Source organism: Callospermophilus lateralis, chromosome 14 (genome assembly GCF_048772815.1).
Source record: "Callospermophilus lateralis isolate mCalLat2 chromosome 14, mCalLat2.hap1, whole genome shotgun sequence".
NCBI classification, from domain to species: Eukaryota; Metazoa; Chordata; class Mammalia; order Rodentia; family Sciuridae; genus Callospermophilus; species Callospermophilus lateralis.
In genome coordinates, this window is record NC_135318.1 from 48,326,396 (window position 1) to 48,398,484 (window position 72,089).

Here is a 72,089-nt window from a genome sequence, read left to right on the forward strand (position 1 = left end):
AAAGTACATAGAACAGAATGGAGAAGCTGAGCCAAGCTTAAGTTTGGGATCATCTTCTCTAAATCTTCTTGGAATCTTCCAATGGAGTCTCTTATTGGGATACCACCATGGAAAAGGAAACATAGTATGTGGTTTGGAGTCAGAAAAATTAATTAACATGAGCCTCAGTGTCATCATCTTTAATATGGGTAGAATTCTTGTTTTGCAGAGTTATTGTGAGGCAAGAGAGAAAACAGAAAACACAAACAGAAGTTTGTGTGTATGGCAAGATGTCTGGGGACACCGTAGACATTCCATAAATTCCTTCTCTTCCTTCCCTCCCTCATCCCTTGCTTCATTCTGATGGCAAATGACTTCAGCCACCTCTTTTCCCCAAGAATGTAAAAGTGTTCTTTATGGAACAATAGGAAAATGTCTGGTTGCCCCCAGATAGTAATATTTTAGTCAGATTCTTACAGAGTACAGCTTCCATTTACTTAAGGGAGAGGCTGAAAAGACAGGGTGTGCCCACATAATCTCCATTAAATCCCAGGAACTCCTACCATAGTGCATTTAGAGACCTGAATGGAAGAAAGAAAATGGCCCATTCTGATGAGCACCAGGCTGTCACAGAGGTGTCCCCGCGCACTCCAGCCAGTTTCCTGTCATCAAGCAGAGTGAGAATCCTGAAGAAGGTGCCCAGGAAGGAAAAGAAAATGTCAAAGTTCTGGTTTGCAGCTGCACCCAGAACCTCTCTGTCCCTGGCTGTGCCTCCTCCATGCCTCTGTGGATGGTCTTCAGAAAGGACGGTTAGTTCTTCTTAACTTTTCTTCCTCAGAAGTCTTCCCTTATCCCTGTTCCCCACAGAGTAAATAGTTCTCCCTTGGGCTTCTGAGTCCTTCTGTGAGACCATCATGATGGATCTGTCTGGCTTCCTTTCTGTGACCCTCATGTACCTGTCATCTCTTAGATCTATGTCAACTGGAAATGCTCTCTACCAACCCTCAAGGATTGCCCTAGTTGCCACCTCTGCATATGTTCTCCTTGGACCACTGGCTATGCCCCAATCAGATAAGATCACTGTGTCCTTGGGATTTCAACAGGAGAGATTCTCTTGTGGCACTCCAAAGACTTTTTAGGAGCATTATTTATGCTCTTTCTCTCTTCTACCTGAAAGGATGTGCGTGCGCGCGCGCACACACACACACACACACACACACACACACACACACACTCATTCACCCTTCCAGGAAAGGAGTGTCTCTTCCCTTGTACTCAGTAGACTCAATGAATACTCGCTGAGGCCAGTGCTCAAATGCAAAACTACACCCAGTAGAACAGTCAATCCCTTCCTATGAGCATATGGCAAATAGAGCACTAACAAATTCGAATGTTTTAAAGGAGGACATATTCCGGCACAGTGATTATAATTTAGTCATAATAATGGCCACCCACCACCATGATAGCATTCATCCAGAGTATGTGACAGGCACAGTCCTGAGTTTGAAATATTATCTTGTGTAATCTTAACCAAATGAGGTAGCTATTTTTATGGCTGCCATATTACAGATGGGGAAAAGAAGCTGTAGAGATCCAAGTAACATATTCAAGAGTTGCAGGACCTGGCAACGGGCCCCAGAGCCCGTTCACTTACCAGAATGCAGAGTCAACTCTTGTTGAGGCATTTGATTGACAAGTGGACACCGGTTGAGAACACACCTTCTCTGAATAAAGCCTATAAGTATTCCATAGACTCCTAGTGGAGAGGGGAGCATCGCTGGCTAAACCTCAGACTGCCCACACCCATTACAGAGCAGATGAAGAATGGGCAGGGGATTAAACTTATTTTGCAGAAATGAGACAGAATCTGCCCTGGCCTAGGTCACTGCCTGCCCTGAATTTTCCCTTTGAAGATAATAGATCTGGTCCATTTAAAAGGGGCAGAGGTGAGGTGAGAAACCAATAAACCCCCAAAAGTTTGGCTGCCTAACTAATCAGTGAATTATGTGCTCATCAATGAATCATAGAAATGAGAGATGGTGGAGGCCCCCTGGGTCACATGGCCATCCCCCCAGTGTGTGTGTGTGTGTGTGTTCGGGGGCGGGGGGCGGGGGGCTTCTCTGCTGCATCTTCTGTGAGTACTCCTCCAGTCTAATTAGAAATGACCAAGCAATGGGGTTCCCACCACTGCCTCTTGGGGAACTATCCTGCCATCTAAGAGACCTAATTATTAGGAAATTGATCATTATATTCATACTAAATTCTTCTCCACACAGTTGTATCACATCGCTTCTTAATTGTTCTCCTTTTGACCCTGCCTCCTCCTCCCCCAAACAATTCCTCTTAAGCACTTCAATTACTTTTTCCCTCTGCTGATTCTCAGCCAGCCCACCAGGGAATGAAGTCGAGAGGAAAGAGAGAAATGAGCGATGGAGGAGGAAGCAAAAGAGGCCTGGCAGCCTGGGAGGGTGGCTCAGTCCACGGGAAGGCCCTTCATGGCACTCACAAGCTTTCTCTCCACCCCAGAAGTCAAGTCACACAGCAGGCCACTGGGCACCCAAGTACCCTCTCATCGGGGTGTCAGCAGAACAAAAGGCACAAGTCAGGCTCTGGGAAACTTACTGGGCACAGAACCCCCACCACCACCACTGTATCCTTGGCAAGGTCCCAGACAGGCTGGGGCAAGTTGAGCAAAGGGTTTTCATACCAGCATCATCTCCTTTGGTGTAAGGATGCTGACTTGCAACCAACAAATCCTGCAATCTCAATATAGTGAGGAGGAAAGGAAAAGTCCAGAAAAACAGAGCCTAGCACACAGTGACCCCTGCATAAATTTGGCCAGCCCTACTATGATAGCATCAGCATCCTGGAGGCCAGCCCCTGACCAGTGATGCTCATGGCACAACCGGCCATTATGGTACCAACCTCAGAATGTCCTATCTGTCTAAGACACTGGCTGAGGAGGGAAAATGGGAGGAGCACCTTTATAAAGATTTGCATGGGTGTTGCTTTGAATAGGCCAGGGCAGTAGCCAATAGAGACAGAAATCTTATACGTACCCCATAATCCAAGCTAGTAGAAGGGGCACCTTTTTGTAATTCACATGAAAGATCTGCCTGTGCCAGCAGCTGCTCTATGAGGCTGTTCATCTATCTCTAAAAGATTTCTTTTTCTGATATTTGTTAACATTAAACATTGGTACAATCACATTTGTAATATCTTATATATCCGTGGTTCTAATCAATTTGAGCATAAGTTCACTGAAGGCAGTAATAATGTCTTAAATTTGTACTGTGACCCCCCCCCACACACACACAGCACCCTGTACCACAGTCTGCACATAACAGACACATCATAAATGTTTACTAGCAAATTACAAGATTTTGAAGGCACAAGATTCAGCAGAAACACATTTCCCACAATTTTCTTTCTTCCTAATGATTCCTCATTTTATCTTGCCTCATCTTTTCCTTCTTTCCCCACAACTTGTTTTTCTGCTGTGCTTCTATATATGTCTGAAATAAGCTTCAACTCTATGTTCCCCAGTGGCCTCTTAGGCAGCTCCAAAATCCAATGGATGCCAGCCCAGAGTCAAAGTTGAGACTATCTAATCCAACTCCCTTCTCTTACAGAGGTGAAAACTGAGTTCAAGCAAGGTGCCCAGGTGCCCATGGTCACCTATGAAGTTTGTATCACAGTAAGAGCAATTTTTTTTTCAAGAAACAAATTTGAAAACCTACTATGTGTAAAGCTCTGTTAGTTGCAAGGGGGTACTAAAGTGACGAAGGCTTCAATCTGAGAGTTAAGAACTCTACAGCTTAATGGAGCAGCCGAAGATATCTACAGCATAGTGAGCACACGCTTTAATAGAAGGTTAGGAGAAGTCATTATCAGCCAGGAGAAAGAAACCAAGAGATAATGGAAGCCTCCTGAGGCAGGTGGCATTTGAAGCAGGTCTTGAAGTGTGAAAAGAAGTTGGCTAGAAATAGAAGATTGGAAAGACATTCTAGGAAGTGAAAACATGTTCAGAAAGCAGCTAAGCACCTAGTAAGCAGTGTTGCAGGAAGTCCAGAGGATGTAGAGTTGACAGAGAGAAGGAAGAGAATGAGCCTGGAAAGGCAGATTGTGCAAAATGCTCAATACCACATTAAGGAAATTGGATCCAAGTTTCATGTAGCCCACAGGAACTCATGAAAGGATTTTGATCAGGGAATTACAGTATTGAACCTGGTATGTTAGCCATGGAAGAGACTACAGGCAAGGCCAAATGACCAGTTAGGGTTTATTGAGTTTGGTCACAAAATAATAAGATATTAAACTAAGATATCAACAGTATAAAGAGGATCAGCCAATTGTAGGGAACATTTTCAAGATTGACTCCATGGATGTATAGGAAGCAGAGGAAGGAAAAAAAATACCAAAATGATTTTGAGATTTCTAATTTGATTAGCTGGGTGAATGTGCTCAATGGAGAAGAGAGAATGCAAAAATTTAAAAAAAAACAGTAAACTGATTTAGAGGAAAGACAACTTGGTTTTGGAAATATTCAGCTTCAAGAACTGGATCTGGAGTGCCACAGGGAAGTCTCAGCTGGAAATAATGACATGGATCTCGTCAGAGAATGTGTAGGTGAGAGCTGAAGCCAGGGGATTGGGCCATCGCTCAAGCAGAGTGTGGTGTGAAAAGTGGTCTGGGGGTTGGGGGGATGCTTAGAAGAAGTCTGCACGTAATGGCCAGGCAAGAGAGAGATGCCAAAAGGGACGACTGAGGGACAGAAGCACCAGAGAGGTGAGTGGAGAACCAGAAGAGGAAAAAACTGTTATGGTTTGGATGTGAGGTGTCCCCCAAAAGCTCCCAGGTGAGACAATGCAAGAAGGTTCAGAGGAGAAATGATTGGGTTGTGAGAGTCTTAATCCAATCAGCAAATTAATCCCCTGATAGGGATTAACTGAGTGGTCACTGAGTGGCTAGCGGAGGTGAGAATTGGGCCATAGCTTTGGGTATATATTTGGATCTGTGGAGTGGAGTCTTTGCCTCTGCTTTCTGATCACCATGATGTGAGCTGCTTCCCTCTGCAACATTCTTCCACCATGATGTTCAGCCTCACTTCGAGCCCTGAGGAATGGAGCCGGCCTTCTATGGACTAAGACCTCTAAAATCGGGAGCCCTCAAATAAACTCTTTCTCCTCTATAATTATACTGGTCAGGTCCTTTAGTCACAGCAGTGAAAATGCTTATTAAAACAACCTCTGACTTAAGCAGCAAAGAGACAGTGCCCTAGATAGTTTGGGGAAGATGAACCTTAGAGGAAAACAATGAGTGTGGCCATTGGTCGATCCCCAGGGACCCTAAGAGAGTATGCGATATAACAATGAGTAGAAGTCAGATCAGATATCAGATTGAGCTCCCTGGATAGCAAATGGGAAATTTGGAAGAATCTAGACCATTCTGTGCACACCAAAGACCGGAATGTGTTCACGAGAAAGGCAAAGCTGAGGGAAAGGATTACTTTAAGCAAATGAGAGATTTGATAATATATATAGGTAATAAACCCAACAGTGCAAGAAGATAACTGGTGGTTGAAGATCCTATAGGGTTTGTGAAGTGATGTCCAAGAGCAAGAGAAGAAGAGTGTGGAACATCTTAAGATGAAGGAGATGAAAGACAGTAGCTCCAGGGCTAGATACATTGAGTGGCAGGATGCAGAGAAGTTGAGGGAATTCAAATCTGTTTCCCAGCATTTTTCTACTGACACAGGAAAGTCATCTTTTATATGTGCATGAATTGAACCATTGAGGAAAGTGATGAAGGCCACTTCTAGTGACACATGAAAGAGGTTAGGAAAGATGAGTGGATGTAAGGGTCAGAACTAGGGTGAGACAAATGAGGCACTGAAGACACAAAATTCAAGGAGGGTCTCCTTCTCAGGGTCATAAAAGAGCAAGGTTGGCTTCTAAAAATTTTGCAAGCAAGCTAGGTACCCAATGTGTCTGCACTGTGACCCCAGCCCTGGGATTATTAAAACAGCCTCAACCACCTAGGCATGGCCGGGAATCATGGATTTTTTATGAAACCGACCATTCTAAGCCCAGAATATTTTCTTACATAGTGCTTAGAAGCCCAGGACAAGAAATGAAGTGACAGGGAGAGGAAGCAAATGAAGAGAGAGGGGGCTGGGGGAAAAGGAGAGGGAGTGAGAGAGAGAGAGAGAGAGAGAGAGAGAGCGCTAGTTCATTAGCCAGACGTTGGAGAAACAGATAAAATAAGAAGCAAAGGCACAAGAGAACTGAATGCTTGTGAGCAAGGTTGAAATAGTTGCTTGAACAGGTAGGGAGAGGGATGAAGCTAGGAGGGAGTGGTATACTGCTAACATAAGGAAAGGTCAAGAGACAGAAGTCCCAATGAGACCAAAGAAAGTGTTTCAAGGGCATGAAAGAGTGGAGACTGATAGAAGGATCAGAGGTTGTGGTCAGAAAGGAGAATTTCAGAGTTCAGGATTTCAAAAACAGAGCAACTCCAGTTGATGGCAAGGTCTAATCGTGGCTGTGGGAGCAGTCGCTGAAGGGGAGTAGAGGTGGAGGTTGCTGAGAAAGAGGCATCAGGAGCTGTGAGGCAGAAGCACCGGATGGGGTCCTCCGTGGGACAGGCTGCCATAGTGGGAGGAGAAAAAAAAAAACAACAACTCTTCTGTCCAAATACTTTTAACATAACTAGCAGGGATATGGACAATTCTTCACAAACATCCCATTTGTCCCTGCTGCCCAAGTCAAAATTGTACCAAGGTACACTGGTGTGGTTTTACTAGCCTGAAGTACAGTCGACGCCTGTTCCCACACTGGTGGGTGGCTTTCTGGATTAGCTCTTCTTTCTCATCCTTTCACTGTGCATTGCTGTCTCTCTTAGGACAATGGTTGACTCAAAGTTTTATGCTGTGAGATGGACATAATTAAGTGCTACTATATATAAGATCGTCTAGAACAAAGCTTCTTCCACTTTCTACAGCTAAAAACTCTCTTTCAGTGCTGTAAAAAAAAGTTCATATGTTGAGAAATATTTGTACTTCCTGTATTTTCTGCTCTAGTGTATAAAGAAGATATTCATTCATTCATTCATTATGTGTGTATATATGTATGTCCAGAGCCCGATATCCTGTCAATGCTTCAATTCACTTGGAATAGCTTATTGAATAAAGAAAACATCTGCTCTAGCAAGACTTCACTTTTAAAAAGATAACAGATAAACTCTAGTGATTTTTATGGGAACAGAAAACAAAGTACAGCATTTAAAGACCTAAAACACTGGGTCTGAAATAAGTACACTTGACCTAAGAGTTTGGATGAAAGGTCATTTTCATGTGCTGATGACCCAGCTGAGACTAATGAACACTTTCCTAGACTCCATCCATTAAAGAGCCTGTACCAGTACTGACCTGATTCATTTTGGTTACCCTATTCTAGGGGAAGATTTTAGAACATCTCAAAAATCCATTTCTATAGTCTCTCCAAGGCTGTGCACATAAAACAAGAGTTAAAGAGTGCCACCAAACACCACTGGAGGGTCCAAGCATGCAGTTGTCATCCCAGGCATAGAGAATATAATTTGTTCCAATCTCTACCATTGAAGTATTTAGCAGACTTCGAATAAACATGACCCATAATTGCTGAGAGGATCTACTTCATAAAACCTCAGTTGTCTTTCTCAGTCTTGATAGAAAACAGTAGAGATATTTCAAGTAAATGTGGACATTTTGAGGCATATCTTTGTAATACTAGGCATACTTTGTAATACCCATCACAAGTGTAATAAGAATGATAGACCTCTGGTCATAAGAACAATGACATTTAATAAGCCCTTTAGGGCCCTGGTGCAGTTTGAATCTTTGTTCCCTTCAAAATTTGTGTTGAAATTTAATTACCTTTGTTACATTATTAAGAAGTGGGACCAGTGGAACATGCCCTGGAACCTGTGGCTGTACCTTCATGGCTGAGATTGGTATCCCTTTGAAAGGTGAGTTCAGTACCTTCCCCACTTTGCTCTCTTTCTTGGTCATTCTGCCTTCCATCATGGGTTGACACAGAAATAAGGTCCTAGTAATTATGACTGCACCTCAGTATTAGACTTCTCAGCTTCCAGAACTGTTAGAAATAAATTTCTGTTTACTGTAAATTACTCAGTCTGTGATATTCTGTTATAGAAGCACTAAACAAACTAAACCAAAAAGACATACAAGAATCCCTCCTGTACTCCAAAAACAATTTCTGCCCTTTATATACCAGATCAAATGCCACCTCCTCCAGGAAGTTTTCCCCAAAACTTCTGTCCCATTTACATTTATTCTTTCTGAAGCAAAGGAGATTTGCATGGGCTGGGGACACGATGTCTGAAATGAGCAGCATTTATAAAGACTATCAACATATCCATGTAAATAAATTAACATGACGATATCCATGATAGACTAACCAGATGTGAATAACAAATGGAAAGAATGAAAAAGGAAAGCAAGAAGTGTTTTACAATTATTTGAGCTATACCTATTGCTCCTTTTGATGAGAACATGTATTTCCTTTTTATTTTAACCAAAATAGTATTCACTCTAATACTTAATTATGGACTTTTTTGTATGATATTGATCGATATTAATTTGGGGATGAAGGCATCATATCCCTCTTTGTATGATTAACAGGACATAGTTATATACCTAAAAGTTATATTTTCAAAACTGAAAAGTCATACCCAGTCACTAGATCTTGATTCCCAACACAATTCTCCAACAAAAGGAACCAGGTCTCCTTGGGAAAATGGCTAATTCTAGGACTGGGGCAGGAAATATATATATAGTGAGCTTGAGGTATAAGCAGGGCCAGAAAGAAAAGAAATGATTACAAAACAAAAAGTTGGGGACATGTCAAAGGCACACAGAAACCAACTTGAACAAATGTATGAAAAAATGTTCATCATTGCTAGCAATTAGAAAAATGCAAATCAAAACCACTGTAAGATTTCATCTCACTCCAGTCAGAATGGCAGCTATTATGATTATAAACAACAATAAGTGTTGGTGAGGATGTGGGAGGAAAGGCACACTCATACAGTGCTGGTGGGACTGCAAATTGCTGCAGCCAATATGGAGAGCAGTATGGAGATTTCTTGGAAAATTGGTAATGGAACCACCATTTGACCCAGCTATCCCTCTCCTCAGTCTATACCCAAAGGATTTAAAAACAGCATACTACAGGGACACAGCCACATCAATGTTTATAGCAGCACAATTCACAATAGCTAAACTGTGGAACCAACCTAAATGCCCTTCAATAGATGAATGGATTTTAAAAATGTGGTATATATACACAATGGATTATTATTCATCAATAAAAGAGAATAAAATTATGGCATTTGCAGGTAAATGGATGGAATTAGAGAAGATAATGCTAAGTGAAGTTAGCTAATCCCCCCAAAAAAAACAAATGCCAAATATTTTATCTGATATAAGGAGGCTGATTCATAGTAGAGTATAGAGGGGGAGCATGGGAGGAACAGGTGAACTCTAGATAGGGCAGAGGGATCGGAGGGGAAAAGAGAGGGTATGGGGTTATAAATGATGGTGAAATGTAATGGACATTATTATCCAAAGTACATGTATGAAGACACGAATTGGTGTGAACATACTTTGTATACAACCAGACATATGAAAAATTGTGCTCATATGTGTAATAAGAATTATAATGCATTCTGCTGCCATATATAAATAAAAATAATCATAAATTTTAAAAAAAAAGAATTCCCAATGGCCAAAACTTGAACAATTCAAAAAATAAAATAACATCATGTCATATTATAATCCAAAGTATAAGATAAACATCCACAAGGTCACACCTGACATAAATAAATGATTAAATAAATACATGGGGAGAAGAGATAAATATCTCTTACAAAAGAATTCTGAATAATTTACATGGATACCCCTCTGCAGCGTGGATCCACCACCTCCACCCCACCAACCTTGGGTGTGGGCTGCCCTTACTGATTTACTTCCCCAAATTAGAGTATGGAAAGAGAAGGCAGCTCTACAGTGGATAAATCTGGCAAACAATACATTGGCCAGGTGATCATTGATTGACAGTTTATACCCTTAATATGACACATGATGAGGGGCACTTCATCTCTATGTCTTCCTCCTAAAAACACATTACCCAAGTCTAACTGTGAGAAAAACATCAAGCAAACCCAAATTGAGAGACATTCTACAAAATATCTGACAGCATTCCTCAAAACAGTCAAGGTCATCAAAAACAAGGAAAGTTTGAGAGATTGTCAAGGATCTGAGGAGACAAAGGAGATACGACAACTAAATGGTATCTGGGATAGGATTCTGCAACAGAAAAAGGATAATATGGGAAACTAGTGAAATCTGAATAAGATGCAGACTTCATTAGGCATGGATGTATCTGAACCAGTTCTGAGTTATGATAAATGAACTATAGAAATGTAAGATGTTATTCATAGGAGAAATTGAGACACAAGCAGGGGTTTTCTGTATTGTCTTTGCACCTTTTCTGGAAGTCTAAAACTATTCTAAAATAGTTTATTTTAAAATGGAAGAAATGGAAAATGATCAATATAGACTATTATAACTAGAAGGAATCTAAGTGACACCACCTAGCCAAACCCCTTGTTATATGTAGAATGGCACAGAATGGTTCAATGTCATGCTTAAGGTCACACAGCTAGGAGAAGAACTAGAATTGAAGCCTGGTTCTCTTCGATCCCAGAGCAAGATCCTCCTCATTCCAGCCTGATAAGAACGGGTAGGTGAGAACACTCCAAATACAAGATGAATGTTAACTTTGGAAGGGAGCCAATGGTAGCATCTTTCAGGGAAAGAATATGAGAAGCAAGGATCAGTTCTACACACAGCCTGTCAAGGTGGAGAGTCATTTCGGACAGAGGCAGGGGCCTCCACAACGTCTCCTTGGGTGGGATCTGTCTGAGTTTTTCATTAGCATCAGAAGCTAAAAGTATCTTCTTATTTTGCTTATGGTGCCTATTTTCCTCTGGGGGGAAAAAATAGAACCTTGGTTCAAGAATTAGTTGGGAGCCAGCAAAAATGAATAGTAATGAGGCTATTTCTATCAAAATAGCTTCATTACCATGCTGGTGTCTGATAAAACCAAATGTTCAATTCTTTCTAGCAGGAAAGGTGCTAAAGGCAGCGTCCTTCCACCTTTTGGGAAGAAAGAATCTCTGGTTTAAATATGTAAAGCTCTCTCTATTCACACATACACATTTCTGATTGAACCAAATTGGGATGCACATTTTCTTTAGTACCATTATAAATAATCTAAGGAGATAATAGAATACCACTAGTTTGGGGAGTTTGTTTTTAATGTTTGGTTGCCTAAAAAAAAAAAAAAAAAAACATATTTGAGAATGCTATAATAATTTGCCCTAAATCTGATGGGGAAAAATATCTTCTAGAATTCAGAAAGTTAATGTGCCTTGGCCAGGACCAGGCTTCAGGAATTGTATAAAACTGTTAAAAATTCTTTGTGATGTTTTTCATCCACAAGACAGCAGATGCTGTTCACTAGACATGGCAGCGGAAGAATTTGTCAGATACTCTCCTCTGCTGCCCTGATGTATCCTGGATCCTCAGTGAAATCAGAATCTGGTTTTTCGTCTCCAACAGAGGAGGGGGATCAGATCTCTTGTATCGCCACCCCTAGAACCAGGGCTCACACCTGAAAAGGCAAATCCCCATGGTAAGAACTGGTTCCTGTACAACTGGGTCTTCACCTGTTGTCCTTCCCCTGGCCTGGTCACAGTAACCTGTCATTGAGGAAGCAGAGAAGGAATAACTATATCGATAAAAATATATGGATATATAAATATACTATTTAATTATATTTTACATAGTTATATATTTAATCATATGTGTATGCAGATGCACACACACATACACACACACACACACACACACACAAATTGTTTTTAACAAACGGTAGGAACCAAACTTCTATCCAAAATCCTCCAGGGGAGTATTGCAATTTTAGCAGGATATTATCTATTTCTTCCAAAAAAATAAATGAATGGGCCAATCTGCAGAATGGTCCATCAGAAATCATTCACATCTGCCTCTTCCCCTGGCAGAAGAGTCCCAGAAGTTTCTCATTGGGCCTCACATCAGAGCAGTCTCTCCGTCGGCATGGTCAATCCAGGAAGAGTTAACCTCAATGATTATTTTCCACTCAGTAGTAAAACCTTTCCCTTTCCGCAGCTGGAGGGTTCTGACTCTTCACTTTTACTCTGCCAGCCATTTAAGCCAGAAACTCCAGGCAGGCTGAGTGGAGCACATCATTTGTAAACTCTGCCTGCCAAGGCAGGAGGTCTGGGGGTTCTCGGAATCACTGCGATAGAGCCTTTTAACACTGAACAGTGCAAATTGTCCACCAGGGATGACTTGAAATGTCTCTTCAATGCACAGTGCCTGGTGCCTCTAGCCTGGCTCCAACTGAGCTTCTACCACTTACGAAGGACTCTTAGAAAACAGACTTATGGATCCTCTCTGGCTCTGGTAAAAGAGGCAGCTTGAAATATGTTGTGGAAAATCCAAGAAGAGAGACAAAAGAATGGGAATCTTCTTGTAAAAATTTGAGTCACTTGCCCCTGAGCAAGACATGATCTTTCTACACACACACACACACACACACACACACACACACACACAGCTACTGAAAGCAAATTCACTTGTTAATGATCAACTCTCCTATCTGACTATGAACTAGGCTGCAATAAAGGGCAGATAGATCATCTCTTTTAGGCGGACGCACCACTGATAAATCAGAAACAATAAAGCTGGAGACAGGCTTGCTGGGCCCCAGCTGGTATTGCTTATATCTGTCCTAAGCAATCAGGAATCATGAAGAAACTTCTTTTTGGAACGCCTAACCGCAAGACTTCACAGTGACCGCCTCAATCCCACATGCCCATGTGCTGAAGGGGGGTACTGGGGAGTGGATACCTTTATTCTTTTTGACAAGATCAATCAGTCTCTCTGGAATCTCCTCATGGCCCCCTTCTCCCGAGCAGGCTCCCATCCTCCATCCCACGCCCGCATCCAGGAAAGAAGTACTAAAACAAGGAAGCATGGCCTCCCTCCTTTTCTTTTTCCTGAGGCTAGGCAAACCTTGGTATACTCTGGCCCAGAGATGAGCCCAGTCATCCCCAAGGTGGTAAATGGAGGCACCAGAAAGGTCAGAACCACACACAGCACACACGTGTCCTCCAACAATGGAGTCCTGTACTTCTACCAGACCAATTAACTGGATTTTTTACTTGGAATCTCTCCCACATCAAACTAAAAAATTCCAGCATGGTACAGGGTTTAATGCTGCTCAATCACCCAGGGTATCTGAAAGCTCACTTTCCCAACAGCAGCCCCAGGAATGATGGCAGTTCTCTGGCCCTTCCTCCCACCACAGCATTTTTCTCACACCTGTTCACAGTAGAGACATGGCTCTACTCAGTCCCCGACTAGAAACATACCCTGGGCACATCCAGCCTTTGCAAAGAGACTGCCTTCATCTTCATCCTCTCATGGTGGGGGCCACAAATGGCATCTCATTTTCATTAATTACTGCAGCCTCTACCTATTGTCAGTCATCAGAGCCTGCCATATGGTTACCATCAGGTGTGCTCAAGTTCCTATTATGTGGCATTCCCGGATGCCCTAAATAGATATTGCAGAATCTGCTTGTGTTTTTTTCAGGGCCACTTATATTTCAAAAAAAGCTCATTCTGTTTCCAGAGATTGCTAAAGGGGGTCTTTCTGTTCAGCACCGCGCTCTATTGAAAACCCCAGTGCTTCCTGTTGAATGCTGCTTCCTTTTCTCCCCAACCCCTCTGCCACACAACAGGGAGAATCCCATAGACTATTGTCTTTGAGAGAGAGAGTTCAGGGAGTGTTTTTCTATAGCCTTAGGTAGAGAAAGCATGCATCAGAAAGTCAGAAAGATCAGTGAGAGGCCATATCAACTCTCAATAAAACTAGATTCCTAAGGGGCAAGAATAACCCAGAAGAGCCCCCCAGAGAAATCATGTCAATAAACTATGGTACATCTTAGGTAACCATGTAGAAATCCTTTTAAATATCTGCTACTGATCAAAACGCAGGTGTCTCTGTCTTTGTGCTTTCTTGGCTAACTATAAGAAGAGAGATTCATGAGGATACCAGGAACCATGTAAAGGGATCTTGGAATAGCCCAGTTCATCCCACTCCCATAAATTCATTGCCCATCTGGACTTGAGTGTCTCCATTATTTTCTATCACCACCAGTATAAATGGAGGAATATCCTTGCCTGGATTCTGACCCTCTGAAGGAGGTACAGGGCCATACATCCTGGATAAGCACTGCATACAATTCTGAAATTAACTCAGCATCAGATGGGGTTCCATCTTCTACCTATAGTTGCACTGGATTTTGAGTTATTAGCCATATTTTGAGTGGTCACACAGAGCCTGCAGGACTAGAGTAATGCTCAGCTTTACAATTTTGTGATAACATTAGCATCAATGGTATATTTCTAGAAAATCATTCCAACATATAATTTTGTCAGTTTGGTTATACAGCTATGTGTATTCAAATATCTATGCTGAAGTTAGTATTTACAGATAGACACTTCCTATTTCTGGATTTAATGTGAACTCATACTTTTAAGGACCTGGGAACGCTGGAGATTAATTCATTAACTCTGCACAGAGGTCCAGAAGTGTGCATACACATACATACACACATACACTAATACACATATGCTCACTTCTCCACAGGGATTAGGAGAATGGATGTTTGAGGAAGTGCAAAACGCTGGCTTAAATTCTACCGTCAGGACAGTTTAAAGTAGCTCACTGTCTTCCCCAAGATGATTCTCTATTCCAAATTATTTGCTATCTGCAAGAGATTTTCAGAAATGCCTAGTAACTTCCCAGGATGAAGAGAACTTGATTTTCTAGCCTGAGATCAGAAGAACTATTGGAACCAGTACCCTCTATTTTCCAAGAGGCATAACCTTCTTTTAGGAAGCCCGTGTGATAAGGGCATACTGCATTTGTTTCTTCTTCTTCTTCTTGTAAATGAGCTTGCTGGTGACAAGGGGTGGCTGCATCTCTGGCAGGAAGGTATCATATGCACTTAGTAATTTCTCTGTTTATGATGGGGAGGTGCCCACACACAGATGATAGTGGTGTCCACGTTGGTCACTGTGGCCTCCCAGCCATTTCATAAGTAGAAACCAACTCCATTCAAGGAAAACTGAGTCACTAGAACATAAAAGCAGGTCAGTAACCAGGGCTCAAGGTCACATTTCTACAAACACCTGCTTGTTTTCAGATAACACCTGCTCTGAATCTCAAACAAAAGAGGGCAGGGCTCTAGAGATAAGGTCCTCTGCTCCAGGCTGTGAAGGGCAAGGGCGGTGCAACCTGGAAGGGCCTAAGGGAAGATAACAGGAGTGCAGACTCCAGAGTGCCCCAGGGATTTAGTTTCCTCCACATAGAGATTCTTTGACATGAATCAGGTTTTAGGTGCCCCCACAGCCTAGGCCGAGAAAGGCGTTCACAATGACCAAAGCACAAACCCAAGGGGTAAATCTTATCCACTGACAGAACAAATCCTTAGATGGGGACACTATGTGGGGGAAATTACCCCCAAGAATATAGTGGTCTCTTTGCTGTTGTTATTTCCACATACCACACAGCTGTTATAGCTTTCAAATTCAAATTATAACTCCAAAGTTATCTATGAAGAGAGATTAAAAGAAGAGACCAAATCAGGATTCCCTCAATCTCCTTATTTTACATACGAAGCCCTGTTCTCCACAGGCTTCTGAACCTTATTTTATTTTTATCAAGGTGTAGTAGATTAAAGATGGCTTCAGATCATTGATACTCCTCCCATCCAGTGGTAAAATCTAACCTCCCTTCTTTTGATATTGGTAGGGACCTAGTCTGACAAATGGCATATGGCAGAAGTGACAATTTGGCCTGGACCTTCAAAGGCTGAATGATTTTGTTTTCTCTCCCATAGAACATTTGCTTCTTGAATTAATTTTGAGTCAAGCCTGGCCTGGAACATTGCCTGCTGTCCCTCCTGTGGCTACCCTATGTGAGCAATGATGTCTCCCAAGCTTCTCAAAGCCAAGACCCCAAAAGACCACAGCTACAAAAAAGGGGGAGATTGTCTTTGATATCAGAAGCCTCTGGAATGCTTTAATAGCAGACTTTACCAAGATGCTGAGATTTTACTGACCTCAAGACATGGCACATCTGCTCTTGAAAGCGTGCCCTAGTGGTTCTTGAGTTGATTAAGATGAACTAGACCATATTAAGGGGCTGCATTGAGTGGCATCCATCACTAAGACACTGGGAAGGGGATGGAGTCCCATGACAAGTGATGTGAAAGGGTTTCTTGGGAGAGTGGAATATGTGTGTGATCTTGGCGAGGAGTGGGCAAGAGGGAGATGAGTGAGGAAATATTATCAAAGACTTGGCACTAAGAGTAGATGCAGCCTTTCTTATTCAATTCCTCTTTTCTTATATTCTTGTTGAAAGAACCCAGCATAGGACCTACAACAGTAGGTACACAAGAAATGTGACTTGAAGCTGAAATTGGAATTGAATTTAATTCAAATTGACTCTGACTCAACATAAAAGTTAGTCTGACCACAATTAACCAGAGGACCAGGTCTTCCTGCTGGTCCACCAGATGGTCCATTAAATGCAAACATTGTCCTTGGGTCTGCCCCCTGAATTTCTTTCACTGGGGCAAAGTGAAGTTGATTCATGTGATGTCAATGTCAGCCTTGGGCCAAGATAGGGAATGGGAAAAGTGATTCCTAATAGCCTCCCTTCCTATGCAAGCCTAGAACTTTCACTTCCCAGGATTACCTTCTCTCTATGGATCCATAGGTCCTTCTCTCCTGTCCATCAGGAATTGTATCTGTCTGTCTTACAATTGCATTCTCACATCTATTGGGGGTAGAGGCCAGTGCTAAGGATTGAATCCCCAAGCCTGCTAAGCACATGCTCAACCACTGGGCTACACCCTGTTCCTCTCATATCTAATTTAAACCTCCTCCTCTTCTTCTGTCCAGGTCTAGACTGGAGCTCAACTACAGTAGTAAAGAGCGGAGAGAAGAAGGCCTGGCCTACCCCTTCCCACTCTGTGTACCACCTCCTCCAGTATTGAGGAGTGGACAAGGGAAAGACTGTCAGATCCTTATTTGGCTGGAAGACTTACTGTAATCCCCTTGTTCATAACTGTCATTCTAATTCACTGTCTCTGGTCTCACTAAGATTGGATGGGAACCCAACCTGTCCTATTGACAGGGAGTGATGTCCAAGCAACATCCCTCAGTGTTATATCATTGTAATTTTGTCCACAGTTTCTAACATCAACTATATTCCTCAGATGCTTTAGTGTCTGCAAACCAGCATCTCCTGCTATCATCAACCGACCATAGAAAGCTAGAAGTCCCATGGACAAAGGTGGGGGTCCATTTTCTGTACTTCTCAGGGATGGACAAAAGGAGTTCATGCATATACCCTTCCCTAACAGCAATCTCCACTCTACTGGTCATTTCATGGGGGAGAGAGAAGAATGGCCAGGCTGATTCTCTGAGCTAACACAACCTAGAAGCCTTCTGGAGAGATGACCTCCCATGACAGCATTTTGTCCTTATCTTTCAGCCTTACCCACAATGTTTAGTACCACAGGAAAAAGCATAGTAGTCATCCTTGGACATTTTTACCTATTGACTTTCCAAAATTTTATCTGAAGAATTCCTTAACTTAAAGTTTATAAACCACTCCTCTAGACCATAAAACCAAGCCCTTAACTCCATGGGCTCTTGTGTTATTTCTAATAGTTTTAGTTGTCTAAGTCATACTTCCCCATACTCTAGGAAAGGGCCTTGTCTCACTCATCCCTGCCCCAGACCCTGCCCCTCACACAAACCCATCATGCCAATGCCCAGGAGTGAGTCTCTGGGTGACCATTCTGCTCCCCATCCAGGTTCTACCCTGACTACTTGCTGTGTGAATCTCAGCAGGGTCTCACTAACAGCATATTGGAAATGCAGCTTTCCTGGCCCACATGGACAGGTTTTTGGTCTATTTTCGTCCTTTCCCTGCTCTGTTTAAATATGGTGTCTGCGACTGAGTTTCGTGTTCCGGAGGCACGCGGTCCAGAGAGAAGGAGCCAGAGTTGCTTCTCTGCCTTGGCGCTTAGGAAAGAGCAAATGGGGCTGCCACCTGCCCGGTCTGGGGATGGTTCCAGAATGGCTCAGGTTATTCACAGCACAGATCCACCCGGGGGTAAAAATACCATCCCAGAAGGACTCTCCTTCTAGCCACAAAAATACCTATGTGGGTATAGAGACATACTCAAAAAAATGACACAAGGTTTGGGAGAAATCATCTCCTTGGAAAAGAACTGAAGTAATTAGTATTGGCCTTACAAAAGAGAAGATAAGGAGATCCAGATCCAGGAGAAAAGAATGAGGGCAATTCAAGAAGGCTAGAAACTTCAGATATAGCAAAGGAAACATGGTCTAGACTATAGGAAGAACTTCCTGACCATGAGATACCAGGAGATCTTTACAAGGTGTCTGCTTGGGATCTGTGAAGCTGAGATCAGCTCCCCCCCTTTATGAGCAACCAGAAGTAGACCTAGTCCAAAGGAAAAAAAGTTAAACTGGGCAATTATGTGAAGTTCTCATTAGCTCGGGGCATCTACAATAAATTTTAGAGAAGGACTGACTTCCTCAATGGAAGAGTTTGTCCTTTCCAAGATCCTTGTCATCTGTCTTCTTTTGAGTTTTCTCTTTCCATTACAAATTGATTTACCCAATCTCTATGCTTCACACATGAGACTCAGGGATGCACGAGATGAAGAGATGGACACGTTCTAGAAAGTCCACATTTTGGCCCATTCCTTCTGGGTTTCTGGGATTCTTTCCCTGAACCTAGTTCTAGTTCTCACAAATATGACTCTACCTTATCTCTCCTTCCCACCTGTCTCTGCCTGTCTTAGGACCCACATCCCACTTCCTGCCGGCCTGATTCTAGCCCTTGCATGCCATGAGAAATAGGGTCTCCACATTTCACACACCAGCTTCGGCAATGGATGTCACCACGCGTTTATTATGAATCCTATGCTGCCTTTGATTTGAACTTCTCTTCAGGGCAGAGATACACCTGGAGAATTGATCCCTGGGAGTCGAGAGAAATTTCTGACCAATGTGGCTCTATTTCTAACATGCTCTTGAAGGTGCTGGCCCATGGAGATGTTGTTGATCCCACATTGTTATCATCAATGTCTTCTTCAGTTCTCCAAAGATATTCTGAATCTCCATGTAAATCTAAGGGGGGAAAAAAAAGAAAGAATTCTCCAAATTCTCAAAAAGGTATTAAAAAACAACACATGTGCTAAAATCCAGAAACAAATTACTGTACCATTGGGTGGTTAATGTTTAAAATAAACTGAAGCATTCCCTTCCATGCCAGACTGAGAATCAGAGTTCTGGCTCCTTCCCCCTGGACTACATGCCTCAGGGACACGAAACACAATCCAGAAACCATATTTAAGCAGTGCATGTAAAGGATGAACATAGATAAAAACCTGCTGATGTCGGAAAGGAACATTACTCGGATCGTGTAGAGAACCTACTAATTTAATTAACCAGAAATAGCTCAATCATGCATTCCAAGTGGATTCATTTCTTAGGTTGGAGTTTTCTGATATTTCTTTTCTTTTGGAGAAAAGCTTGTAACTTCATTAATATTCTACAATATTTGATTCCTAATCAAAAAAAAATAAAAAGGAACCACTTACATCATTAAAAACTATTGTTGAAATTGCTTGACCAGCAAGGCTTCTTGGGTTCAAAGACACCAATGTTCAAAGGACACATTCGTGTAGCAGGTGACTCTGTGATCTAATATTTTGGATGATGCAATGGTCCAGATGCAGGGGAATGGGAGAAATGTCTCCGGGTCCAATGGATCAATAAATGAAATGAAAATAGTCATGTGGAGAGAGGCACTGGGTTCTATTATTGCAGAAAGCGCTATGATTCTTCCTTTTATGGTTGCATCTGAGGAATTAATTTGAGAAGAAAGTATTGCAAAAATCTAACTAAAAACAGCTGTTGCCACTTCCTCTGCTCTTGTAGCCCCCACCGAATTCCAGTTCCAAATCAATACAACACAGCTCTGGCAACATCTTAGGATGATGCCCAAGGATCTCAGGAAATCAAACCAGTGATAATAGTAAAACTAATGAAAGCTAATACTATGGTGTTTGCTAAGTGCCAGGTACTATTCCAAGAGCCTTATTCTTGATTTTCGTGTGATGATGCATGAGCTATCACCATTCCTCTCACCCAGGCAGCAAGAGAGGCTGAAGGACGCTGTGAGTTCCCAGAGATAGTGCACATCTCTTCCCATCTTCTGAAATATTATTAATAAAAGATAAAAATTATTGAACATCAAATGTGCCACTGTACAAAATGCTTTCATGTTTCATCTCAATCAATCTTAAAAATAATTGTTTAAGAGAGACATTACCCCCATATTACCTATTAGGCAACTGAGGCTCAAAGAAGTTACAAAAAAACAGTCCAAAATAACGACGCTAGGATGCAGCAGAGCTTAGATATGAAAGCAATTTTTCTTATTCTACAATCTTGGCTCCAAAGTCTGACTCTATTCTCCCTGCAGAGTACCTTCTCATGAAGGGCTCTTGCAGTTGCCACTGATACCCAGCCTCTTGGGTTATTTTCATCAAAGTTGAAAAGCCCTTCCTGAGGCTCGAGACAGCCAAGCGGATCACTCCCAGAGAGCCCAGTGGCACCGTTGCCATCCGTTGGCCTCAGCCACAGCTGTGGTTTCCAAAGGAAATAACTCATGCGGCCGTTAGTCGCACCTGTCACTCACTGGAACCAGGACTTGCATCAGAACACTGGGGCCCCACAGGAATGAGAACACAAGCCTCATCAAATTGATGGGCATCGACACAGGTCCCCCTGGATTGGGGAGGCTGTTTCTCTCCATCTAAGATCAGCCCCACTGTGATCCATCCCCTGCTCTAGAAAGTCAGGAAGAGCAGTCCTAGACCATGCACATTCTACAGCTGTAGAGAAGCCCATCCCAGTGTCCTGAGCAGAATAAAGTCTGGGCAAATTAGCAGGTGTGATCTGGGGGAAGCATCTCCAACCTCTCTTTGAAAAGAACAGGAATCGGGAGACAATGCAAAGGGAGGAGATCTAAACAAGAAAGGCCAACGAAACAGACTGTGAGAATCAAATTCTTTCCAGCAAACCCCAGGAGGAGGAGAAGACATGTGGGACCTTCGGACCCTGGGAAAGAAATAGAACCTGAACAAAGACACCAATGCAAGGGAAGTTCTCAGGGTAGTGTTGGGATGGCAAATTCAGAGACTCCTAGGATGAATTTGCCAATATGGTTCAATCAAATGCAATTCTGTAAACATTAATGGAGTATCAATTAAGTGTCTACAGCAAAAGGTAGGGATTACATAGAAGGGTTTTGGACCTACATCTTCGTAGACTTAACTGAGAAGCTTGTCACCCTTAAACAACAGGAAAGGCTGGTAAATAGGTGCTAAGATGAGTGGCTAGTTCCATGAAAATCAGGGTATGAAACGATATGTGGGTTTATGTGGCAGAAATATCTCTTTGTGCCTGATGTAGGATTTGGTTTGGATCCTGGAGATGGTTCTTTGGAATTCTAGCACTCAAATCTTCCCTCCCTAATCACAGAATCAAATTTACCTGCATAGGCATCTGGGAGAATCAACAATCATGCTCTAATCCTGAATTATTTTTGTTCGGTGACATGAGGTTTCCAACACCACCTTCTTATGGATCTTTGAATCCCTCCCAGGACTCAGCCTTCCCCTGTGGATACTAAAAATCTTTAGTCCTGCACCCTCCAAGCTGCATCAGCTGCTGTGCCATGGGATGGTTTTCTGGAGGTCAGTACTCAGAAGGAGGGGGAGAGGTCTGGGTAATTGAGTTACCAAGATGTCAATTCTTTTCAGTTGAGGAATTTTCCAAAAGTAAAGTAAAACTACATATATATATATATATATAAAAAAAGGAAAAGCTTCAATTTTTATCTTGAAAATATAGCCATTGAGATAGGATTTGGCCAATGAGGCAATGCACAAATGTCTACTTTACCTTTGTGCTATTCAAACTATTGAGAAGACAGAGTGATTTTTTTTTTAATTCTTCATTTAAAAAAAAAAGTGGCATGGGGTCCTAGTAATCCGATATCTTTTGTCATTGACTCAGAGACTCCTGTCCATTCTCTCTGATGGAGAAGGGAATGCACACTGCTTGCAGATGAGAATGCCTAATATCTTTAGAGACACTGGGTTAAGATGCCTTCCCCAATTATCTCTTCTTTGCTCTACATGTTAAAAAGTGCCCTCCTGCTAGCAGATTGCCTAAGTGAATCCTGGAACTTAAAAACAGTGTCATGCAGTCCATCTTGAAGGTTTTCTTGAGATGCTATGAAGCGCTCGGAGGCTGTCATTGAAAAACCCAAAGGCACTTTGGCCTTCTCTGAGCATCTGATGGCCAGTTTCCTAGAATACTGCAGTGGTCTGATAGCCAGACAGAGAATGTTAGTTCCTCAGGGACACACTCATTCTCAAGGCCACCGCCAGCACAGTGCCTGACTCACCACCAGTGCTTGATAATTATGTGTGGAACTGAATGCATCAGAGTAATGTCAAGTGCAAAACCATCCCAACAGACCCAGAGGCAAGTTTCAGGGAAGGTCTAGACAGGAAGCTGGCATCAGGTTGCAGGTCTTACTTTGAATTCTGTGACTCCTGATCAAGCCCTCCCTGATCAATAATCCAATCTTGGGTTTCTGTGAAAATGAACTAAAATGTCAGCAAAGCTAACAGTGACTGGACTTTCCTTTCTGTTTCTCCAGAATTAAAGAGGCTCAACAGTATTTATTAGACAGAAATGAAAAAAAAAATCACTTAAAATTTTCCAGAAGCATAAGAAAGCCAAAGAAATAATTTGGATTTAAATAATAAGTAGAGTCTTCCACTGGATGTACCATGGCAAGTCAGGGTGAGCAGGCCAAAGCTTGACAGACAGAGTCTCCTCACAAACCACTGTGAGGCATAACCACCAAGTGACAGGGATGAGCCAGACCCCAGTACACAAGTGCAGGACCAACTGTGTTTCAACTTATCCTCGCTTTTATTCCCCTCAGACCTGGACATTCTTTATGATAGATCTGGTGTCAAAGAGGAATGCCAGCAGGAAGTCCTTGGGTCCCTTTAGAGAAAAGTAGGATTTATAGAATGCCTCTCTTTTAAGGCACTTAGCCTGGGGGTCTTCATCTGAGACTTTATTATGCTTCATAAGATGCATGAACTTTACTGAGATTGGCACAAGCATGGTGTTTTCCTAACAGAGGGGCCCTATCTTGCATGGGTTTCTCAAAGGGATCTGAGATCTGTGCCAAAGATTAAAAGTCATTGATTAAATAGCTTAAGTATTTTATGTTTAGTCAAAATCACTTGCTGGGCAGAAGACTTGAAAATGTTGTGTGGTGGACAGAAAGAGCACAGAATTTGCAGTCACTTGAGGTTGACTTCCAACTCCAACTACTGCCTGAACCAGGCAAGTTACTTTAACTATCTGAGCTCCTAAATAACAAGAACAGAACCACCTAACTTTCAGGTGTTGTTGGAAGGGTTAAATTAAGTAATGCCTAGAAGCCTCTGCTATAAGAGCTAGGTGTGGTGGCATACCTGGGGTTTGGGAGGCTGAGGTAGGAGAATTACAAGTTCAAAGCCAGCCTCAGTAACTTAGCAAGGTCCTTAAAAACTTAGAAAGACCCTGTATATTCAAAATAAAATAATAATAATAATAATAATAATAATAATAATAATAATAATAATAATAAAAAATAGCTGGGAATGTGGCCCAGTAGTTAAGTACCCCTGGGTTCAACTGCTGGTACAAAGAAGGAGGAGGAGGAGGAGGAGGAGAAGGAGGAGGAGGCAGCCACCAAATAAATGCTAGTTCTCTCTTTCTCTCTCTCTCTTGCCCGCTTACTCACTCACAATAGCAAACACCAATACTTTGAACAAATGTTCCTTTTCAAAGAGTAAAAATCTGTCATCTGACACAAATAACAAGTCAACATGCCATTGTGTGGCTTAACCAACATTATCCTTTCACTAAAAACTACCAAGCTCAATAATTAACTTTTACACCAAGAACAATATGGGGCAATGAAACATCTCCTTTTTTTCTGTTGTTCCCTATTATTTCATATATGCCAAACCCAATAACCTACAAGTTATATGTAAGAGATCTTAATTGCTAATGGCAAACAGTGGTAAGTAGCCCAAGAAGGCAGAAGGGGTGAAAGAAGCTTAATATGATGTTTGAAAATATGAGCACCACAACCTCATGTTTTCACAAAGAAGATGCTACACAATCAATTCTAATAACATCAGTTAGCGCTTCCCAGGGCTGAGGTCTACCTTTGCCTTCACAACCTAACATGGATTGGAGTAGCTCTGCATAACAAAGCTATTCCAAATGCTTCTTGTAGTGTTGTGTTTTTTTGTTGGGGGGGGTGGAGGTTTAACCTTATTGTTGCTTTAAAGTTGCACTCCGTGAGTCATATAAAGCTCTCCTCTGTCCCCTCCATCTGTGGAGAAGGGAGGACCCAGCAGAACAGGCGATGGAGCCAGGGTACCACCAAGTGAGGGGTCAGAGGGGAGCCATAGTGAGATTTCATTGCTTAAGGAAGATGATAGAAGTCCAAAGGTTTTGGCATCGGTTTTTACCCTAGTGGAAAATTCCCAATTTTCTCTACTTGGTCCTTTTCTTTCAAAGGAAATGCACAGTTTTGTTGGACTCAAATAAATGTGTCTTCCTTTCCTAATTTCCATGTGCTGGATTCAATGCTAATTTACATCCACATTTGTGCCGGAGATCTTAAAAATCTGCTGTTGTTTCCTTCCCAAGCTGTAAGGTGGGGGTTGGTGGGGGAGGGGGTTGCGTGGAGGAGTGGAGTTGAGCACGGAAGGAAAGGAGAGAGAGAATGTGGTTTGGAAAAGTGAGGAGGGAGAAGAAGAAAGGGAAACTTCACCCGGTAAGCACTTTCCATACTTAATAATTTGATTTTGAAGGCTAGTCATATCAGAGAGCAAAATATTCAATATTGTTAATTCAGTTTTGCAAAATATATTCTTAATTTAAAAATGATTTTGCTCCGGGTGGTAGTGCAGTAATAAAGCAGTTATTGACCAGATCTTATTGATCGCAGAGTCTGCGGGCAAAGAGCACTGACCTCGCTCACACTCTTATTGCTTCCTCCCTCCCTGGCCTTCTTCATCTATGCTCGCTCAATAATATATTATTAATATATATTTTTAGCAAAAACTGTATGTTACAAGGTTAAGGGCTTCTTAGTGATTTTTTTCAAGCTACTCTCTGCCTTTGGGGTGTTAGGGGAAGAATAAACTCGGTAACCGAGTGTCTGATGTAAATGGCTTTCCACGGAAATACTTCACCCACCACCAGGAAACACATTGTCACCATTCACTTTTTCCATCACATTAGACAGAAAGAAGGATTCCCTAAACCAAAGAGGTTGGGGCCTCTGTCATGGTGTCTATGAAGAGGAAACCATCACGGCTGTTTGTATCCTTTCCAGGAAAGCAACTCTGAGCCCCAAAGAGGGGAATCTGTAGACATATCATATCCAATAGCCAGTGTTGTCCAAATTCTGCCATTCCTTCTAGAAGCTCTTTCATGATGCTCTCCCCAACACCTTCCTGACCATTTTCCTTATACCACACCCATATGTGATATGTAGCAATTGATCACTCGACATTTGCACATAAACTATTTTGCCTGTCTACTTAGGGTTTTCCTCCAAATTGTTATATTTCCCTAATATATATATATAAGTCATTTGAAGGCAAGCATTATGCCATATGCTCTTCAATAGCCCTTCTAGAACCTGTCACAAATCAGGTTCATAGTAAGAATGAAGTCAATAATTATCAAATTGGAAAGTAAATGATGCACAGCTCTGGACCAAACTTCTTTTCAAAGAAAGCAGGAAAACAGAGTGGCATGGTTTGGTTTGCTTCTGCCCTTCACCCTGGAAGTCCCTGGAAGCATTTGGTTTGTTTTTCTCCACCTGTGCACCAGGCAAGGGAAAGAAGAGCCAGGGACTATTAAGTTAGATGAATGCTGCAGAGACCAACCTCACACCGTTGCATCACGAAGCAGAGTCTGGGCAGTTTGCTTTCACATCATTTACAAAGAAAGAGGAAAGAACAGCGATCACATCTCCCAACCACTAAATTCAGCAAGGTTAGCCAATCCACGGGTTCAGGAAAGATCAAGATTGCAGGTGGATAGATATGGCCAAAAGATCCTCAGCTGCTCCTCTGACTCCATGCATTTCTCCTGGCATTGCATTTGTAAATGTGGTACTTCCTCCCTGGCAGAAAAGACAGGTTAAAACAAAACAAAAACTGAATTTCCTTCACACCATTCACACTGTGACCATACTTAGGGTTTTTTCTCTTCTGCAAAGAAAAGTCAGCCCATGAAAATCAATACATATTCATAAAGATTGGAGAAGATGGGACAGGATCCAGATCTCTTATTTGCTGGTAGTTTTGCAGCCTGCTGAGTAGGGACAAAGAAAAGACCAGTGAGTGACGCAGTGATGGGACATCATAACCTAATAGAAACAGACCAGGTGAGGCAGGAGAAATGCTGGGCTCTAGTTGCCAACTGTGTGGTCCCCTGAAATCTACTCATCCTACCAGCTGAGGCCCCAGCAGGTAAAAATTGCTTCACTCTATGAGTTAAAAAGAAATGGAATCATATAGAAAAGACTTTTTACAGGAATGTGGGGAGCATTAAGGGAATCCACAAGGAATGCCAAGGGGTCAGCATCCACAGGTAGTGTTTAACATCCCTGGTTGGAATGGAGCAAGATAGTGCAAAAAAGGCTTCTGGAACATGGTAGAAGAGGTGGGTGTGGAACAGCAGCAGTCACCACGGTAGGTAGTGTGGCCACAGAGGAACACAGACACCGCCCACACGCCCAAGTGGTGCTACAACCTATCTCTTGGTGCCTTCTAATCCCAGGTAGAAGCACCTCCTTGGAGTCTGGATGCCAGAAGACAAGGGAAACTGTGGAGGGGTTCTTTGAGGTCGGCCTGCCAGGGCAAAGAACCAGGCAAACCGGCTCAGGGAGCGGATCTGAAGAAAAACACCAATGAATAGCCCCATCTTCGGGCCTCATTTTCTCCTTTGTCAAGCAGGAATAATTAGGCAACCCTACCTACTCCTCAGAGTCCTCTCAAGAATTCTGTATAATCATAACTGAATGAATGGGTACATCGCCTTTGCTCCCAGGCAGCCATGGAGGGTGCGTTGGTAAGAAACCCCTTCTGCTCCCTGTGGCGTCCCTCACCCGCGCCCACGCCCCAGCCAGGGGAGGCTCCCCCACCCCCAACCCAAGCCAGAATGATGTGAACAGAGCAGCACAGGGCTCTGCAGGTGGCAGGGAGAGGGGGGAGCTGCACACGCAAGGAAATAATAGAGACTGGATTGTTTATGCTTGTGGGAAAGGGCGCATGAATATGGATAAAACCCTGTGCGCATTTTGCTAATTACCCAGCATCAGTGTTAAAGGAGAAAAGAGCCCACTGCAGATTTTCAAGCCAATTCCATCCTTCGAGCCCGCCCCCACCTATACACACACACAGAGAAATCACCATTGCCACCGCCACCACCACCGTTTTCTCTCCTCTCATAAAAACACCCGACAATGTTCCTCTGAATATGAACCACATGGACCCATTCGAGTTAAACACAAATAGAAGATTCCAGTCCTGCACCATGCCAGGGAGCTCAAGGAAGAAAGTCCCGCCACCCTGTGATCCCAGTTGGCAGGAGCCTCTCTCCTGCAATTTCCTGACAGAGCCAAAGCAACCTCATAACCTCACAGGAAAAGAAACGAGGTGATTCATGGCAGGGAGAGCATCGGAGAGACAAAGAATCACACATAAGTGGAGGCCATTTTTAACAGAGAGCCAACATTATGGAACAAAAGACACAAAATAATGCCTAGTCCTTGGTTTCCAGTCCAGTATAAGGTCTTTTCCCTTGCCTTACCATCTGGAAATTGATTGACCAAACACTGGCTAGATATTTGGAGTCAAGTAGGCCCAGCTCTAAGAAAAGAAAAGATGGTGAATTCTAGCCTTTGTTTTCTGGAAGCTTCTAGACTCCTCCCAGACAGCCCACAGTTAGATGTCTGCTGACTCTTCCTTATAAATCAACAGAGATTGGGACAGTTGGGAGCAGTGCTCAGGGCAAAGGCTTATTCAGGACGGAGACCTGGATGGAGGAGCTCAAACCAGCTACCTTTGGCCCTGTCCACCACCAAAATATATGGCACCAAAGGCTGCCAAGGGACACGACCTTCATCTCCAGATGGATCAGCTGATGGGTGACCAGGGAACCCCTGTCCTGAGCCACATGCCTTAGGGCAAAATATGATATAAATAACATTGATATGATCCCTCCCATTTCTTCTCTGCAAAGAAGGCAGGAGCTGAATGCCATAGAAAGACCCTGTCTTAGGAGACTGGAGAGCAAGCTTCTTATATTGGCACTATCCCATGTAGCTATGTGAGGCCCTCTGGGCCTCAGTCCTACCATTCTCTTCATCTGTACAATTAAAAAGTTTAGCCTAAAGGGCTCTAGAGCTTTGAAACCCTGGGAAAGACAATGCCAATAGGTAACTAGGTCTTCCTAAGTGCAAGGTATTTTATGTACCTTACTTAGCTCAACATAAGGGTGTGAGATGGTATCCCAACAATCTCATGAGTTAAGTGTCATTCATTTAATCAATAAGAAATCTGAGAGCCAGAGTAGGTTAAGTCATTTCCCTGAGTTGGTAAGTGACAGGGTGGGGATTTGAAATTTAAATAGCATATTGATTGCACTGTATAGTATTTCAATCAAAAGTATTGGCCTTTATCTTCTATTTTTATGGTAAAATGGATATAAAATCATATCCATTTTTAAGTATATGGCTCAATGGCATTGGCTATACATATATTGTTGTGTGATTATCACCACCATCCATTTCTAGAAACTTTTGTCTTGCAAAATGGAAACTCTGTACCCATTAAACAGTAACTCCTTATTTGCCCTTCTCCCCACCCCTGGAAATCACTGTTCTACTTTATGACTCTATAATTTTGACTACCCTTGGTATCTCATATAAGTGAAATCATACACTGTTATTTTGTGATGGGTTTATTTCACTTATCATAATGTCCTCAAGCTTCAACCATGTTATAGCATAGATCAGAACTTTTCTCCTTTGTAAGACTGAATAATATTCTACTGTATGCATATACCACATTTTACTTACCCACTTGTGTTGCTTTCTTGTTTTAGATCTTGTGACTAAAATGTTGCTGTGAATATATATGTGCAAATATAACTTTAAAATACTGTTTTTGATTATTTTGAATATATACCCAGGAGTGGAGGTGATAGAATATATGGCAAATATGCTCTTAATATTTTTAAAGGAACTACTATATTATTTCCCATAATATCTACCCATTTTACGTTCCCACCACCAATGCACAGGGTTCCATTTTTTTCCACATCTTTGCCAAAACTCTTGTGTTCCCTCCCCACCCCGATCCCTTTCTGTGGTAATCTCATTATAGCTTTGCTTTGCATTTCCCTAATGATTAGTGGTGTTGATCATCTTTTCATGCACTTATTGGCCTTTAATATATCTTCTTTAGAAAGAGTTGTCTACTTAAATCTTTAACCCATTTTTGAATCAGGTTTTCTTCTGATTCCGTTTTAAAGTTCTCTTTTTATTGCCAATATGAATCCCTTGTCAGATACATGATTTTCTCCCATTTTTTGGATTGCCTTTTCACTTCACTGACAGTGTCTTTGAATGCACTTTTTTAATATATATTTTCACAAAGTCCAATTTATTTATTTTTTTTCTTTTGTTGGCCTGTGCCTTTGATGGCATTTCTAAGAAATCCTTGCCAAATCCAATGTTGGGGAGCTTTTGCTCTATATGTTCTTCTAAGAGTTTTATAATTTTAAGTAATGGGTCCATTTTGAGTGAGTTTTGGTATATTTTGTTACTTAAAGGTTCAACTTCATTCTTTTACACCTGGATATCCAATTTTCTCATTTGTTAAAAAGCCTATCTTTCTACCCATTGAATAAAATTGACACTTTGTCAAAAATTATTCAAACATATATGCAAGGGCTTATTTCTGCACTGGCTACTCTATTGGTGAGAGAGCCGGTTGCAATGCTATTACCACACTATATTGAATTGTAATTTTGTTTCTTGGGTTTTTGTTTCTGTGGTACCTGGGACTGAACCCAGGGCCTTGTGCATGCTAGGTAAGTACTCTACCATTGAGTTACACCCTCAGCCTATCAAACCATTTTAATTAGCTTTATAATAAGTTTTGAAATCAAGATGTGTGAGTACTTCAGCTTTGTTCTTTTTCAGAATTATTTTGGCCACTTCAAATCTTTTTCAAGTCCATATGAATTATTAATTTTAAGATAGGTTCTTTATTTTTGCAAAAAAAATGGTTATTGGGATTTTGATAGGGATTGCATTAAATCTGTAGGTCACTTTCAGTAGTTTTGACATCTTAACAAAATATTAAGTCTGCTAATCCATGAATGTGGAATGAATGCCTTTTTATTTGTTTATGTCTAATTTTAAAAGCATGGGCTTTCCATCAACATGCAAGTCTACCTCAACTCAAGACTCTGTAATTTAGTGTTTCTTCCACTATTACCAAACAGCTTTTTGTTAGTTTCTTAGGGACTTTATCCATCTCTGGCTCAGTCTTCGAAAAAAAAGAAGGAGCATTGTATTATGACTCACAGTTTCCAAGCAAGGTCTGATGGGTACTCCATCTATAGCAGGCTGATATGGGCAAAATAAAACCTGGTTTCCAACTCTGGCATACATATTTTAAATTCTCAGTAAATGTAGCACATACACTGTACATAGAAGAAGCTCAAGGCTTAGCACAGATCCTAGCCTACAGTCAGTACTTGATAGAACCCTGGCAGAGATTAGAAAAAATGCAGAGACTATAAATTGGAGGGGATGAAAATTTACCAAACAGTATCAAAAATAAAGTTAAATAAGAAAATCAAACGTGCAGCAGCATTATATTATTCACACATGGCTTCCCCCAATAGGATCACTCTTCCACCCCTGTTTCAGCCTGTCCCTACCCAGAGCTGCCCATCCAAACCCGCACTGCCTCCATGTGCCAGAGAGGAAAATCGCCTTCTGAAAGCACAGCCTCTCTGGGCCCAGACTTACTGCCATATTTCTGCCTTAGACTTTACATCTAACTTTTCAGCAGGGGAGGCTGGAGCTGATTGGATTATAGGAATACAAATGGATTAATTTGGGGTGGATTAGATACATCACAAAACATAAGTTTGACTTGCATTAACATAAAAATGTCATAAAAATGTAGATGCCGAGGCAGAGCTTATTTGTGATGCTGCTAATGCATTGTTACTCCAGCAAAAGATGTACACAATATTTACGCTGTATCTGACCACATAAAACATGTCGTGTACATATGCAATTTTTTATTATGTAGAGGGAAAAGAGCCAGAGGGCCCTTCAGAATTCCAATTCTCAAGCTTCTGATTTTCCTTTCGTTTAAAAAAATTTTTTTTCTTTATTTTCAAGAAACAAATACATTTTTAAACCATCATTACCGTATTTTGAACAGTTAATATTTCATATCATGACATCTCTACTCAGAGGTAACAGGTTTAGTTGATTACTATTTGTTTATAGAGCTGGAGAAACCTGCAATCACAGGGAACATAGAAGGATTGCAATTAGATCTATTGGCTGAGAACTGCACCTCGCTGACCCACGGTTAAGTGGTTAGCGCTATCAGAGAGAAAATGCCTACTGGCAGCTGGCACATCTGCACATAATAATATGGGCAAAACTGACACGGCCACTAAAGGCTGCTGCTCCCCTCTTTACCCAGAAGCTGAAAACAGATCATGCTTTTTAATAGTGCATCAACACATTTCTTCTGAATTAGCATAATCATGTGAGCTAAGGGAGGAAATGGGTATCTTGGCTAAGCTGCTCTGAATTCTTCAAAGTCCTCAAATATAAAAGAGTCTCCCCCCACCAATCTGATTCTATACCCAGCTTGTAGTTTATTTTAAAAAGAAAGGCTAGGAAGAAGGAAGAGAAGAAAACCAGTTGACCTAAGTGTTTTATCAAAACAAGGAATGTCCCATATGTGACCAGTGTAGGCAGACACCACATGAGGTGGGGGAGGACTGGTTAGCAAATAGGCACAGACAAGATGGTGTCAATGCTGCATTGTTGATGATGATGATGATGATGATGATGGCATGATCATAACTGACTTTAAGTAAGGGCTTCCTTTGTGCCTGGTTCTCTGCATAAAGCCTTTGTAGGATCTGTCAGTTCTTTAGACCAACACTTCAATAGCCAGACCTCCTACCAACCATTTTGTAGATCCCCAAACAGACAGGATCGGGCTATGCACTCAAGTACAGGAGATGATCTCTAAATAGCAGGGCCAGCAAACTCCCATGTTGCTCTGGGACAAAAAAAGACTGTGCTGCCAGGTATTGGTGGCAGAAGCCTGTAATCCCAATGGCTCAGGAGGCTGAGACAGGAAGATCTCAAGTTCAGAGCCAGCCTCAGCAATGGTGAGGCACTAAGCAACTCAGTGAGACCCTGTCTCTAAATAAAATACAAAATAGGGCTGGGGATGTGACTCAGTGATCCAGGGCCCCTGAGTTGAACCCCTGGTATCCCCTCCCCACAAAAAAGAAAGAAAAGCCTGTCCTGGGTTCTGGTGACCTCTCACTCCCAGCTGTAGGCATACAGAAGGCACAGATAGCCCCTGGGATATTGTCAAATCAGTTCTCTTCTAAGTCTAGTTGTCCTGTAGCCCCAAAATATGACTATGCTAGGAGACAGACCTTAATCCTTTGGAATGGTCACTCTAGTCCCTTGGTCTCCCATCAGCAAAGTTCCAACTGAATGGAACCAACACACCAAAGCATCATAGGCTTTCTCTCATACAGATTCACTTAGTTATTTATTGTTTTATTTGATATTTTTCAACACACTATAGAGCTTACAAAGGAAGCTTTGAAAACTCTTCTGATATTTCTGTTGTACCTTCTAGTCTCTAGGAAAATATTTTTAATTGCTTTTATTTTTTTAATACATGACAGCAGAATACAGCACAATTCTTATTACACATATAGAACACAGTTTTTCATATCTCTGTATATAAAGTATGTTCACATCAATTCATGTCTTCATACATGTACTATGGATAATGATGTCCATCACATTCCACCATCCTTGCTAATCCCCTGCCTGCTCCCTTCCCCACCCACCCCTCTGCCCTATCTAAGTTTGTCTATTCCTCCCATGCTCCCTCTCCCTACCCCACTAGGAGACAGTCACCTTATATCAGAGAAAACGTTGGCCATTTGTTTTGGGGGGCATTGGCAAACTTTACTTAGCATTATCTTCTCCAACTGCATCCATTTACCTGCAAATGCCATGATTTTATTCTCTTTTATTGCTGAGTAATATTCCATTATGTATATATGCCACATTTTTTTAATCTATTCATCTACTGAAGGGCATCTAGGTTGGTTCCACAGTTTAGCTATTGTGAATTGTGCTTCTATAAACATTGATGTGACTGTGTCCCTATAATATGCTGTTTTTAATTCCTTTGGTTATATACTGAGGAGACGGATAGCTGGGTCAAATGGTGGTTCCATTCCAAAATATTAACAATGAAAGAAACACACATCCAGCACCAGGGAAAATTAGTACCAACTTTTGGAAACCCCTTACAAGTAAGTATCTTTACTTCACCAGTGTAATAAGATTCCCAACTTGCACATGGTAGAAATATTCTACTACAAGGAATTTAAACTCCAAGGAAAAAGTGTCAACTTGCCCAAATTCTCTTTCATGCAGGAACAAACCAGTACACAGACCTCCCAGAAGAGCCCAAAACAACTCAGAAAGATATCTGCAAGAGAATTAGCTAGTAGGTGACTGAGCTAGGACCAGAATCCCAATTTGGCAGACATGTAAGTACATGCTCTTGACATTGTGCAACATGTATTAGAGAACAAAAGTGACATATGGCCACCATCTTATATTTTATAAAATGCAATTCTAAACAAAAACACCTAAATCAGTAAATGAGACAAGAGTTGAACAACTTCACTTTCATATATTTCCAAATCCACAAACTGAGTCATAATACAAGTCTTAACAAATTTCAAAGACCATAGCCTCTAATCAAAATGGAATTGAATTTTTTCCTTCTCTCAAAGATTTATTTTTATTTTGAATTTTAATAATAAAAAATAAAATGGAAAATTCTTACAAAGCTGTAACAAATATTCAGTTGGATGTCTGGCAGGAGAATAAATAAATGATGCAGTAGAGGCAACTTGTAATAATAATAATAATAATTCATAAGAGAATTTTTATATACTAATAAAGCAGATTGAAAAAGCAGAACAAATCCTAAGCTCCGAAAAATGAAAAGAATTGCACACCTAGATACAGGATTGTGAAAATCTTGTACACCAAAGACAAGAAGTAGGTCTTAAAATCAACCAGAGGGGAAAAATAACATTATTTCAGAGAAATGATGTCAGTCTAAGGACTGGCAGCTGAATGACCAGCAATAACACTGGCATCCTTAACCAGTGGAAAAATTATATTTAACATGCTGACAGAAATAATGTCATGTTAATCTAAGATTGCATACTCAGTAAAAATATCTTTCTAATATCAGCAAAGCATAAAAACATTTTTAAACACAAGTAAAGAATTGCTGTCAAGAAACATTTAACAAAAAAATTATCCAAAGTATATTTCAAACATGCTCAAAGTATATTTTTTTATGCTACAGGAAGGATGAGTGATGATTTCTCTTATGTCAGTTTGGCTAGGATAAACTACGTCTTGCAAATTCTACAAGAATTCCCTTCCTTGGATGTTCCCAACAAGGAATGCCTTGGGAGATTTTGCAGGACAGCACAGCCACTTTGTAATTGATGTATGGCATTGCTGATCTGTTGGCAGGAAGCATCTTGGAGACTACAACTGCTCGACCTTCTTCTGAGTCCTCTTTCTGCTTCTCCCTTCTTCCAGTCCTCTGGAGCCTGAGCCAGCCATGTATGTTTATCATCATGATAAAGGGTCTCAGCTTCCGGATGTACCCACACTGATAAGGTCAGAGGCAACAAGAACTAACATGGGTTTCCATTCTTCTTTGCAAGGTTCCATTTGTGCTTGGTGGGGTCCTGCTTGCTCTCTATCTCTCTCCCTTGTGTCCATCTTCCCTTCCTGGTCACTTGTGGACCTGAAGCTCCAGCATCTGACATGAGAACAACAATCTTTCGAAGAGAATTTTGAAATCAGTTTCCACAGTCAATTAATGCCAAGTCCCTGTGATGAATCCTGATGTAACACATTGTGTATGTAATGTGTAAGTGTGATACAATTATATATACTATACATGTCATTTTCTTTTTTGTTTCCTTTGGAGGCATTTTGATTTTTTGATACATTGTTAAGTTGGATGTTTACGTTATTAATTTTCAGTCTTGTTTCATTTTATTGGAATCATCTGAAACTAAGTACCACTTCTGCAGCATTCCATAGTTAGTATTAAATGTGTATAGATTGAAATAAATAATGATTTATTCTGAGAAAAACTTTAATAATTAAATCTTTTGGAGTTTTAAAAATGAGATAGGACTTAGACACAGAATAAATAATAATACGTTAGTTGAGAAAGCATTATAATAAAGTGATCTTAAGAGGATAGAATTAGGAAAAGGATAGGATATTGACTAATTTTAGACTAGAAAATCAGCTATTTGTGTCAGTTTTTCCAATGACTCAGGAGGCTGAGGTAGGTGGATTGCAAGTTCAAAGACAGCCTCCACTGCTTAGTGAGATCCTAAACAACTCAGCAAGACCCTGTCTCTAAGTAAAATATTAAAAGGGGGCTGGGGACATGGCTTAATGGTTTTAAAAAAAATTCTGAGGTAATCAGGATGGAATAGAGTTTACACCTGTTAAATACAAAAGGGAATGATGAAAAATAGTCTTTACAAACATAAACAGTAGAGGAAAGAGGAAACAGGTAGAAAAAGTACAAAGTATAAAATAAGATGATAGAAGTAAGTAAAAATCCATCAGAGACTATGTGAGGCAGAATAAGGACCTGAGGATCTGAAGAGTGAAAGGGTCTTGAATAGCTACTTCACTCATTCCTTTGACGGTACCAGAATCTGTGCCATGACACAGAGCTTCCAATAGAAAAACACCGTGTCATCTAGGAACAGTCTGGTGGCCGACAGTGCTGCAGCCAGCAATCACAGAGACATTGAGTCATGAAACCATGATCCTAGAGAGTGAAAGAGAAAAAGAAACTGCTGGACACTGTCCTAGTTCCCAGCAAGTGCAGCCAACTCCGTGACACTCGGGCCACACACATCTGCATGCCCAGCATCTTCCTGAGAATTAGAGAAAGGCACAGACTCTTGGCAGACGCATTAGAACAGATCGCTCAATTAGAGAAAGTACTATAAAAGGTCAAAAGACAAATGAAGAGTTGGGGGAAACATAGTTGAAGAACATTAAGAGCCTCCATGCACTGGTACGAGTGTAAATTAATAATAATTAAAAGAATACATTGATACATTTAAAGAACTGACAAAAATTGATAAGAAAAGTAAAACCCATGTAGAAGAGCAAACAAAATATATGAGCAGTCTCTCAAACTATCTGAAATAGTTCTCAAACACATGAAAAGATGTTTCATGTCATTCTAAGCAAGAGAAATGAAAATTAAAACAGTGAAATATCATTTCTCATCCATCGCCTTGAGGGGAAAAAAAAAATCTAAACTTTGACCATTTACTCTATGACAAGACTACAAGGAACATCCCTCCCATACTGCTGGTGAAAACTCAAAAGTTGTGCAGCCTCAGTGGAAGGGAATTTGGCAACTTCTAACAAAATTGCATATGTGTTTTACTCTTCAACCCATCAATCCCATTTTAGAAGCTTACCCTGGAGTTACATCTGTGACAACCCAAGAATACATACCTATGAATTGGATTCAAGGCAACAGTATTAGTAGCTGCAAGATACTGAAACCACCGAGGGTCCCATCAGAGAAGATGGGTTGAATAAATGGTGGCACACAACAAAATCAAGCACTAGGCAACTCTTTAACTATAAGAAAACAAAAAAGGAAGATTTTTATAAAGTTTTTTTCCAGCATATACTGTTAAATAGATAAGCAAATTACAAAAAAAAAAAAAAGAGTATTCTGTTGTGCTTGTCTGTTATGCAAAAAGGAGGAGGAGAATAATACATACACAAATCACCTTTTTTCCCCAAATGAAACAGAGATGATAAACTAGAAAATGATGATGTTGATTACCTATAAGGGAATGGGGTTGATGGGTTAAAAGAAAGCTAAATTTTTCTGAGTGTGCATTTTTATATAGTATCAATTTTGGATACATTTTAATGTTCCATATATTCAAAAGATAAAATTGAATTAGCAAGGATAGGTAAAATATTAAAGCTAGACAAAAACAGATATGCATTCAACTGTAGTCAATGAATGAATCTTATAAGTATACAAAAGACATTTTAATAAAGGACTAATACAAATAAGTTTTGAAAACAGCCCTTTGATTGTACACCTTAAATCTAAGAAAACGGAAGTGCCAATAAACTTCAAATTCTTCTTAACAGGTTTGTTTTTGCAGAGGTTCAAAGGTGGCAGTTTAGAAACTTTTTGTGTATGTATTGTATAACTGTGCAAATGTGTAAATGGGTTGATGCTTTGGAATATGGATATATCTCTTGATATAGAAGAAAAAATACAACTATGAAATGAAAAAAAAAGTCACAAAAGAACCATGTGGGGTAATAGAAATCAGGAGAACAGGAAGAAACTTACTTGATCTTCTAGTGTTGTATTCTGAGAAAACCTAGATATACTGCCACCCAGACAGCAATAATCACACCTAACAATTTAGATTTTAGTTTCTAAATACCATTCCCCCACCAAAAGGAACCAGGGAGCTCCCTAGAGCAAAGCATAATTACAGGTCTGGGACAAAGAAGATACCAGATGAGCCTGAAACATTGTCTTATCCAGAAAGTAAGGGAGTACTTTAAAAGAAAAAAGATGAAGCTATTGCAAAGACAAAAGGCCAAAACACAGCAACAGTTTGGAGAAGCTCCCCACTGACCAATTCAAAACTGATAACACCATAACCATTATAAAAAGTAGAAATCAATTATAAACAAAATATAATAAATAAATGAAGAAAAAAGGAGGGCTCTTCCTTACAACAGAATGCTAACTGATAAATTTAGAGGAAGCAGTAGAGTTGGAATATCATCATATTAAACCATCAAGGAGCAAGAATTATCAATGGGTATTCAATCAAGTTCAAAACATGATGAGTAACAAGATGAGTAGTTAAAAAATGATCTTAAAATATGTCTTTGCAGACTGTCTATTAGTAACAATCTAGTAAATAAATAATGTTGCAATTGAGAAACCAGCCAATACCTTGATCCCACTATCAAATTGGGCATCCATGATGAGTCAAACAGGCATCCTGTGTCTCTGGATGTGTTCCTGGGAGAAGTACACAGCATCATCTGGCCAAGAATATATAACCTGAATCTAATGGTGAAGAAATATCAGATATACCCCACATATGGAATGTAATTTAAAATGACTAGTCTATATTTTGCAAATATGCCAACCAAATGAAAGTTAAAGAAAGGTTAAAGTACTATTCTCAACTAAGAGGGCGTCAGGGGGGAGATAGGGCAGCTAAGCACAATACATGAGCCTGGATTGGCACCTGTCCGCAAGGGGAAAAAAAAATGGATAAAGGACATTATTGTTATAATTAACAAAATTAGAATAGGAACTACCAAATAAAGAAGATCATTGTATCACTATTCAGTTTCCTTAGTTGATAACTGTACTCTGGTTATATAAGAGAATATCATTTTTTCTGAGAAAATACCGATGATTTACTTTACTACTTAATACATTGAAGTATTAAGGAAAAAGAATATGACACCTTCTCTCAAATGATTCAGCAAACAATACAACAGACAGATATAAAACAAGCGTGCCAAGACATTAAAAAATAATGGATTTGAATAAAAGGTATATATGTGTTTATTGCGTTATTCTTGCAACTTTTCTCTAAGTTCTAAACTATTTCAAAGTAAAATGTTTTCAAAAATAAAACAAGAAAGTGAAGAAAAAGGAAAGAAAATGGTGCCCTCTATAGCCCCACGCCAGAGTTAGCACTGCTGAATTTCAGCACCACCTCCCCGTGAGCCGGGAGTCCTTGCCAAGAGCAAACTGCACCACCACATGCAGATGCCTTGCTGAGAGGCATGTCCATCCTTCCTCCAAGCCCCTTATTTTGAGCTTCTCTGAGCATTCCTGTCCTTTGCAATTGAGTGATTGCTGAGTACTTCATCCTCTACCAACACAGAGAGGAAGCAGCATTCAGTATCATAGAACCAGGTTTCTACAGGGCCTTGATCTCACAGTTGTGAATATCTCCTCTGGGAACTCTTGATGGCTGTAACCAAGATATATTCCTCCTTGAATCTCCAGTGGCTGGCACATGGAAGGTGATCTGCGGAGCTTCTGGTGTTGACAGAGCTGGAATGAGTTGACTGTGAAGATTCACACCTCCATCAGTGTTAATAAGTCATTGTCCTCACAGGAACACTCTCTCCCCAAAATTGTGCCAGAAGAAGTCTGGAAGGACAAGCACAAGGCATCAGAGAAACATGTCCATATTGGTACCCAAAGAGAAAAATTTGTCTCCATCAGATGCCTGAGACACGACTTGGGTGGAATTACTACATTTTGAATTAAGCTCTGGGTAGAGTGGAGGTGGTGAGGAACTTAAAGCTCCATTGCAATGGTTTATCATAAGCCTGAACAGCAAGTATTCACCAAAGGGTTAAGCCTTCTGGGAGGTAGAGAAGAAAGATAGCATCTTTGAAGATCCCTCCACCCAGAGAATTGCTGTCCCCACTAATGAGAAGGAGAGGAGGGCTCTAGTTACCAGAAATAATCAAAAATCCTGAGCTCCAACTCCAAGCATTATGAATGTGTGAGTCTTTGGGGTTCTCACACTGAACAGTCCCAGTCCCAGAAACAGCTCAAACTCAAAAACCAGATACTAACAATGGTTCTCTTGGGAGCCTGGCTACACAGAGAAAGTAAAGAAGTTGGAGTGTTTGACCACAGAGGTAAGCAACACTATCCCAACGGGGCCCTTCTTTGACATCCTTCCCAGGTCACTCATCTTGAACTGTGCAGGGGTTCATGAAAACAGTTTTCAGTTGGGTGAAAGGACCATTTCTTTAAGAAGATTCTAGAGCTGGCAGGGCCAGAAATAAGATGGGTCGAATCTGTTTCAACCAGAATGCATCCTTACAAATTTGACTGTATTGAATTCAACTGTCTAACCAGATACAGGAGACCAGAAGTCTTGAGTCAAAATCCTCTTGGGTGGAGTCAACTATGCTTTTTTTTTTTTTTTTTCTATCACTGTTGGATTGTCGGGAGATTGCAAAGGAATTACTACTTGTGTAAGTAGATAAGGGAGCTCCATAAGACAGTTTTGCTGTCTGTCTGTATGACAGTTGAATATTTTCCAAAGCCTAGAACCCAGGAAGCAAATCTAAATGAGAAGGACATGAAAGTGGTCTTACTGGAGACGTTGAGCTATTTAGGGAGCTCTGTCAAAACACCTTGCTCCTGCTGGGATAGTTTTAGGGGAAATTCTTAATTGAATGGAGGAAAAGATGTGTCCATGGAGCCTTTAATAACGCTAAAACCTCCTTGGGATACCTCTGCCACCAACTCTGGCTTGTCACCTGAGGGGGAGGAAAAGCCTCAACAGACTAGAGGAACGAATAGATCCTAACAGTGATTTTGATGAAAAACTAATTAGGACTATAACAAGGAGATTATTAATTCCTGCCAGAATCAAAATTACAGACCTTACATGCTGGGAACATGAACACTAGACAAGAACAACTCTCAGACCATGTTTTGATAACTACCACCTGGACAGGAGGAAAGAGTGGATTAGAACACCCTGGAGGCAAGCAGACACACGGGCAAACATGCAGCTCAGAGCTATGGAGAATGTTTGGAGACTTTTTTTACTTTTTATTTATTAGTTGTAGTTGGACACAATACCTTTATTTTATTTATTTATATGGTGCTGAGGATCGAACCCAGGGCCTCACACGTGCTAGGCAAGAGCTCTACCACTGAGCTACAGCCCCAGCCCCATGTTTGGAGACTTTGAAGTGGTTGAAGGAGTGAGAGGTCATATGCCCTGCGTGTGACTCTGGAGACAAGGAGTGAACAATGGAGCACAGCCCCCAGCTGCAGTTAGGGCGATTTCTGATTCAAGGCACAATATTAAGAAGAAATGAAATGCATTGGAAGAAAAGCAGGTAGGGGAACTTCAGCACTGAAAGCAAAAGGGATTGTGCCCCTACAGGATGTTGTTAATATTTTCCCCAGAGTTCAAATGAACAGGGTTATTTTTTCTTAATCTAATTTTGTAATTATGTGACAAATCAGACCTAGGGTCAAATTTTTATAGACTTATTTCTAAGATGATTAAAAAAAGAAAAGAAAAAACTTGGGTTGATTTGATTGACTTGTTTTCCCAGGGACATGAATGATAAGAGACTTCCCATTTTTCTGATGGATAGGGTAAGTTCTAAGACAAGATTTGATGGTGACTTGATTAGCCCCAGAAAGCCAGCCTTTCTCAAATTGGGATGGGAAACTGAAGAATCTTGTGTTGGTGTTGGGGTCAGATCTCTCCCAGAAATCCCTTTCTCTCCTCTGTCCCTGCATGCCTTGGAAAATGTATCTCTATTTTTTAAGATCATTTGTAGTCTCCTCTCTCTCCTTGTCCCCCATCAAGAGCTGGACAACGTTATAATTTTCTGCTACTAAAATTTTTATTTCTCTAAAGTGGTCATAAATGCTGGCTTGATGACAATCCAGAAATACTTCATATACTAAATACAAAAACTCACTATGAAAATTGCTTGGTTTATTTTTGTTTATGTTACTGAGATCTTGCAAACGACACAGCTGAATGTTTATCCTGCCATAAGGAAATGCATTTTGTTATTTGTATTTTCGGCTTTTTTTTCCCCCATAGTTTTACTTTAAAAGATAAGGTCAATAAAGAAGATATTTAAACATACCCCCACTCACCCACACACATGTTCTAAATTTGGAGAAAAGTTATTATATAACTTTTATGCCTCCCAAACTTTTATTTTCCTCTCTTCCATTGATTAAAATATTTCAAATTCAGCAGTATTCAAACACAAATTGAGATATATACAAAACCTTCACTTTTTTTTTTTTCCTATGCTATCATGTCTGGGGATTCACAAGGAATGATTAGTTCTGGGACCCCCCAGAGAATACCAAAATCTATGGATGCTCAAGTTGCTTATATGGAATAATGTAGTATTTGCATATAACCTACACAAATTCCTGTATACCTTAAGTCATCTGTAGATTATTTATTTATACTTAGTACAATGTAAATGCTATATAAATGGCTGTTGCACTGTATTATGTAACATGACAAGGGGTTCAAGTCTGTGCATGTTCCATACAAATGTGATTTGGGGGTACAATATTTTGGGTACACAGTTGGTTGAACCTCCACAGATGTGGAGGACTGACTGTTCTGCCCCTGGACCTTCTCCAAGGATGGTTTATAGGAAGGCTATGCCTTCACCCCACCCTGATGAAAGAGGTCTCCTTTGTAATCGTCTCTCAGGGCAGGCTGTCTGGGATCAGGGTAGATGAGGACAAAGAGGCCCAGTGAGGAGCAAAACTAAGAGACCTCAAGAGAAGGGTAGCTCTCGTTAATACCATTAAGTTATATAAACGTTCCAAAATTATAGTGGCAATAGGCAATCTAACCAGATTTCATGGGGACCGCTGTGAAATGACAATTAAATCTAGATGAATGAGTAAAGCAAATAATGGAGAAATAGGGACTGGGACAGAGGCATGTATGAGCCTTTATTTTGCAATTAGATATAATAAATGAGAGCTTTGGGAGTCAAACTAATAATATGAATTACACACTTCTCGGCCACTATTGGAAGGCATACCCACATGGGCCCCAGACCTCAATAGCACCAGTGCCAAGGCCTCACCTTTTCTTCTTGAAGGGCCAAGGGAGTGAGTGGGCACTCTAATCTCAGTGTACCCTTCTCCATTTTTTATAACTCTGTCAGGTGAATAGGTTGTCTACTTCTAAAAGGCATCCAATAGTCTCTAACCCTTCAAGCCTCACAATACCAAATACCATCAAGATCTGGCTACTGGGCTTCAAAAGCTAACCAGGCCCATGAGGGGAAAATCCTGCCCGGATTGCTTGCCAGGGAGTAACATGCAGTCGGCTCCTAGAGGTTCCTTTTGAACATGTTCTCAGTGACAAGGGTTGATTAAAAAAAAAAAAAAAAATGTGTTAGATGATGAAAATGAACCAACTTAGAAGGAAAGCATCTTACAATGGATTCCAAAGAAAAAGCATTAACACCTCGTGGTCCCAGGCCCTGCTTAAGCAGTTTCTGTCTTTGTGATTGCTGAGATTTGGGTCACATGCGATTTTGGTAGTAGAAATTCTCTGAGGCCATTGCCACCGAACAACAATATCTAGTTTACAAAGAGCACACCCAGGCTTTGAATGGGACAGGGTTCTAAACCTGCCCCCCAACTCTGCGGTGACTGCGAGGGTTTCCATCTCTGTAAATAGAAATCATAATACCTGCATCACAAAGTTATAAGGATTAAATGGAACTATGTATACAGAAGGCACTCAGTGGATACCTTTACCTGATACTGGATGAATATCAGGCAAAGGTGTCCACTGAGTGACCTGAAGAAAAGAAGGTATCAAGAAGCTTTCCACAAAATGGAAACTCAGGTGTGTGGAATTAAGAGCCAGACATTGAATTCTTTATCATAGGACTGTACCAGCAGCCTCAAATGGAGCTCAGTCTGATTCCTTCCTGTTTTTTTCTTACTTTACTCTTAATTTTTTTTTGTAATGCTAAAATATACTTAAAACAATAGCAAGTAGTTATGTTTAAAGTGGTTGATTACTATACAAACACTAGAGCCCACCATAATTTTCTCCAACACAGAAACCTGGTAGCTCACACAAAAGTGGATCCCTTTGTATGATAGTTTCTAAAAGGGCCCTGTGTTCCGAGTGTGTTCAATGGAACCATGAGGTTCTGCAAGGTTAGGGATAAGGGGGATGAAAATCCTGAGCCCCACTTCTACCCCAACCTGGGAAACTCTCAGACCTGGAGGCATCAGATGGAGCTAGTCAGGATGATTAACTGTGTCCTTGGTAAAGTGTTAAACCAATCTTGGTTTATGATCCCTCATCCATAGGTCAGGAGGGAGCACTATGACCTCTAAGTTCCCCTCAGTCCAAATATCTTCAAGCCACACATTAAAAATAAATAAATAAATAAAGCTCAGTTTTATGCTTTTCTCTCACTAACATAGGTTTAAATTAATAAACTAGTCCAGAAAAAGATAACACTTCTGAACTCCCAAAGCATTAATCTCCTAAGTTAAATTATTTTTTTCCTACTTTATTAAACGGCTGAAAATGCACTCAGCAGGCACCGGAGCAGGTACTTTACCTGCAGTCCCTCACTTCATCTGAGCACCTGGAGGAAAAGGAGGGAAGAAACCAACACACATGAGAGTTTGGACACCGTGCCCTGGGGCTGGATGCATTATATACATCGCTTGCGAAGAATGTCTCATCCATCAACCAGAGTTTACAGAAGTCCGAGAAACCAAGTAGGAAGTACAGCCACAATCCCAATGCAGGTCTGACAGATGTCTGTGTCCATGATCTTTCCTTACATGGCTGCACCAAGTCAGAAAAGCTGGCCTGCAGTAAGATCTTTGCAGAACCTGCAGAGCATTGAGCAGGAGCTTCCCCTCCTTGGGTCCCAACATTTTCAGTAAAATCCTCAGGTTAAGCCTGTTCCCAAAGGACCCAACAGATCTAAAATTCAACGATTCCCTGAGCAACTCAACAACGACAACAAGACAATATATTAAGGATCAGTGAGGAGAGTTTCATCTTCCTGTCCAGCTGGATTCATTGCTGAGTTCTTATCATCTTCAAGTTTTTCCCCTTGATCATCTACCTCTTCACCTCCAAAATCACAGATCACCTCCAAGAGTTAGGATACCGCCGAACAATTCAAATTAGTAGACCAGATCTCGCATGGTAACATACTTCAGTATAAAGAAGGTGGACCACCAGATGATAAGTACTTCAACACAAAGTGACTTCTTATTTCTCTTCACACAGCTAATCAACGAGGGCTCCAGGGACAGTTATTTGTTGATCTTTGAGTGTAAGATGGTATCCTGTTTGACCCTTTCAATTCAGACATCTACCAAAAGACCTGAGAAGTTATTGTATTTCTGGGACTCTTCTTTGTTTTTTGTTTTTTTAAGAAGGAGAAGATATTCAGCAGAATAAAAGAGAAGCATCGACGTTTCCATTGGTAATCTGGTCCCTGTGTTCCCTGCTACTGAGCATTTTCAGAGGCCTGACTGTCTGGGTTAATTGTTTAATGCTTTTAGTTAGAATTAAACTTTGCACCTGCTCTGACAGTGATAAATTAAATGTGCTCCTTTTCCAATACTGTTGCCCTCTTTAAGTAGAGACCAAGAAGTGTATCTCCCTTCTTCCCCTGCGTTTGAGGAATCTCTGCTACACTGGAGTGTAAACCAGCATAATTTGTCACCAGAGCTAGCGCCAATTAAATTGATTGCGTCGGACTGAACTCTGGGACCCCTAATGCAAGCACTAAGGGAAAAATGGGCTCTTTTCTGCCCATTCCCCCATGTGGCACTTAGGCATAGCTCAACAGTGGAAGGCTTTCAAGGTTCAAAAGGGTTTTATTTTCAAAAGAAATGGGCATTGATCAGCTGCATTTAAAGGCAAAGATAATTCCAGAGCTTGAAGGCTGGATTTGTGTTTAAGGTCTAAATCTCTTTCTTTAACCTTGGGGGGCCAGTATAACATAAAAGCAACAAAGAGATTAAGATTACAAAGGGTTTGCAAGTGTAAATGATGTGGTGGTATTCTCCAAACACAACACAGTCCCCATTCACAGCCCAGGCACAGGCCAGCATTTGATCTGTTGGTTTTACACCTGTAAAAACAACTTGTGTTTATTTGTCACTCAGCAAACCGTTTCGGGCAAGAGCAGAGGAAAAAAGGAAAGTGGAGGAGGAGTGAACTTGCTCATACCCCAGAGTTCAAACGTGCCTTCGCCAAACCGCCTGAAAAGCAAACACACTAAAGGTCAGTGTGGCGGAGACAATCAGAAAATCCCTCATCTCCGTCAGTGTCGCACACACCACGAGGAATACAAGGAGTGGGACACCGTTCCAACCCGGGGTCATCCCCCTCATTATCCCAGCCTCTGATGCAGGGGTTTGTTATGCCACATCCTCTCAAGGGAGGTTGTAAATAAGCTCTAAGCTAACACCAACCCCTTCTTGTTCTTTATTTATGGGCTACCGACGACGTGTTTCTCCATCTTGCCTTTGAGCTCAGTTTCCCACCATCGGTCCACAGAGCAGAGCCATCTGAATAATCTCAAGCAGAAAACAAACCTACGGAGTGAGAGGCTCCAACTTCCAATCAGTTGATCTATCTCTACAGGTGATGGAACCAGTGGCAAACGTACCCATTCCTTCTTAAATTCCAGATCTCCTTCCTCCTCTGTTCTCTTTCTTACTGGACATCTCCCTCCCAATACAGCCCTGGGTGCATTAACCCTGTGCCCTGTTCTACTCTCCACAATGGGAGCCTTCTCAGGAGCATCAAGCCTTCATTGCTAAGCCAAGTGGAGTCTTTCTACTCTAAAGAAAGCAGAAGGAACTCTGCTCATTGAGGCTTCCAAACCCAGACCTAACAATGGAGCACCTTGAAGAGGTTAATAATTTGGTAGGGACCCAAGTGGCTAAGAAAGAAGTCAATGCTCCTTTCAACTTATAGTTTTAATAAACAAATAAGAGTTCACCCTTCATCTTGTATTTAAGAGAAGAACCATGTGCCAGTTAGAAGAAAGTTGAAAGTGACATTTCAGGTGGCAGCTCTCTGTCTTCCGAGTCTCTCAAGCAATTCAGGTCTGGCCCCAAACTCGCATATGTCACCCAGAAAATAAAACCTTATAATGTAGTGATATCTAATAATTATTGAGCATCATCTCTGGGGATCTCATTCCTTTCTCATGAACTTGATGATATTTCTTCTAACCCTTTACCATAATCTGCTTGTTATGGATCCCAGTGTTTTAAAAGTCCTATCTTATTCATATCTAAGAATACTTCCCATGCCAATGATGTATCAGGTCCTTATATCTGTTTTCTACTCTGTTTAACAAATTAGAACAAATATAATAGCTTCAGACAATATCTGTTTCCTATCTCAATTTCTGTACTCCAGAAATCTACATTCAGGTTAGCTGAGTCCTCTGCTAAGGAGGACTGAAATCAAGGTGTCGGGAGAGCTGCCATCTTAGCTGATGTTTGAGGTCCACTTTTGAGCTCACTGTTTATTGGCAGAATTCATTTACTTCCGTCCCCATATTTTTTACTAGATGCTAGACAGGGATCCCTCTCAGCTCTGAGAGTCACATTCATATCTTTGCCATGTTGCTCTCTAGAAGCAATAATACGTCTTTTTTTTTTTTTTTCTTAAATTCCAGTAAGAAAATCTCTCTAAGAATTTCTTCTTAAGATTTGTCTGTTTGGTCAAACCCACCCAGGATAATCTCACATTCACCTAATTAGGGACTTTAAGTTCATCTGCAAAACATCTTCACCTTCTTCGCCATATAATTTAACCTAACCTCAGGAGTGATCTCCTTTCATATTCATAGGTACCAACCACTCAAGAGGATGAATGGCAGGTGTACAGGAGGGAGGAGTCTTAGGGCCATCTTAGAATGTGCTACCACAGGTACTTCCTTAGAGACAGAGGTGCCCCAGGCTGACTATTGAACCTAGATGTTATTGCAAACCTTGTGTTACAGATGCCATATACCTGGTTCTTCTCCCGAAAAATTCTAAGTTCATAAGCAATTCAATTGTTTTTATAATCTCAATTTTCATTTGTTTATGGATTCACAAAGGGACCACTAGCATTGCAAAATGCTATAAATGGTGGCCATGGCTCAGCTAGAGAATTCCTATCAGAGGAAGCTATGAATAGGCCTGGGAAGTAGTCTGGTGTGTATTCCAGAAGGTCATCGCATGCTTCTTGTAAAGACTTTTAGATGGGGGAAAGCTGACAAAAGATGCTTTATGAAGGAAGAAAGAAAAATGAAATTTTATAATATACAGTCTGGTTGTGAAAAAAAGAAGAAAAAGGAAAAAATAAGAGAGAGAAGAAGAAGACGAGGAGGAGGAGGAGGAGGAGAAGGAGGAGAAGGAAAAAAAGGAAGGAAAAAGAAAAAAAAAAGGAAAGGATAAGTTAGTTTGGTCTGTCCTAGTCCACTTTGTCTTTTGGTGGATATTATGGGAAATACGTGACTTATCCATTACAAGAAAAAAGAAACACATTCCTCTGATCTAAAGAAATGTTTGTCCTCATTACTGCTACTGGATTATCCTTCCCAAAACCGCTTTCAACAAGTGGGCTTCCTATTCAAGGATTGCCAATGGCATCCCTTGACCTACCACATCAAGTCCAATTGCCCTATCCATTTTATCTGTATCCGCCTGGCTCTGAAGCCTTGACTATACTACATAACAAACCAGATTTCTCAGAACTGCTCAGCACAAATCCTTTAGCTTTTTGCTGTCCTACAAACAGAATCCCTCATTCTTTCTGTCATAGTTAGCCTAACACATATCACTTGGCCTTCCTGACCACCAGCACTGCTCCACCTGATTTTTTAATCATAGCCAGCACCCCTGTGCACCAGGAGCTGAAGGCAGAGATTCATTCTCCAAGAAAACTTTACAAACTGACTTGAACCTCATAACTTCCTCCTCTACATCACCAACTTTGTACCTGAATTGAATCTAGCTCTCATTAACATCATCTTCTCTAGTTTGCTGATCCACACATCTCATCTTTTGAAATGGTTCTTTGTGTACTGTCGAACAGGGTTTTAAAAACCACCTTTCAGTAAGATGTGAAATTAATTTAGTAAGTTGCAACCAGATTGTTTTAGTTGAAGTGTTTGGCTAAGAAAGGGAAGGGAAGATAACTGTACAACTGTACTACAGACAGGTAGGGTGTTTGGTTTTGTGAAAATTGTTTTTTATAATGGGTATTTGTGTGTGTGTGTGTGTGTGTGTGTGTGTGTGTGTGTGCATATGCAAGCTAAAACATGTCTATAGCATTATGTAATAATGTAAAATTATTGATGACTATCCATTATCATTAAAAGATAGCTGTTAAATCACTAGAATGCACTGGAGGAAAAAAAATCACAGCATGTAAGGCTAAAATTCAGGCAAAACTCAGAGAGGGTCAAAAAGATGCCATGAAGTTATATAGGAAATCAGATAACCAGCAGCTCTGAAACAAAAAGGTCAAGTGCCTTTGCAATCTCAGAAGCAGATCTTGCATCCTCACAGTCTTCTGATAAAAAAAATATTTTAAAGTAATATTTATACATCATTTTATCATTTGCAAAGGGTTTTCACAGCCTTTATGTTACCGTCTATTCCATAAGAAGGCCAAGCATATCTTTTTTATGATTCCTATTTTTAAAAAAATAGAAGGCTTGAGGGGTTAGATGGCTTGTCCAAGATATATTGCAGGTCAGTGCCAGAAAATGAACTCAAATCTTCTAACACAAACCCCAAGTACGTCTCTCTACATGCTTGGAAAATCATAGACTGTTTCATCAGAATCCTACCCAGTGTTAAGGCTTTGAGGAAAATCCTGCCTCCATCAGAAAGACCTCTGACACTACCCAGACCTAAACCATAATTTCTGCCACAGTCCAAATTGGTTCTCCAGCAGCTCCAGGTGAGTAACTTTGTTAGTCAACTTTACACCACGGTGAAAAAATCCCTAAGAAAAACAACTCAAAGAAAAAAGATTGATTTTGGCTTACACTTTCAGAGGTTTCAGCCTATAGTGGCTGGCTCCACTGTTCCTGAGCCTGTGGTGAGGCAGAGCATCAAAACAGAAGGGCGTCAGGCACCATGGCGCACGCCCTAATCCCAGTGGCCAGGGAGACTGAGGCAGGAGGACCACAAGTTTTCAATCCAGCCTCAGCAACTTAGTAAGGCCCCCAAGCAACTTAATGAGATTCTGTCTAAAAAAAAAAAAAAAAAAAAAAAAAAAAAAAAATTTAAAGAGTTGAGGATGTGGCTCAGTGGTTAAGCACCCCTGGATTCAATCCATGGTACCAAAGCAACAACAAAAACAAACAACAAACAAAAAACAGCAGGAGGCCATGGTAGTGCAAAGCCTCTCGACTCTTGGTGTCCAGGAAGCAGGGAGTGAAAGGGAGGCAGGGACAAGATATACCATGCAAGGGCACTTCCCCTGTGACCTAATTTATCCAACTAGGCCCTGTCTTCTAACATTTCCACCATTTTCCAATAGCCCCACCAGCTAGGGGCCAAACCTTAAACATTTGAGCCCTTTGGGAACATTCTAAAGCTAAAGATAACAATGAGCTATCTGTAGCTCCAATGTCAGCCCCTCAAAGGTAGAGGCTGCTACATATTCCTCTTGCTAACTTGTCTCATTTATTGTGTGGTCTATGGATGGTCTCATGCTGAGGTTTCTCATAGCCAGGTTAAGTATGGGGGGAGAAGCAAAGAAACTTAGTATGGGACAAAGAAAGTACCCAAGCAACTGGCAAAACTGGAACTCTTTTTCTTCATACCATCAAGCATTTATTGGATGACTACACCAGACAAGCACAGTAACAAGTGCTGTAGAATTTTAGGGGTGCAGATGGACAGGTGGGCAATCAACATACAGAGACAGCAGAAATGAATGGAGGTTAACCTGCTATGGAATATGCAGTCTGTAGGGACCAGAAAGAGTGGTGAATGGAGGGTAAGGGAACACTTTCCTGAGAAAATAGCACTAGAGCTATGAGGATATCACTAGCAGAGACTTTCAAGGCTTGTCATTAGTTCCATTTGCAAGACTCATTTATATTTCCAGGGGGCAGTGGGATCAAGAACAACAGAGATTAAAGCAGGAGGTCACAGTCGGTCCAGAAGGATCCATCCTGCTTGGCTTCAAGACCCCTGTCAATATCTAGGCTGGAAAGAAACCAAGTGGCCAGAGGTCAGAGGTGTACCCTGAGGCCTGCTACCCAGTACATCTAGTGGTTAGTTCTGAGATGCAACAGAAGAGGCTGCATCCCCAGTTGGAGAGAGTGTGTAAAACCTACTGCGATCTGGTTGCTATTTTCCAGAGTGTACATTGTATCACCCAGCAACTCTACTCTGTGAATGTCTGGAATAGGAATGAGCGGATTAGCCTTGCAAACCCTCCTGGGTCAGGTCAGAGTGGTGCATGGCCCATGCTCAGAGCCAGGCTGGATCCACCCATGAGGAAGGCCGTGTTTTTTACACTGTTTGGTTGCTAGAAGGAAGGTCTCTCCTCTTCCTCCCCTCAGCTTGGCCGTTTTCCTGGTTGCAAGTCAGTCTGTACATTTCTCAAGTGGCTCAGGAAAGAGCTGAGAGACAGGGAGAAAAATCCATCAGCTGGTTTTTGCACACATGGAACCACACATGGGCCTTGGGCTCTTCTGATCACCTGGGAGAGTAGGCCAAAGATCCGGCCCAAACCTCCTTCTCTGAGAACGAGTACTATGAGCTCCAGAAGGACGCAGTTGCAGGCTGAAAGGATGTGGTGACAGAAACCTCAGACTCCTCCAAAGTCCCCTGATCCATTTGTTGAAAGTGAACCAACCTGTTCAATCATATTATGGGCAAAGTGCTGGCCAAGAGATTTCCATGCCTCACTTGCAGCCCAGTAAAAGAATGCTGAGGAGCAGGATCCAGCCATCTTTCTTTACATTCTGGAAGCCTGAGCAGGTTTCTATGGGTCCCTCTGGGCTCTTTATGAGTATGAGATATGGTCCCTCCCTGCACTAACCTGCCTCCCTCCTCTTGGGGAAGGCAGATGGATTCTTCCCATTTGGAAAGAAGGAAGACTGAGAACAGAGAGAGATCAAATGTTCTGGCCTACATGGATAAAGGAAAGAGGATTCGTGTTCTGAATTCACCTTTCCTATTCTTTCATCAGAGCTCTTATTTTCCAGAGCCAGTTTTACAAGCCACATGAAGATCTGAATTTGCTCTCTAGGATAACATGCGTTCTCAAGAGGCTGTTGAGAAGGACTGGGTATAAATCCATCCCATTGCAGACTCCCTTTTTTAAAAAAAATAACATCTTTTGTTTCTCCCTGATCTAAAGGTGATAAATCTTATTGGAAAAAAATGTAAAATATAGAAAGGAAGAAAATATAAGATCATTCCATAATCTAATACCCAGAGACAACAATTGATAACATTTTGGTATCCTTCAAATATTTCTGGTATGCATGAATTTATTTTTCTCCAAATTAAATTCACACCTCTTATATACTTGAGCATTTTGCTGTTTCACACAAAACATTCTCTTATATTTCCCCATGCTGATAACTATTATTTTACAGCAACATTTCAAATAACTGTGTGATAATGCATTACTGGAATGTGCCACTATGTATTTTACCAAACCCCAATTTGGACGGGTGAGTTGCTTCCAAGTATTCTCTAATATGAATAAGTTTGCAACAGAAATGCCAGCTATATTAAGGAAGGATCAGATAAAATAAGTTAACTCCCAGATCAGGTTGCATTCATATAGATAAATTTATTCTTTATCTTATGGAAATGGGGCCTAGATGAGGTTTGGTATCTCCTTCTCTGGATTCTTTTATGAACAGGACATATGACCAGACAAAATTATGATATCAGAAAGGGAAAAGTACAGTATGATGATACAAATGATATGAGAAAGGGGAAAGTGCACTAGTTCTTTTCGAAACCTCATTTCACTACTATCTCATAATTCACTGAATGGCCTTGAGTGAGTCACATTACCTCTCTGAACCATGTTTTCCTCATCAATGAAATAAGTAGAGGGAATTAGATGTCTTTAATATTCCTCCCAGCCCTAACGTATATGACAACCCTACAATATTGCTATGGAGACAAAACTCAAACTCAGCTCAGTAAACTTTATAGAACCATCTATTATCCATGGTGGCTTGTCAGGTCTCAGTGTGTGTTGGGATGCGACTGTGTGTCCCCATCAGATATGACAATTGCCACAAGTACGTTGTTCCTCATAGTAACTCATGACTTAATAATTGAGGAGAACTTTTAGATCACCTTCTTGATAAAGTCACTCTCTCTTACTTCCATCTGACATGCTCTTGAGTGTGGGGGAAGTGAGTGGATGTGGAGTTCACGCACCTGGAAAAACAGAATCTTGCATATATATGATTGAGTGGACTCCTTGGCATGGATACTTATGGTTTCCAAAGTACCATAAAAAGACATGATTGTCTTGCTCCCTTCTTCTCCCTTTTCCCCAGGGAAAAGCAGACCAATTGCATCCATTCAAGAGATGCAGAGCCTGAAATAAAAGTGCTCCTTCTTGATGACAATTTTAAAAGTGTCTCTTGGCTCAGGGGCCTGGGCCTGGATCTGCCGGCATCAGTCTAACACCACCATTTGCTGTCTGGCCTGGGCATGACCTGTGAATGCCTCTCGTGGCACCGGGGAGCCTACAGTTAGAACAACTGGGCGACATGGTCACTGCAGTGTCTTGGAGAAGGGGACTCCTCAGCTGAGCTGTGGCCCCAAGGAAAAGCAGGATGTACAATGGCAAAGAGGAGAAGGAAAAGGAAATTCCCCTTGGAGTTGCCAAAACCTCTGGGATCTGTGTGCCTTCCCCCAAGAGCCCGAGTTGAGCAGCCTGGATCTTGGGAGCCATCCCTGGACCAAACTCAGTTCCCTTGAGCAGCCAGGGTCAGAGTGGCCACTTGCCTCGCATCCAAACTTTCCTCTGCTTGTGGTTCCCAGGTTCAAGAGCTTACCCTGGGTCATGCAAAGGAGGGGAGTTGCTTCATGAAGCCCCCAGGAGGCCGTGTGTGCAAGAGGGACTCCCATCATGACTTTGAAATATGCAAGATATGCCAAGGCAAACACAGTTCATCCTCTTTCCTGTGTCAAAAAAACAGCTCCTGGAGGATCCAGCCACTGGTGAGCAATGCCCTCTCCAAGCCATTGAGAAAAACTGTCGTTTATCCTCAGCCAAGAACACAACGCAGAGCAAACTTAAGAGAGCCAGCAGCAGCAAGCAAAAGGGGAGAGGAAGTCCTCAGGGGCCCACGGGTATAGACAGACTGTGACATTCCAGAATTATACCAGGGCCATGTTCCCAAAGGGATCTCTGCTTAGGAGGAAGAAAAAGTCAATCAATCCCAAAGAACCATGAACAGACACACACGCACGCACACACACACACACTTACGCAAGATTCCAAGTCTAGGCTCTATCCCCTTATATGAAGTCCAACTCTGGTAAATGAGTCTAAGAAACATGCAGTTCTATAAGGCCACATCCCTCCTCCTCCTCCAGGAAGCCTTCCCCGCTTCAAAGGCACAATTATCCCAAATCTCAAGAAATTCTAAGCTGGTAGCCCCACAAATCTCCTGATCGTTTCCGAAGGTCCTGGGTACTCAAGAAAACATAACTGGTTACCTCAGCCAAAGTTGAGTCAACTGTAAGGCAAAGTTATATGTGTCCTGATTTTCCATCCCCCTGGCCCAGAATCATGGAGAGGTGAAGTGTCAGAGTAGCACAGAAGGCTGGGCCCTTATTAAATTCTGACAGATCACAGTGGGACCAGGGGCTACCCTCTGGTTCAGCCGGCACAGCCCTCTTGCCATTCAGCCTGGGGATGATAGCATCTGCAGCCCACCTTGTCTTTCCAATGAGGCTGCACAAAACACCTCTAGCTGAGCCAGCACCAAGGGGCTCTCTGTAGCAGATTCCTGGGAGTATAGACATGAGTGCAGCCAGGTCTCTGCCTGACAGTCTAGGACAGCCAACTTGTGAGCCAACAAGTTAAAATGTGGAGCAGCAAATCCCATATTAAAAATACCAATGATAATTTTTACAAAAAAAGATAAAAAATAAAATGTACCTGTGCAAAGAATAAAGATGTATTGAGGGGCAGGTATCATCCTGAGGAGGCTGATAAGACTCTCCAGAAGAGCAAGACCAGGCCTGCTGATGGATGGACACGCAAGGGCCATTCAGATATGGGGAAAAGCATCTGCAAATGCACACACTCAGTGTCAGGAAAATGCCTTGGAGAACACAAAGTCATCTTCTCTACAGGATCTACAATGCTTCATGGTCGGGCTCTAACATATTTTTCATTTCAGCCTTCAAAATTCTGCAAACTAAAAGATTCCTCATTTCACAGATAAGGCAATTGAGCTTGTAAGACCCTCAGCATTCATCGAGTACGAGCTACCTATAAGGTAGTTCATTCCCCAGTCTCACTACCTCATTCCTCACTTTCTATATGATTAAGCTGAGTTATTTGCTTCTTGAAGTTTTAGTTTTTACAAAATGAGTACAATACTTATCTGACCTCATTGGGTTGTTCTGAGAATTAAATAAGACAGATAATGCAGAGAATTAAATAAAAACATATCATTTAGCCTGCTGTCTGGCCCATTAATAAATAATTGCTCAATAAACATTGGTCATAATTAATGCACTGTAACTGAAGTATAAGACCTGCTAGCTGTGTGGTCTTGGGCAATCTTGTGAACTTGGTCTTGTTGAACTTTAGTTTCCCTGTTTGTAGAACAACGTGGTTGGATTAGGTCATGTCTAGATTTCCCTTCAGCTCTAACATTCTGTGATTCTAAACACATCAAAGCCTGCTATAAAGCATCTCAAATATCACCCTTCAACAAAATCTTTCTGAACACCCTTGACCTACCAAGCACTGCCCTAGAAATAGAAATTCTTTCAAAGACTGCAGAGTCGGAAGAGGTAGGGAGACATGCCCATACATACCCCAGCACAATGGGGTCAGAGCTAGCTATGGAGTCACACATGGAGTTATGTCATGGGCCACAGCTCACCCCAGACTTTGGTGGTTCTCCAGCAGAATCTCCGGAACAGCAGATTCAGCATCAGCTGAGCTGGTTAGGGATGCAAATGATGGGGTCCATCTCAGACCTGATGAATCGAAACCCCTGAGAGTGTGGCCCTAAAATCTGAAGTTTCAACAAACCCTGTAGGTGATTCAGACACCTGCTACAATTTGAGAACTACTGCTCTCAACTGACGGAGAACACCTCCATTGGTTGGGAGCTAGCCCTTGCTATCAGTTGGCTATCCTCGCCTCAAATCATGAAAAGCTAAGCAGAGACAGTATGAGGCATTCCCTTCCAGTCCCCCATGCCCTGTGTCTTTATCCTTTCATCCACTTACAATCAATTGAAGGCTACAGCCTGGTCTGATAAAAAAAAAAAAAAAAAAAGTGACATTCTACATTACCATCCTCTGTACCTTCACCAGATGGCTCTCACTACCAGATCAAGCTGTGACCTGAGAACACGACCTGGCAGTCACACAGGAAGGGTCTGAAAACCAGAAGAGTTGTTTCAGGGACCAGAGAAAATGTGAAGCTGCCCTGGGGGACAGGTCTGGTGAGGCTGGAAGGGTTGTTCAGCTGCTGATGAGAGGTCCCATGTCTCCAACTTCAGGTGTTCAATGTCTCCCAAAGTCACACTCAACAGCAGGCAGCCTCTGTCATCCCAGCCCTGTGCTTCTATCCAAGCTCCCGGAAATGTCATCGGAAGGTTGTGCCACCACCTCCTGCATTCCATCCTCAACTGTCCCTGATGTGCCACGAGGAGGAACCACACATCAGTGCGGTTTTGTTTATGCTTTTACAAATTAAGCAGGGCATTTTTTTTTTTCTAACTTAGGGGAATCTTTTCTCCATCTGGATAAATTGCCAACAGACTGCACTTCAGGAATGTAGAACATTCACAAGGATCCCAGACACAGACATCATCACGTGCAGGCCAGGCATGGCGGGAGAGTGGACATGCTCTAAAGCTCTTCCATGCAGAATCTTTCCATCTCCCCTGCTGGGTCACTGCTCCTGCTGTTTCACAACCTTATCAGAAAGTCAGTGAGCTAATTGTGGGCCCTTCTCTGGGCAGCTGATAGTTGCGCACAGAGGACTCAGGTTCTTTCACAGTAAAGGCGGATGATCCTCCTACCTCTCAGCACAGCCTGACTTCCAGGCACTTCCAAACATGGCGCCATGGAAACCCCAGAGACTCAGCCACACTTGTCGACTCACACCTTTTCTTCTCCTTATCTATATATAACCTAGAAGAAGAGAGAACAAATAGGGTGAATGAGAGATGAATGGATCTTGAAATGATAAATCAGTAGGCGACCCAACAGAGAGGACATCTTGGAACTTGGGCCTGGGATATGGTACCCAATGGTGGTGGGGCAGGGGGGAACAATTTGACTTCCTGTGCTTTGACCATTAAATGGCATGGCATTAAATGGCATGTTTTTTCTAACAAGTCGATGGGCCTAGCTTTGGAATTAGAGACAAAAATGATTGTTAATTCAGAAAAGTAGTCAAAACAATGTTTTTCCACCAACTGTTAGAAGATCCACTTCAGCATTCTACCTCTCCTCTGTCCCCTAGACAGCTGTCTTAGGGTTGATCTCAATCTCTGGAGAGTAACAGTAGGCAAGGAGTTTAGGTTTGTGACTAAATGACCATCTTAAGCCATTAACGACCCATTATTCCAGGCAAACAGACTGTTAAAACCACTTCTCCATCACCTCTCATCTCATTTTAATTCCCTTCAAATGTTTCAAGATGCTTGAACTGAAAATAGGATGACCACCCATCCATGTTCTACCTCAAGGACACAGTCCTCTCCATGGTCAATTAAAGGACTGAATTGTTGTTTACTAATATTACACTGTAGAAGTGAACTGTTTATGTCTGACAGAGTTCTTAAATTTGGAAGGGTAGGTGGTCAGGCAGATCTGAAATCTATCTGTCTCATGACCCAATACCATTACTTTGGCATTTCATTATTTTTCAAATAAATATCTGTCCATGAGTTTCTTTCCCTTCCTCCCTGTGCTCCTTGCCTACTCTCCTCTTCTCTCCCTCTTTACCATTCCTTCCTTTTTTATATTATTGTCTCCTTTTTTTTCCCCTCAAACCAAAGCAAAGAAATACATGACTTTGGCCAGGAAGAGTGATTCCACACAGATGCAAGTGGCTGAAATTTCATGCATTCCTGTCTGTTTTTTTTTTTTTAAGAGACCTTTCTGAGAGAGAAGAGCTAATAAAGTTCTATATCTTTGATGATAGTGATGCAGAAGTACAAACAAATTATAGTGTTCAGAAAGTTTGAGAGACTGAAAAGAAATGCATAACGTATAACACCAAATTTGCCTGTCAAGGGGTTTTTTTTATTATTATTACTGCTTGTTTCATTTTATTTTATTCTTAAAGCTGATGTTTGTAGCGATTTGCTTCACTATAGGAAATTCCAGATCCACGAACACTGATTTACAACTTCAATCATCACCTGACAACTACAGCCCAGGCTCAGAGTGAGAGCGGATCCATAACAGGTATTTCAAATTTTCATAAGTCACAACATATCAACCCTAAAGTGAAGAGTTTCATTCACAGGAAACAATTTTCTGAAATCAGCAAATATTTTTTATAAAGAAAGAAAAAATAAAGAATCAAGGAGGAGAAACACATCTATAAAGATAACTTTATACATGAATATAAGGATCACTGTGCTGAAATATGATCAGCTCTGTGGGTTTTATTATTTTTATTATATTCTTCCCCTCACCCTGGGTTAATTCTTATGTTCCTCTAACCAGATAGCTTTCCAGGAACTGAAATGGACGGACAGTAGCCTTAGCAGAACACCCAGAGTTACAACCTATAAGTCCCACAGCTTCTGCTAAAAAGACTGCTGGCTGCTCATTGTCACAAAACATTGTGTCTGAGACACTCTGACATCCTTTCTCATGATTGCATGCAACATGAGACTATTTCAGCATTGAATTATTGCCTCCCAACTATTGTGTATGTGACCAAAAAAAAAAAGCAATAATAATAGTAATGCTACTGCTGAAACTGTTAATCCATAGTTTAATACAGAATCATAAAGTTTAGAAATACCACTCTTTCAGCAAAAGTTTTTTTGTTCTCTAGAATTCTTTCTCCTACCTTGTAAAAATAATAATAATACTTCTACTTCTTCCAAAAAGTCTAGTTGTGCCTGGAAAATTGATGCCATTACAGGTGAAGCCAGAATAGAGGGATAATTTTTTAGCTTAATCAGAACAAAGAGACTTAAAATTTGAACAATAAAAATGTTTCTTTCAAAGATACTTCCCAAGTTATTAATTTTGAATACTTAATATATTTCCTTGTATGAAATATTGTTTTGCTCTTTTTTAGGGAAGGGAGAGAAGAAAGAGGAGGAGGAGAAGGAGGAGGAGGAGAAGAAGAGGAGGAGGAGGAAGGCTGTTATTGTTGTTATTCTGTAAAAGTGAAGCCTTTCAGCATACAGACTAGTTCACTATTTCTTTATAAAAACTTCAAATGACACTTTTGGACAATTTTCAGGCAAAAACAGTGACTTCTGCTTTGTTTATAAGAGTAAATATTTCTTCAAATGGAAACTTATCCAAAGCATAATGTGCAAAATTTTAAAAGTGCAAGTTATTTCTGTGCCCTCAACTGTGTCCAGGGGTCAGAGAGGAGTCCCTGCAGTCTGTGGTATGTCAGAGAGCAGCCCCTAATGGTAGGATTGGGTGCTGCAGGCTAGCTCTCTGAGGCATTGGAAATAGAACTGGCACCCAAAAACCTAAGAAGAGAGAAATTCTGAGTGCTTTGAATATAGAAAAAGGACATTCTCCAAAGTATAATGTGTTCTTTCATCTAGAGTAGGTAGAGATGAAGGAGGTGATAAAAAAAAGTGCTGCCAAGTTTCTTATAGTTCAAAAATAATTGCAAAAGCCTACTCCATGCATCTCAAGGAACCCACAGACCTGGCCACCAAGTAAACATCATTTTCATATAACATTTTCAACTTATTATGTGATGACTTTTTATGGCTGTACAAGTAACATTGTATAGAATCACTTGGAAAAATGAGATTTGATATAAAGCCAATTTTACTAAAAAGCAATGATTTTGCACAGTAAAAGATATTGATATCATCAGTTACTCATGAAAACAGAAAAATAGGACAAGGACAATGCAAAATTACACATAATCTATTTTATTTATCTTTGGCATTGGAATACAAAGGCATAATTTTGCTGCACAAAGCAACTGTCAAACTCACAAAATTTACTGATAAAAATCAGTAAGATCATTGAGATTCATAAAAATCTATTTGACTGCCTTTATGTTTTTAAGAGGTCTTGTCAACCCTTTCTAACACACACGGCCTATACAAACAAAACATTTTAAACGAAAACAACTGTTTAGAGAGTAGCATTCTGTTACCTACTGCTGGATTGGTAAAATAGAATTTAAGTAACCAATTTTCCAGTCGAAATGTTGAGAAACCAATTTTGGATGTAAACAGAGAGACTTAGATATGCTCTCACTCTGACTCCACTCCCAACCACTATTCTGACTTAGTCTGAATGTTGGCAACTAACAGACAGAAGGTGGGGAGATCCCTGACATTCATGAATAAGATTATAAAAGACCCGAACACTATTGCCCTATGCAGTCAGCAGAACACAAGCCAAAACTAAACTTTTTCACTTTCAAAAGAACTTTATATTCTCCTAGATCATAGTGGTGAAGTTAGAATAACCCCAACCTGATTTAGAGTGCTCTTTTGGGATTGTCCAAAGGAATAAAGTACATCTAGATGATGGGTGGTAAACTAATTCATTTAAGTTGAAATTTAAGTAACTCTGACTTACCTACTGCTAGATAAGAAAATACAACTATAGCTTAAAACAACCTACATTTCCCTCCTTACAATTTCTGTGGCTCAGGAATGCAGGCATGGCTTAGCTGGATCCTCTGTTAGGATGAGAGTCTCATCTGAAGCTTGACTGCAGGATCCACTTCCAAGCTGACAGGGTTGTTTATAGAATCCAGCTCCTAAGACTTAGGATTGTTACACTAAAGACCCTACCTGGCTGTCAGTGAGATGTCACTCTTAGTCTCTTGCCTACTGGTCCTTTCCATAGGCATCTCCCAACATGGGGCTTATTTCTTCAAGGTCAGCAAGGAAGGACTTTGCAAGACAGGTAGTACAATATTAAGTAATGGAATTGTGTACATGTAATCACACCCATTCCATCACCTTTGCCATAGTCTACTAGTAGACACAAGTCCTGGATTACACCCACTCTCAAGAGGATAGGATTACAAACAGGTTACTAGACAACTAACTTCAATTTATTGTTGGTAACTACCTAGAATGTAAGATTGGCAGAGATTCTGAGCCTCACCTCAGTTCATTCATTCAACAATGTTTTTCTTTTAAACATGTCCCATATCTTCAATAAATGAGATGGATATAGTAAGCATATGTAGTAGAGAACAAAACTGATAGAGAGCTAGCCCTGGTGGCATTTAAATTCTAGAAGTGGAGACAGAAAATAAGAAAGTATAGAACATCAGAAAGTTCATGAAGTTTAGTTAAAAGAAACATCCTGCATAAATTTATGTAAATTAAACCAAAATGAATCCATTTAGCACCCCTCAAATTCAGACTAAGAATATCAATTTGGTTAATTAATGAAAGAGGGGAAAAAAAACTCCATGCTATTTACATACATGTTCAAAAAAGCAGCTGTTTTACCCATTCTTAATATCAGATTTTACTTTTTACCTTTTTCTTTGTTTTTCATTAAACATCTGTCAGTTTTTCAGCCTCATAACCCATCTGGGATGAAAAATTTCAAAACATGTTGTTTGGGGCCAGTACTGAAATCTAAATAAGTTTTGGAGAGTCTAGTAATATAAAGCTCAGTGGGAAGCTAAAGCTCCTAGTTATAAGATGAGGATCAAATGTATCCTAAAAATAATATGCCAATTTTCATATGCAAAAAAAACTTCATGAGATACTATAACTGTGGATATTTTGCCATAATCACTTATTTGTGTAATAAACTTTCATTGAAATTTCCCATGGGCTAGAGCTCAGGCTTGGTATTGAAGACACAGTTGTCTATCTCTCCTTCAAGAAGCTTACAGGCTAACATGCTGAGTACGCCCAACACATTCATGTATCCAAATGTATATTTCTCATCAACTAATATGTGTATCTCCAAAAGTTACCAAAACTCATCTTTGACAAAGGGAACAAAAATATACACTAGAGAAAGGACAGTCTCTTCAACAAATAGCGCCAGGGAGACTGGATAGCCACATGTAGAAGATTGAAACTAGATTCCTCTCCCTTCCCCTGTAATTAAAAAAAAAAAAAAAATTGACTCAAACTGAATCAAGAACCTTAATGAAAGACCTGAAACTTTGAAACTACTAGAAGAAAACACAAATACTTCAACCTATTGAGACAAGCAATGATTTCCTGGATAAGACTCAAAGAGGTCAGCAGACAAAATCAAGAATGGACAAACAAATCCTATTGAATGAAAATGCTTCTGCTTGGCTAAGGAAACAACATATTGAAGTGGATCTTCCAGTCTCAGTCGAACCTGCTGATGATGGTAGCCCCAGCTAACATTTGACTCTAACCTCAAGGAAGACTGAACCAGACCGCCCAGGAGTTGTAGGAGTTATAAATATATATAGTTGGTTAAGTCAACAGGTTTTAAGGTGATTTGTTATGCTGAAATAGCTCACATATAGAATGAGAAAGTTCTATATAAATACAAAGTGGAGATGTAAGTTTAAAAGCATACTCTCTTTTAATCATTCACTCACCAACTATCCACCAACAGAGCTCTCCATGCCCAATTCAGTGCTGAGTCTATAGTTAAGGGACAAGAAAAACTCAGACCCTGCCCTTGTAGAATTTGAATAGAGCCAGAGGACAACTAAACAAATACTTACAATAAAGTGTGACATTTTCTGTGTCAGGTTAGTTTCTGATCCTGTATTAAATGCAAGTAACTTATTTTAAGAGATCAAGGATATCTGCTAGAGAAAAACCTTTTGAAGCAAAGAGCTTGTTGAGATGATCAGAAGTTAAGAGAGACAAAGAGTTGCCTTTTTTGTTTGAAAGAGCAAATTTGTGGTCAATGATTTTGGCATTGAAAAATTCAGAATGTCCAATACCAACTTCCATTCATTCTTTTAGCCGATATTTCTTAAAGTTCCTGTTATGTTCTAGGAACTGTTTGAGGCTCCAAAATTTCGTCAGTGAATAAAACAGATGAAAATCCCTGCCCTCATTATTATTCTTAAAGGGAGTAAGAAACTCCACTTAGAAAGGCAATAGAATAATAATGATTAGGAGAACAGGTGCTGGACTCAGACTTCCTGATCAAATTCACACTCTGTATTTTTCCAGTTTTGTGAGCTTGAGCACAATTTTTAACCTCTTTTGCCTTGGTTTCCTCAGCTGCAATAAATACACCTACCCTCTGGGTCACTACAAGAAATTAAGTGAATTCACGCACATGAAGCCCTCAGAAAAAAACGGGCTTGTGATCATGGTTACAAAGCTCGGAACTTCACCATCTTAACTCACAATCTCCTATTCCCCATTGAAGAAAAGGCGGGAGTTTAAATTTCCAATACAAGAGATCCTCACAAAGTAGGTCATTTCTGTTTCAGCATAAGGTTGACATCCTGAGTAATTTATTGCCTGAATAATTCTGAAACACAGAAATGCACATGTACAGGACTTCTAACCATGTTTAGTATGGGAGAGTCCCAAACAAACTGCCTTTCTATTTTAAATTCAGCCATTAAGAATAGTGTTCCATTTGATGAAATATTTTGAATGAATAAATACAAATAATGATGTCAACTTTGAGAACCATAAACTCCAATTTCTTCCCTGCTTCTGTTATCCTGCTCACTTCTCTTCAGCCGGTTTTGAATGGAAAAAGAGGGCCAGGAATGGATGGGTCCTCAAAAATATTTCATCACTGTGTATCTTCTTCCTAACAATTATTTCATGTGTTTCAGGCCCCAGAGAATACAGGAGCTGGAGCGCTTCAGTGAAAGGCGGACAATCACAAAATCGTAGACACTAAAGATGGAAAAGACCTTCGAGGTCATCATGTCCACTCTCTTGTCAACTCAGTCCTGTTCCCCACAGCATACTCTCAGGGGCTTTCGGCAGCCGACTTGTAAATGATTCCCGCACACCGGCCCTGCCACAGTCCCCCTGGAGGAACCACTCCACAATTTAATAGACCTTTCTGTTAGGTAATTTTTTTTTCTTTGATATTCAGCCCAATTTTACCTTCTCTTAGCTTCATCCCATTATTCATCGACATACCCCATTGGACCAGGCTAAGCATCCCTCCTCCTCTCTCCGTGTAGATACCTTGTCAGCTTAATTATGGCATCAGCAGCTTCCACCAGCCACGTTCGCAAGGTCCCATACGGTAGCATTTAGGGAGACAGATCCTGGCGTTAATGCCTCATCTAGAAATTTGCAGGAAACAATACCACTGACTGCAAGGGAATATTTTTTCTTTGTCCCTCGTTATCTACTTCCACAGTTTGCTCAGGGTTCATATGTTAAGGGCAATAGTGTTGGATATCTTCACTTTTTCCCCTAAAATCCTTCCCTTTTCCTTGGCTCCTTTTTCTGTCTTTAGGATAATCAGGAATGGGCCTCAAGAATGCCATCCCCCTCTTTACATGGCAATTTGCATCTCAGTGGCAGATGCCAATATATTCATTTAGGCCTTGAGCCCTGGGACAGAGCCCTATTCTGACTTGCTCCGTTGCGTTGGATTTATCAGAGGACCACATGGTCACAATTAGCCTTATTTATATCTGCAGCCTGAGATGCCAGGAGTGTGTGTGGCACTGCAGGAAAGCTGTTACGTGTGTGTGTGTGTGTGTGTGTGTGTATGTGTGTGTGTATTGTCATAAAATCACCTTGTGGTTTGGGAATTTTGTAATTGTTACTTGGCCTTGTAAAGTCGTGACGATCAAACATTTTGTGCCATATCCTAAAAGAAACATTTGCTATCACAACTCAATGTGTTATATATGTGTACTTATACATGTGGGTATATAAAATATTTATGTAAAATTAAAATAAATTTTCATTTAAAAATTATATTTATCATGTAATATAGAAATTTCTCCCCAAAAGCTCATGTTTTGAAAACCTGATCCCCAATGCATAAAGGTTCAGAGGTGGAGTTTTTAGACGATGCCAAGAGCTATAACCTCATTAGTAGATTAAATCACTTAATGGATTAATAATTTGAACACACTACTGGGTGGTAACTACAAGCAGATAGGGCATGATTGGAGAAGGTAGGTCACTTGGGGCCTTGTCCTTTGGGCTATATGTGTCTCTGGCCCTTCTCTCTCTCTCTCTCTCTCTCTCTCTCTCTCTCTCTCTCTCCCCCCTTCCTGGATGCCATGAACAAAGCAGCTTTTCTCCACCATTGCTCTTCCACTATGATGTTCCACCTTACTTTAGGCCCCAGATCAATGTATTTGGCCAACTATGTACTGAGATTCCTGAAACTATGATCCCAAAATAAACATTTCCTCCTCTAAGTTGTTCTCAGGTGTTTCGGTCACAGTTAGAAAAAGTAACACAGAACTTGGTACCAGGAGATGAGCCATAGCAGTGACATACCTGACCAGATGGTTTAGAAGAATTTGGAAGTAGTGTGTGGGAGAAGTTTGAAAAAGGTTGGAGATGCAGACTAGGGAAGGCTTAGAATGTCATTAAGTGAAAATTAATTCTGGCAGGCACTCAGAAGACCAGAATGTCAATAGAAATGCAGACAGTAAAGACTGTGCTCATAAGGTTTCAGAAGGGAAAAAGGGCCCTATTAGGAATTGGAATACAGGCCATCCATGTTACACTCTAGCAAAGTAGTTATCTACTTTTCACCCATGTTCTGAGATTTTTTTTTTTTTAGGCTGAATTTAAAAGTGATGGACTATTTACTCCAGCAGAGGAAATTTCAAAGCAGCACAGCATTCAGGCAGTGGCATGGGTATTGCTGGTAGCTTTTATCTAAGTGTTAGTTCAACTATGTGTCTGAGTCAACTTTGCATCACTTGACTAAAAGTAGAGGAGAAAAAGTTTATTTTGGTTCATAGCTTCAGAGGTTTCAGTTCATCATCAGCCATTCTATATCTCTGAGCTCAAGATGAGAAAGAATATAATGGTAGAAGGGTATGGTGGGAGAAAACAGCTCAGGACATGGAAATAGGAAGCAGAGAGAGAACTCCACTCACTAGGGACAAAATATATACCCAAAGGCACACCTCCACTGACCTACCTCCACCAATCATACCCTACCTGCCTATAGTTAACAATTAATCCATATGAGTGGATTAATCCATTTATTAGGTTATGGCTGTCATAATCAAATCATTTCACCTCTGGATGCTCTTGCACTGTCTCACACATGAGCTTTTGGTGGACACCACATATCCAAACCATAACAATATATGAGATCACAAAGAACTTTTCTAAAACTTTAAGTAAATTTTTTAAAAAACTTTTTTTGTAGCCTTGTAATTGTTTTCATTTTCTGGATCTTCTTAAACAACTTGAATAATGATTTCCCTCTAGAATGAGATTCCCCCTTTTAAAAAGGAAAGGACATGGTGGGTCACTGTAGCTCCCTGAAGCAGAAAATGCTCATTCTGCCTGGACCACCTATATAAAGATAACCCCAGATTCTGGAAGCCAGAGGCCCCTCAACATTAACATTCAGGTCAACCTCACATTGTTTGTATTTGCTTTACAGAAGCCTGCATTAACTTAGTAATAGGGATCTTATTAGTTCTACTTTGCAACCGAAGAATCCAACGTTCAAGAAGGTTGAACAACTCACCCAAGGCCACAGAAAAGATAAAAGAACTGGAATTAAACTCAATGCTTCTGAATCCAACACCTACTCTCCTTTCTTTATAAAAAGATGGCTCTCCACTAACATATATGATTTGCACATTAAAAATACAGTAATTCTTATACCTAATATGAAGATTCATTACTTAGACATTTTTTTCAATTCAGAAATCAAAATTGAATTCAAGGTTAAAATACGGTTTAATGAATACATTTTCATTTTAACCCCAAAATGCATATAATCACATATGCACATGCGTGTACTCACACACCCACACACCCACATACACACACAAAAGAAGAGAGGAAATATTAATCGTGTAAAAGTTAGTAGAATACTACAGAGGAGGCATGACTCACCTTTTTTAGAATAAGAAATATACATATATTTTTAGTGGTAAGGAATTGGCTATATTTTTTAAAAAGATTTTTGAAAAAGCAAGCTCACTGTGAACTTAAGTCATTTATTTAGTTTCATCTTTAAAGAATTGGTACGTCATAGGCCATTTAGGAAACTCTTAATATGTTAAGTGTGGTTTACCAACAACATCATTTCTACCAACTATACACAAAAGCAACAGAAAGCCATGCAAATTTAAAATTATGCTATCAGCCTTGGTCTCTGTGTTGGTAATAGTAAGCACAATGAGTAGGATGAACACATTTCTCTAGTCCTCAGAGTTTAAGATTAAAAAGCTAGAGTCCCTGCACTGACACTGGGAGATGCACCCTCCTGGCACTTAATAAGTAGTACTGCCCCAGATACATGGTGATCCTCATTCCCTTTCCCCCAAAGCAGACTTCAGCCTTGTCTTTTATCACACTTAGAAGAGCCCCATAGGAGAAGCCCTTTGTCCAATACCAATATGCAAATATGTTTATTCACTAAAAAAAAAAAAAAAAAAAAAAAACTTGTAAACTAATCCAGCTTCAATATAAACCCAGATAGAAAAACTAAGACTAGAGGTTGAAGAAGAAAATGAGTGGGCAAGTAGATTATAGATGGAATGCCTCTATTGGACATTTTACATAAGACAAGCTCAGAAGGAGCCAAACTCCAGTATAATCCACACATTCTCCAGCCAAAGATAGACCTGCAATTATTATGATTTCCATACCTATGATCATTTTTAAATAATGTTGACCTCCCTCACTGATTTTTTTAAGCCTTAGGATATATGTGAGGTAATAAAAAACATAAATAGATTTGGAGCTTGGTTCTTATGAAATAAGATGGTTACTTTCAAGTTAACTGTCTAGACACAGTGAATAAAATTTTTTAGAAGTGGAATGCCCACTAGGGCCAGCATAGGTTTTTCCAGGACTGTCCTGTGGCTGAAAAATTTTCCATGAACTCAACTCACTTCACAGAACAACTCTAAAAATAAGAAAGAAATACTAAAACCTCAACATATGTGGTCCCTGCTTGATTTTCTGTCTCTCTTATTCGTATCACAACTTTTCATAGGTAGTGTACAGAGTGCTTGGTTGTCTGAATTCTCCCAACCTACAAAGGCTGAGTTCTCAGGCTGTCCCTCTACCTCAACCTGCTGGGCTCTAGTGGAATAAATCAGTAGGGGTGATATCACCGTGAGAATCTGTGGGGGTTCTTCAGGGCAGCACAGGGATGCAGGGAATGCTTCAGGCATAAATGGATGACACCAGTAATTGGCACTACCCTCCCATAGGACAAAGACCCCAAGACTGGGACCCGAGCTAGGCTGCCCAGCTCTATACCTCCACTGACTTGTGCTTCCATGCAGACATTCAGGACAAAAAAAAAAAAAATGTCCTCCGTCCAGAATCTCCGTCCTGATTCTGTTTTCAAGGCCATTCACTTCCCAAGAGTAGACTATGCCATTGATGAGCATGTCCCTAGGTCCCAGGGGTTGGCCATGGGGTAGAGTTTGCAGGGGATGTAAATGAAGATACATATGGTAGGTGGGCTAGTATATTCACCCTAGAGTCATGAGTCCCCTTAAAGTGTGAGTCAGCATTGGAGAATAGAAAGGAGGCCCTATAATACTCAGGACATCTACATAAGGAGAGGGACCATGGATACCCAAGACCTCACCCCACCCCAGGGAAGTATGAGGACCAATGGAAAAGAGTCATGAGGGATATGTGACATCCCACAAACACACATGCACTACACATAATTCAATGTGTGTTATCAATGGGCTTTGTTTCTATATTTTGTTGCTAATGCTGCATAGTTTTACATAGTTTTCTATTCACTACTCATTGAAATCAGCGTGAACATAGCTTGTCTTCACCAAGAGATCATAATTCCACATGAGGAGACAAAGCAGCTCTCCCTTCTGTATCTTTGTAGCACCAGCCTTGGTGACAAAGTGTGTGTCATGTATGGTGGACATGCATTTGCTGGCTATTTGGACCTCCTTTTTGTAAAAGGAATATCAAGTCTCCACCTAAATCATGTGACTGAAGTTTTAGAGAATCAAGCTGAGATTGATCCTAAGTGGAGAATTTCCTCTCTGCTTTACTTTTAGGCGAAGTCAAGAGATGACAAGAAAAAGCCAAGAAGGAAAGCAGAGTAGCCAGCACCTCCACCCTTGGGTCTGCTCCAGAGTTTTCCTTAGCCACAGCTGTGGCAGCCTTATTTATTGAGCACCTATAAAATGGTAATGAACAGCTTTTTAAAAGTGATCATCCTTATTCTAAGCCATGCACAATTATATCGAATCCCCTGGGCTATACTTGTTTCTCCCAGGCTGAGGGTGGCACAGGGAGGTCCAGACCAGGAATGACATTCTGGTTCCAGCTGTGCCACTCTTACTCCATGGTGTCAAGCTAGTCACGCATCTTTCTGGACACTCTCTTCTTTCTCTCTAACACTAAATGGCATTTATAATGTTTTGACTACTCCTAGACTTGTTATAAGGGTCCATGAGATAATGTATATGAGAGCATTTTTTGGAGAATAAAGGTGAATACAAATATAAGGATTTTTGCTACTGGCCTCCTTTTAGGAAAAGCCAATAGTCGATTCACAGTAATATCAGGCCATAGCCACATTAGGGTGACTTTCTGTCCGCCTGATACCTTTAATGGGCTTCTTCAAAGAGAAGATGGCAGCAAGGCCAGCCCTATGATTGCAGGCTCCTGAATAATTCCACATCAGTCTACTGTTCTTAACCAAGTTTCAACTGCTAGAGTATTAGACCCTCAAGGGTTAAGCAATTCCCCAAAGAATCGACACATTAAGTTGTTAATATGTATAGATTCCTCTGTTTTAATGTGCATTGTTTAAGTGAGCCTGTTCTAATATAACAACCAGAAGAAAAGCTGTAATTGAAGCTAGGAGAAAGACAGATCAAGAGAGATCAGTGAAAAATTTTATTTTGCAAATTGGAAAACTGAGGCTCAAAAAATGAAGACCATTGCTCAAGACCACACAGCAGATCAGTGACAGAACTACAGCCGCCAATGTCTTCTTTACCATTTGTACCCCACGCTGACCATTTCTCTATACCAGATGGGTTAGGAAAAACACTTTGTTGTTAGGAATCTATGGGGTGAATGGGTTCTAGTTAGGAACTTGGCAAAGTCTGGATGCACAGCAGACAGTCAATATAATACTGATCAATTATTAATAAAATGTTATAGGGCACTAGTGGTATTTTTCTAATTGCTCACACCTTCACAATCCCATCTTTATCAACATAGCTAACAGGGTAGGTAAGATCTAGCTCAAGAACAGGAATCTAAGCTCTGAAAGGTCTCCTAAGCTCTTTTCCAAAGTAGAACTCAGGTGCTGACTTGCCCAAGTTCTCCTTTGACCTGGAATCCACAACTCTACATGGGCCCAAAGAGTTCATGTGGGTGTTGCAGCAGATGGCTCCTTGCCCACCTGTGAAGGTGACCTGTGTCCCCAGGAAGCTTTCTCTACCAGTGTGGTGAGGGAGAGGCAGGCAGATACTGGCTTTTATGAGCTCAGTGCAGAATGGGGAAATACTGGGCTTGCCAATATATCCAGTGCTCCCACACAGGGTCAAAGAGGTGGCCCAGTCTCTGCCTTCAGAGTTCCCAAGGTTCCTCTCTCAGAGATTCAGTTCTGCTTGTCATATATCAGAATTTTTCCCTAGGACTTCCAAAACTCGAAATCAAGGTCTTTTTGTTTTCTTTTAAAGCATACATGTTCACAGGTATACACACACACACACACACACACACACACACTTTTTAAGCATAGTTTTGAAATTATTTTCATAGACCCATTTTCTTCCACTATACTCTTGGACAACAATGTCAGAACCTTCTGTTTTGTTCCTATTTTTACATATCCAGCACCTACTTGAGTAATATAGAGGTTTGACAAATATTTGTGAAAATGGAATTCGGGTGGCTGCAATGCCCTCTGGCAAGGGCACTAAATCACACAAATTCTTCAGTCTGAATTAGCTCATCTCAGGTCTTCAGGTAGGAAAGGTCCTCTGGGACAGCTGGAGCCCCAGTCTCTTAGAGAGTATGGAGCAACGACAGAAAGTAGGAAGAACTGGCCACAGAAGTCCTAAGACCTGAATCCCAGATTCCAGAACTGAGT